The sequence below is a fragment of the Puccinia triticina genome, chromosome 11A, assembly GCF_026914185.1.
Source record: "Puccinia triticina chromosome 11A, complete sequence".
NCBI lineage: Eukaryota > Fungi > Basidiomycota > Pucciniomycetes > Pucciniales > Pucciniaceae > Puccinia > Puccinia triticina.
The window spans coordinates 344,846-401,916 of NC_070568.1; the positions used below are offsets into that span (position 1 = coordinate 344,846).

Consider the following 57,071-nt stretch of genomic DNA (forward strand, 5'->3'; position numbering starts at 1 on the left):
GCCTCGCATTTTGTGCTCTGTGTCTTCCCTGCGTCCTCTATTGGTTGGCAATTGCTCCCTTTTGTCAATGTTGGGCCATATCCAATGGTAATTTCTTGCTTAATGTGCTTGATTCTCTGCGCCTTCTGTGAACCCCGTTCCATGCTCCACACCTTCTTTGCTTCCTACACTGTTTGGTTCTTCTGGACACTCTGCACCTAATCAGCATCTCTCTTTGCCTAGCCATAAGAAAGTTTGGTGCCTGAACAGGTTTTTCTATGGCAAAGACTCTGAGGGTACTTTCCATTGTTGAGGTTAACTTCTGCTGTCCGCCAGTTGGATTGTTCCACAGACTTCTAGTCAAAATCATGCCTTCCAAAGTTCCAGTACAAATCTTGATCTGCCTGTTTGGAACTTTGGTGTGGTAAACCTGTTCACTCTCAGATCATTATTTTTATAGAATGCAAACCCTCAAAATTTCCTTCATTATCATTCCATGTTTGGATTCTACACTTTATTGTACTCCTATTCACTCACTCATACCACCCTGAACTTCCATTTTGATCAGCAGTTATTATCATTCATAGTTTTCATTGGTATTTTCTTGCTTCTTACATTTTGTGAGATTAGATATATGCACATACATTTAGTCCAATATTCTTCTATGCTATATTCAATCTTTGGTCATGTATTTAGTCTATCAGAGCCTTGATCCTCAAGCTCTTTCTCACTGTATACATAACCACCTTATTATATCTTTGTGCCTGAACCATCTGTCAAAAGATAGTCTGGTGTTATCAGTCCTGCTACCCCTGTGTGCCTCAAAAGGTTATGATCCCCTTGTTGCTCTATCTCCATCAATTTTTTTATTCTGGCACCTCAACCACTGCTTGCTTGGACTCAATTTGTTTTCTAAAAATCTTCAAATCCTCTCAGCCTCAACAAATTAATTTACTCATCCCAATAAAACAATCAATCAAGATGTAACCCAGATACCCTTAATGCTAGAGATGGCCTTGCGGTACCGGTTTGGGGGTACCTGGTACCGCCTGGAGGGTACCCCCTGGTGCGCTGGCGCACCAGCCCAGAGGTACCAGGTGCCTGCTTTGGAGGTGAAAAACTGACCACACCTGGGTGTACTGCCTGTGTACCGCCGGCGCACCCGCTCTGCTAGAGGTCGCCAGTTAAAGAATGTGGCTGCGAACCCACGGGCGGTACCGGGAACCGGCCGCACCCGCCCGTGAGGGCCGTGTCCGGTTACGGGTACCTCTATTTTGGGCTAACCGGGTGTGGCACCCGGGTACCCATCCAGGTAGTCCACCCGTGTGGGGTGGGGCTCCTGCCGCCGCAGCTGCAGACACCCGTGCGCGCGGACAGTGCTTGGGGGAGCTTGGGGGAGCACGCAGGCATGGTCGGCGCGCACCAATGTCTGCCTGCCACCCAGAGCAACCGCCCACCACCACCACCCCGCAATTGCTGTTGCCACCACCACCAGCCACCGTCACAAGGGGCGGATTCCTTTGAGAAACTAACAAACAGTGTCTCAGAGCCAATCCGCCACCGTCACCCCTGACCCCCAGGCCACACCAGCCAGCCCTGTTGATGCCACCCAAACGCAACTGAACCCGACTCAACTCCTTGCATGCGCCTTCAATGGTTTCCTCTCAACCTAGCCTTCAACTGGAGAACAAACCTATTGAAATCAGCGGCCAAACTGACCCAGAGGAAGAAAACCATAGCTCAAAATCAGGAAATGCTTGAGCATCAATGGAAAGATGGGAGGTACCCCTGGTACCCCCATAGGGTACCGCTGGTACCCTGTCAGGTGTTGCCAGGTTTGGTACCAGGTGTCTGTTTTTCAGAAAAAACAACCAGGTAACCTGGTGCTGCAAGGGTACCCGGGTCCACTGGGGCCATCTCTACTCACTGCTCACCTCCTCAATAGCTCAACTCAACAGGAACCCGGTAGTGTTTCCCGCCTGGTGTTCTTGGCTTGAGGAGGGTCTAGCCATTGTGGTGATTATTTTTGTGGCGCCCGCGGCGCAGGAAAGCCTCAAGACTTTCCAACCTCCAGTCATCAAGAATTCTCAGGATTAATCAGTCACTCCTAAGATCCTCTATGTGCAGCGCATCAAGATCAAAGCAGCGCGCTATGAATACCTTTCAGGAACGGTCTCTTCTCTTGCCTCTATTCTTTCATGTGTTTGGTTATTCTTTTATTTCTGTTTTATCTTTTTTACTATTCTATGTTTGCGCGCGTTGGACGGTTGAGTATGTGGCGGGTTGGTGTTATCTCTTTTTTGTCCTCTTTTCTTTGGTTTGTGTTTTGTCTTGTAGTTGTGGCGCACGCAGAGGCGTGTGGGTGTATGATGACCTGTTTTGGAGTGTAAAAAATGCGGAGGCTAAGTTCATCTCAAACTTAGAGGATGGGGCAACACAAGACTTCTTCTGAACCCAAATTTTCCCAGATCATCTTGTCACATCAAATCAAAATATTAAGTCTATTGATCCTGTTCTGATATACCTTGATGTAACTTGCAGGAGCTTCTGAGTTATTCCTCTCAGCCCCCTGCGCTGATCCCTCCTTTTTGATCACATCTTCCGACTTTGTTGTTGGTATCTCCTCCTGATTATTTCAAAATTAAACCACCGCCAATGGGAATCTACATCCCATTGTCTCTTAACAAATCCCCCCCCCCCCATTTCCGCTATCATACTCAATTCCACAGACTCTCAGACTCTCTCTACTTCTCAGGACCACCGTGAAGGCAGTGCACAGCGCAAATCTCCCTTCCAGTAACTGCCAATGGCCCAGCACCAGTCAGAGTTTCACACCATCCAGGTTGGACATAGTTCAGGGCAAGGCTCCTCACCCAAAGTTCAAAGTGGACAATGCTAAACCCTTTGTTCACACTAAAAAATTATACAACCAAGACTGCAACAAATACAATCCATGTATTGCATGTGCATACACATTGGATTGTATTGGAGCAGCAATGGGCCACTGCACTACACTAACATTATTGGACAATAACTGTTAGTGTAGACATTTTATTGACTCCCAAATTCATGTTATTTGTTATCTGAGATACAAGTATCCATCACCAGGAAAAAAAAAACAGTCACTTGATGACAAGTGACATCATGCCAGCTCTGGCGGGCTACCCACCATCTACCCACCATCTACCCATCATCTACCCACCATCTACCCACCATCTAACCACTTTCAGAATTTCCACAGGAGGTCCTCAGTTTTTGCTGGGCACCACTGATCCCCATTTCTGGTCAGCTGATACTCAGCTTTGGCTCCCAGCTTATGCTCAGCTTTGGTGCCCAGCTCATGCTCAGCTTTGTTGCCCATATCAGAACCATTCCTGGCGCCGCTGATTTTCAGCTTTATTCCAGTCATGGCTCAGCTTAGACTCAGATTAGGATTATCATTGGCCCAGCCAATGCTCAGCTTTGGAACAGTATTGGCTCAGCTGATTTTCAGCTTTGGATAAATCTTGGCCCAGCCAATGCTCAGATTCTGAGTCTGACCACTCCTGTAACAGCTTATGCTCATCTGTGGACCAGCCTTGGCTCAGCTGATGCTCAGCTGTGGACCAACCTTGGCTAAGACAATGCTCAGCTGTGGAACAGCCTTGGCTCAGCTGATGCTCAGCTGTGGACCAGCCTTGGCTCAGCTGATGCTCAGCTGTGGACCAGCCTTGGCTCAGCTGATTCTCAGCTGTGGAACAGCCTTGGCTCAGGTGATATTAATCTTTTGAATAGTCTCAAAACATCTGATACTCAGCTTTGGAACACCCTTGGCTCAGCCAATGCTCAGATTTGTACCAGCATTGACTCAGCTGATGCTCAGCTTTTGAAAATATTTGGCCCAGTGGAACAGTATTGTCCCAGCTGATCCTAAGCTCTTCACAAGCCTTTTCCAAGATGATGCTCAGCTTTGGACCATTTTTGGCTAAGCTGATTCTCAGATTTGGAATATTCTTGGTCCATCTGACACTTGGATTTGTATCAAGCTTGGAATATCCAATGCTCAGCTGTGGCCCAGGCTCAGCCAATGCTCAGCTTTGGCCCAGGCTCAGTCAATGCCTACTGCTCAGCTTATGATGAGCATCAGCTGTTCCTGGGAAAAAATTAGGATCAGCTGACTGTGCCACATTGAGTGCTCTGGTGCAGTCCTGCAAGCTCTACAAGTTCTGGTGGAGCAGAATTGGAGCAGCGCTGGAGTAGCTCTGGAGCAGAAACCAAAGCTGCATCATTTCACTTGCCATCAAGTGACTATTTTTTTTTCCTGGTGCATACTAAAAATAACAGGAAATAACAGCAATAACAACAATAACAGGCCTTTATTGCTACTAGCAGGATACAATAACAGTTATTGCTGTTATCCATCACTATTTCCTGGGCAAGTTCCTGTATTTTTAGCAACACAAAAAACAAGATAACAGAAAATGTTGTTATTGTTAGCTGGTTTTGGCTAAAATACACTACACTAACAAATAAAGTTAGTGTATTGGCCCACTGTTGATTGGATGCTCAATACATCAGATCTGAAAATTGTGGATTGCATTGAGCAAGCAATCCAATACCAATCCAATGTATTGGTTTTCCCAATACAAGCTGAGGAAAACATCTGTATAGGATAGAGAATCCAATCCTATTGGATCAAGAATACAATCCTGTATCTGGGGTATTGGGTGATGTTATTGTGTATAATGATTTTATTTCTAGTAGTTAGTCATATTGTGTATGTACTTTGTATTTCTACTTTTTCTTATCATGTATATTTTCATTCAAGCATTGTGATCTTTGACTGAGAGGGGAGGGGGATAAATCAAGCAACTGCAGATAACAGAATGTAAATAAAGCAAGAAAGGGAAAGGGATTTACTCCTCCAAGGGCACCTTGGCTGCCGCAGCCAAAGTTGAGGCAGTAGCATTGGTTGCAGCCAAAGTCAAGGTGGTAGCTTGCTTGGGTTTTACTTGCGCCACTTCTTCCAAGGCATGGCTTATAATTATGTGATCTGCCGCAAAGTCTCCATCAGCCTGGAATCCCTGTCTCAACCATTGATCAGAGCTTACACATCTCTCTGTGGTTCCAATGGCCAAGCTCCCTCAATCATGTGCACAGATATTGGCAGTAGCTGAGAAACAGCATTCAAAGCTTGCCAAGGTAGCCAAGCATGCCATGTAGTCCTTTGTGATTGGGGACAGTATCTGAAATTCTTGATGATGATGCTAGTCAATCATGAAACCATTTATTTAGGGTAAGTAGATGACTAAAGTAATGGATTAAACAATTGAATAGGGCGGTGCAGTCCACTTTTAGGGAATGCCTATTGCTGGGGGTGATCCTCCTGATCAAATACATAGCCAAGGAGGATTCTCTGAATCCAGAATTACTTGGGTTATATTCAACACACCCATAATCCTAGTTTGGAATTGACGACAGCTGAAGCAAAATCCTGAATTTGTAAATGATCAATTAAGTGAAAAGAATTGTGTGTTGTGGAATCTGAACCCACAACCTTCTACATTCACAAGAGTTGCTCTAATCCCACTGAGCTAAACACACATTGGTCTTACAGGTAACTGTTGGATGATACAATGATAAGGCTCAGCCACACATATTGGGTATGAAGCACATATTCCATTAATTCCAACAGAATTCTTGAATGAAAAAGGGACATGGTTAAGTCAGGATAACATGAATCTCTTGCAGTAGAACAAGATGGCTAGGCAGATAAGTGGACCAGGAATAGGCAGCAAAATGAGCAGATAAATGGACAATGAAAATTTGTCAAGAATCACCAGTGCCCATCACCAGTTGTGTTCACAATTTGCTGGGAGTGTTGTAGTAGTCCTTGAGGATTAAATCACTTGCCTTTTCCCCGATCATCATGACTGTGATCATAGGATTGACACTGATCATGCTCTGTTGAAGTTAAGATATTAGTCAAAAAGATGAACGCGCGGCAAAGATTTGCAGGATTGGAAATGACTAAACTGGAAAGATTGAGGCGTCGATTATCCTGATATTCTTCAACCCTTTAACTCTCATGTTGGGGTCAACCACTGTCATTTCATCTTCAACTGACCCCATCTTGCAAGTCCCCTGAAGAATCGGAAGGTCAGCCAATACAGTCAGCTCTTGAATGAAAGCATGAAAGCTGGGGAACAGGCGCAGGAGAACACCACGAATCTTACAGCTGGATGATAGACAGTATGCGAAGCTTTTCGAGCATAGAGACTCAAATCCTCGTCGGATTGTACCTTTGGGCCAGGGGCAACTTCTTCTAACAGCCAACTTTTGAAGGGTTCAGACTGAGCTATCAGTCTTGCTTGCTTGATCCCATCAACTAAGACTTTAGCATCGTAGTCCTCGGGATCTGTGAAATATTGAAAGTCTAACTCAGGCTTGACTTTTGGATCGCTTGAGGTAAGATATAATTTCCCCTTCGATTTCGGTCTCGGTCTTTTTAATTCCAGTTGTGAGGGTCCAAGATGAAAGATTAGCACGGTATCACTTTTGTATCTAGATAGCTGTGTGCTGTCTCGAATATATATCGCTCACATGTTGGGAGTGACACAAAATGCGTGCTCTGGACGAGGATAGCCCAGGCGCTCGGTATTCTCGGCGAACGGAATTTGGTCTGAATGTCAGAGGTCAATGTCCAGGTCAGGTGTTCGGTGATTGGAGGGTCTAAAATAAGTTGTTTTGGACGAACATATGTGACTCATCATGTCCGGCCGTGAGTCTGTGGCCACAGGTCGACGATTGAAATAGGCTACCTCGGACTTCATGACGGTCTGCAAAGGCTGAGGGCCGGTCCTCCACATGATTACTACGCAACAGGTGGGAGCGTGAGCATGCTATGCACGGTTTATCTTTCAGACAGTCAGTGAATAAGCATCCTTACTTGTTTCTGGGTGGTCGAGTAAATTTTCACCGACCCCTGGAAGGTGGTGAACAACCGGAATGTTGAGATCTTCCAATTGCTTTCGAGGCCCGATGCCGGATAAAAGCAGGAGTCTTGGCGAATCGATGGCCCCGGCGCACAAGCAGACTTCCTTCTTCGCTTTGACAAAAACTTTCCGACCGTCCTTGAGTTCAACTTCGACGCCGGTGACAGCTTTCTGCGGGCCAGAGACGACCAACTTGCTAGTCCAGGCTTCGAACCAAATCGTCAAATTGTTTCTCTTCCCAAGGATTTCGTGGACGTAGGCCACACTGGCACTGGATCTGGTACCAGTCTCAGGATGGTACGCGACGCTGAGCCACCCGACACCCTCTCGCCAAGGAGATTGACCTCCGGCTTTCATCCATTGGGCGAAATCGGCGATTTTGGGGAGGTTCAGGGCGTCATGGGTCGCATCTATGAAGGCTCCAGCGAGGGAATTCTGGTCCTTTTTGGCAACGGGTTGGATGCGGGATTTGACTCTACCGGCGTAAACTTTGAACTTGTCCCATTCCCAGCCTTGAGCACCAGCTTGGACCCAATCATCCACGTCTTCAGGGAAGGGGAAGAAACTAATCAAGGTATTGTGGCTACTACAGCCACCTAGAACCTTTGCTCTGCTATGAATTATATGGCTGTTCCCGCGAGCTTGCTCCTTGATTGGATAGCTATAATCGAGGGGACCATTCAACAGGTTAATCCAGTTTTTCAATTGCAATACGGAGTCCAGATTTTGATCGTTCGGTCCACCTTCAATAACCAAGACCGATATGTTTGGGTCTTCGGACAAGCGGTGGGCTAGGACACAGCCTGCTGTTCCGCCGCCTCTTAAAAAAAATGCAAATTATCAGGTCGGACAAAAGTAGGAATGTTGATTAAACATTTTCTTGTTGTGCTGCGATCGATGAACGCATACCACGACTTACACGATCACGTAGTCGTATTTCATCGTTGACAATGATAGCTTTCAAGTCGGAGGTGCTTCTAGCGTCTATGGTATTCGGTTAGAGAAATGGTTACCAAGAAAAAGGGCAAGATAGTTTTTGTATCCAATGCCTGTAGGTACCAACAGGTGAATACATCATTTACATGCATAGTGTAGTTCCGGCCGCTGAAACATGAGAGCCCCGTTCTATATTTCTTTATGCAGGCATATTATACGGAAAAGAGCCAGCAGCTGGGAACGGGATGAACTAAAGGGACAACCAGTGCTGATTGAAGATATGTAATCTGTTCGCATCAATTGCGCTAGTTCCGGATTTGTTTGCTGTATCGTATCCATAACAAGGGATCCCCGGGACTTGGTCATATGTGTGGAATTAGAAGCATGTGAGACGCTGTCCTGCAACGATCTTGGCGTTGATGAGTGGGGCTCGGGCGTTATGTCCAGGCTTCTCCGCTGTTACCTAGACACGACTTGGAGACTAGCCAGGAGTTCGGAACATTTGATTACCTCAACGGGTCGGCAAACTCCTCCATGATGACTCGGGAGTCGGAGGCAAACAAGAACGAGGTTTTGGGGCCCCTTATTTCGTCCACCTTGGACACCGAGTCATCCAAGGCTCGTGTTTGATCGAGCACATCAAAATAAAAAAACATATAGAATCGGGCCATACTTCAACTTGTCTCCAGCTTCACATTTATTTTCAGATCTTTGGTTTAGTTTCGCTTGGTTTTCCTGCAGTCCTCACTTCTCTACAGTATCTCAGATACCACCTTCTCTTCTCCACCTTCTTTTCCTAGCTTGCATTTTCATCAAGCGTTAGTTATCACCGGCTTGAAATTCTGGACATTTAGCCATTTAGTCTCTAGTTAGTTGCCTCTCTCCAGTCCATCACTACAACTCAACAGATCAGTCACTCATTCAGAGGGAGCGGGAACACCAACATATACGGTTTGTAAAGTTTACGCTCGCTTGCGAAGCACCTACTGCATCCAATATTGTTGTTTACATACCAACTACATATTGGGAACACTCATTATAAAAAACATCTCCAGCTTAACTCATAAGCTGTAGGGTAATATATCAAGACCAGCATGCAACTGAAAGCAAAAAGTTGGTCGGATGGTTATCAGCCTTTCTCTAGAATTCAATGGATTGGCATCACGGTTCTTTTCTTGACTACTGGATTAACCACTCAAAGCCCCACTGATCTGATGCGTCGAAATCCACCACCACAACCAGCTGGCCCTAAACGTCAGTTTTACAGATAGAAGTGGAACCCGTGCATGTTATGAGGCTGACGAGATCTATTAAACTTAGCTGCTATGGGTTGGAACTCTTTCTGGCCTCTTGGATGTGGTAAACACGTGAATCAGGATGAGCTCAGAAAGCATGCAGACTTACTGGTTGGGACGGGACTTACCGCTGCGGGATACTCTACTTTAATAGTTGAATGTGGTTGGGAGGACTGGCCTGATAAGGATGGCTCACCAACCGTACGTGTGGCCATTTTTTGGTGCCATAACTCACCTAAGAATCCATTGAGCCGCTTTAGTTAATAATGAGAAGAAAACCCCCTCTTCAACCTGTAGATCAAACAAAGGACTTTCAAAAATGGCCTCAAGCCTTTTACTGATTATTTGAACTCTAAGGGACTCCACTTGGGCTTTGGTACATGGGCAGGGTTAGTTGCCAACTCTATTACATAGGTGTTTATTCCAGAAGAAGTGTGTCTAAAATTGACTTGCTATCATGTTTCAACACAAATTGAACATTACAGACCTCAGTTGTGCAGAAGAGGCCGGCACAAAAAATTTCACGGCGGTGACCCTCCCAGCGATCTGAAAAGGTACGTTGGGAAACTGGTCGAATGGGGTGTGGGGTATCTTTCACATAGACCGTAAGCTTTTATACCTTTTTTGAAAACTCCTTATTTTGGGCAATCCGCTAATCTGAGATACAAAAATTAAAAGTTGTGACTTGGCATCACCCGACCGACTGCAACATCCTGACCAAGCTTCTCCATTGAATGTACGTCGATGAAAACTTGATTCACTTTTACGCACAAAAATTATACCTAAGCTAACAGGTGTCAAAAATTTCTTAGTCTCGTTATGTTCAAATGGAAGATGCAATTCGTGATTCAAAAGTTAAACTCTTTTATGCGTAAGCTCACTTCAGACTCTCCCGAGATATCATCTACTGATCGAATTCGAGATAATTAGCACCGGACAGTGGGGTGCTTCCCCCGAGGTTAAAAACCAACCAAGAGCCAATAGTTGGAGAATATCATATGAATCCCGCGATAACTGGAATTCTTTGTGAGGAAAATCTCAATTCAGATAGATGAATTTAATGCGCTGAATTTTACTCTCTTTCACTCAAAAGTATTAGGACTTTGAACGCATTAGTTCCGAATGCCCCTAACACGCGCCCTGGATCATTCGCCGACCTTGGATTTCTTCAATTGGGGAAAAATAAGCAACCTACGTTGGAAATGATAACGCAGTATGCTTTTTGGGCTGCCGCAAAGTAGTTACTTTCTTTTGCGCTAAACATATATGAATAAAATTTGACGAATTCGAAAAATTCTTCTTCATGTTCTAGATCTCCCTTAATATTTTCCACCGATCTATCCAAACTTCATGCAGACTTCATTGAGTTTCTCAAAAACCCTGGACCAATTGCCATAAACGTAAGCGTGAATGGAAGAGTTGTTATTTCTATATTGATGATTATTGAAAGTTAGTCGGGATGCATCAAAATTTTTCATCTAGCAAGACGAATTGGGCAAAAGTATTACCTTCAAACGCCGTTACGCCGACGACAAAGATATTTGGAGCGGGCCCTTAAGTGATGGTAGCACTGTCGCAGGTAAGTTTGTTCAAAAACAAAATTCTCGAAGGCTATTCTTGTTTGAGGTTAAAGATTAAAACCTACTTCACAAAATCATTACCGTAAGTCATCATCAACTGGGAGTATGACACTTCAAAAAAGCAAATCAACCTTGCAGACATGGGGTTTTCATCTGCACACGTGTATGATATATGGCATGGAAAGTATTTAGGAGCCGTTAATAGCACGTAAGTAACTGGATATTTCGTAGGTTGATAATGAGTCTCTGACTTATTCCAAATTCACAAAATTAAACTCCACAGCTATAACGCCACTGTTGGAGGTCATGGGTGCCTGTTTTTAAAGCTAAATGACACCAAACCAGCCCCCAAACCACAGTTTAAGCGCTTTCCAGCCGAAACAGCTGATTTAATGGGTTCGGCAAGATTGAAGGACGTTACTCCTAAAATTAAAGCAGTATCTTTGATCAGCCCTAATGGGGGCGGTGGAGCTCGCTGGACTATTCCCGGCCAAATGCAGGGAGATGTCCTAGTCAGCTTTGATTATATTAACGCTCAGTGGGCACCAGGCGATAATGATTATTCAAAATTAAACTTCAAGCGCGTGGTCATCACAGTGAATGACGAGAAAAAAGTCATTGCAGACTTTCCAGTATCCGGCCTGGTGAGTATATTGTTTTCCGCGAAAACAAACTCATAATGTTCTTGCTGACAATGGCACTATTATTGGGTGTTCATTTGGGGTGGCATACTATTCATTTTGGGATCAATCAGCTTTGGGACGAGGTTTACGAAGGATTTCTTGTCTCTCTCCCCTTAATGGTGAGTGTTGATATAAAAAGGCCATAAGGCTTCAATTGATCATACTCGATCGCTCATTTAAGTGATTTTTCGACAGCCCGGAGACAATAAAGTCTTGGTTGAAGGAGTCGATGAATGGGCTCCAGACTTTGTTGCTTTATCTGTGGAGCAGAAGCCAGAGCAAGCCGGTTGAGATTTCCAACCGTGCTACTCAGTGTTTTGCCCTCTACTTAGCTTCCAATTTTTAGGGGGAAAATTACATTGGAGAATAGAAACTCTCGTTACTCTACAATACTTCTAGACAATAATTAGCTTTGCATTAACAAAACACTGGAGCGTTCTAAAAGCCATGGACTTGAATTCTTGCAATAGGTCAACTGTAATTATGCTTCTGTTTATCATTGAACGTTGTCCTAACTCAACCAACATACTTGCTTCAAAATCTTTGATTGTGATAGAACATGCCTCAAATCTTTGAAAACATTACCAGCTGCATGGATTTTGGGTGACTCATTTTCTGTTCTTAAAAATTAGAAATGGAGTAGAAAATTACTTGCATCATGGAATCTTGCTCTAAAGGGGAGCTGCCCACCATAGCTAAACACTTTACAAGGAATCAGCAATCCTTATTTCAACAAGGATTGATTGCTGATTTATAAAATTGGCAGTGCATGATCAACTGGAATAATGGTTCCAGAATCCAAAAAAGAATCTGGTAACTATCACTACAAGAAAAAATCTCTCAACTAATAGCAGTTGACATGCGGGTTACTGCTTTCGAAGTTCTAGCTCCACCTGCATTTCGAGCCTGTTTTTGGAACCCCCCCCCCCTCATAATTACCAGCCTATTCCACCTGCTGTGGAATGAAGTGGTCTTCCAGGCAATTTTGAGCTCAAGATTTGAGATTCACTGAGCTCGCGCGGGCTCAAAGGGGCAGATTGGTTACAGAAATCCACCATGTAAAAATATTTACAGGATGTTTCTTGCCAGGGGGAAAGATATGAAGCTGTTTGAAGTGGGGGAAAATTAGCTAACAAGCTTGTGATTTCAATGGTGCAAAAGGCATGGTGAGAACCAGAATTCTAGAGGGAGGTATTGGGGAAGATAGGGCAGGGTGACATTTCCCCTGCCATTTGGCTCGATCCTGTAGGGCGAGACATGCCACTTCAGAGGCAAGTCCCTCCTTCGGAGATTGCTTCGCTCCCCCGAGGAGGGTACGCTTGTGTTAAGTTTGGCGGTCCCGCACCCGCCGCGGGTACCCGGGTTCACTTGGCAATCCTTATCCTGGATTGGGTTTTCCTGAAATGGAACCTAATGTAAACAAAGACTTTGTGAATGCCCAAGTCAAATGTTGAGTCATGTTAATCAAGAGTCGATGTTGGTCATTGGTATTTGACTCAACCTGAGAGATTTTGCCATTATCTGATGTCTAGATTTGTGCACCTTGGTTCCCAGCTTCAGAGAGCTTGAATGAGTTGGTTCTGTGTTGACATGGCTTTGCTTTGTTACAGACTTGACAGGATTAGCCAAATGAGCAAGCTGTGTGGTCAGCACTTGTTTCTTGCAGTGTGCACTGCACTACAGAAATTAGCAAGTTACCAGTTTACGCATTGCTGGCGCTGTGATAATGGACAGCACCCATACTTTCATGCCCAGCGGCATCAGCTCATTCCTTGCAGTTGCACACCTTCATCTTCATGATAGAAAACTATTGACTTGCTCTCTCTTGGCTTTTGCCATGTTTCCTCACTTGGATACTGGCTCCTCAATCATTCAAGGGCACACTCCAGTTGCGGCAAGAAAATGTACTTCATACTTGTATTTTTTTTTCTTTTCTAGTTTTGTAAAACGATTGTTGGGTACTTATAACAGACATGACATAAAAATACTGGTATGAAAAGGTGAAGCAGGGGCGCTAGGGACTAAGATCAGAATTTGGCGAAGTGATGACAGGAGGGAGGAATAAAAAATGAACGTGGGTGGTGGATGAAATCTGAAAAAAAGAAGGAATTTGATTGGGGTTCTAGTCCGTCCAGCAAGGCGTCGGCCCAACGACACCGCCAGGGATTAATCCGGAGGCTTAGAAAAAGACAGGATTTCGATGGAAACTCGACTTTTGACAATTGGGGGTGAGGGAGCAAAGAAAACCAAAACAATATTGAGATTATGATGTTGTCCAGGAAAGGGATCGGGTCGCCAGCTATAACGGGATGGTTTTAGAAGTGCTTATCTCCTCGCGAAGGAGCTTGTAGCCGTCGCGAGAATAGATGTCCAACACGTCCTGTTTGAGTTTCTGGGCTGTGGCTTCGGTCTTGAAACGCGCGAGAGTGTTTTCCAGGGCCTTTGCTGGGATATCCTGGCCGGGAGCGAGAAATTTAACGGCCTTGACCGGATCTTTGAAGCCAACCTTGAGTCTATACGCTTCGGCAAACGACATGGTGTTTGTGTCGAAGCCCTGGCCCGCCCATAGCGGTTTTATGAACTGCAGTTCGCGACCGGCTGCGCTGTTGGGGACTGTGACAGGCAGGTGTGAGAAGGTAGGATAGAAATCAGTTATAGACATGGCAGTCGAGTTTACTTATTTGACTGGCAGGGGGCTTACAGTTGAGATCCATTTGGAAAGCTTTGTAAGGATCCGATTTTTTAATTTTCGACATGACTGCTTGGAAGTTTTCGAATTGTCCCCCAAGGACTTGAGTTTGTTTCTGTGCAAAATTCTCTATCGCTTCAGCCGCGTCGTAGGGATATAGAACCGAATGCGAGTTTTTCCCGGCAATGCGCATCTCTGATTGGTATCTAGCCATCTCGCTGAGGTGAGTCTGTAATCCTTTGAGTTCCTCGGCAAATTGAAGCTTGAAGCCATCAGGCAGCCTACCCACGATGCTTTCATCGTGAAGGATCAAGGTCAATTGGGATGCGAAGACATTTTCGGGGCCCAAGAATCCATGTAGGTCTGCGAGAGATGCTGCAGCCCCACCGGCGTAGGTGCGGATACCTGGCAGAGTTGGAATTATTATTATTAAAATGGGTTAGTTTAATGGTTTGATTTTTATCAAGCGGGATCTTGGATGAAGGAAGGGATCTTACCAAGCCTAGCAGCAGCCAGTTCACGGGCGTTGAGGCTGGCCAAGTGATTGGCCAGACTGGAAGGGCTGCTGAACAGCTTGAGAGAGTTTTTGACTGCGGCCTCGATCGCTTCAGAGTTTGATTTGAGAGCTAGTTCATGATCAACGTTAATGAATTCCCGGATGGCGACCAATCGTTTAGTCGTGTCATCCACGAGTATTGCTTCCGTGGACAACGGCACTTTGGGATCGACTCGCAAGTAAGTACGAAAGTTGGATTTGCTTTTGAAAATCTTTGTGACCACTTTTCGGACAAGCCCCTGTGTGTGATCTGCGTTAGCCGGCAATTTTTTAAAGTCGGATTGCAGTTTGGAAGCATAGGAGAATATCCGGCGAGGCGAGGCTGGCGACAAGAAACGGCCAGCGCGTCGGAAAAACAGGTAGATATTGTTCCACTTTGAGCGGAGCCTGAATTTGAGACGGCCAGTCCAAGAAAGCTTGGGGGGCAGAGGGGGGTGAGACAAAAGTGGTTGGAACTCTTGTTCAGGATGGTAGTAGGTAACAGCAGGGTTGTGATTTTGGGGAGGATGGAAGTCGGCAGGAGCAGCCGATTTTCCGGGGTCAACTTCGGGGCGGTGGGCAAGCTGGACGTTCCTGTCTGATGCCTGTAGTGGGGCGAGGATGCTGTCAGAGACAGGATCCGGGGGGTGTGCTAGTTCGATTGCGCCGCGGGTAGAAGTGGAGGACTCGGCGCCATGTGAGACGGCACCGGCCACGCGTGACATGTCAGCAGCTCCCTCCAAGAGCGCACGCCTGTGGTGGGTGTAATGGAGGAGTGAGGCATGGGAAGGAGCGAGACACAAGAAAAGGAATGCAAAGGGCGATAAGATCATCGCGTGCAAGAATATGTAGCAGCGGGTGTTCAACCGTGGGGGTAAGTGAGTGAGTGAGTGTTGGGAAATTTAGCTGGCTGACAGGAGGACACGATCAAGAAGGTGAGGGGGACGAATGAGCGGGGAGATGGGCGACGGGCGAAGCGGAGGCTGGGGCAGCCTTTATGCTACGTAGGAGGTGGCTGGATGCCCAAGGCCAGCTGGGTGGTGGTGGTGCAGCATGAGCAGAGGAAAGCTTCCGATTGGGTCCACACTCGGCCAGCTCCTGTTTCAGGATGATACATAACTGGTTGCCAGAAGGGGACAATCCCTTGGGGCGCGATACACGCCATTGCCCACAGGAACAGCCCCCCCGGACGGAAGCGCTCGTCGGCCAGTGTCAGTGCCAGTACATAAATATGTACATCGCCAGGGGGACATGCCGCAGTTGCCCGGCAACCGCGCCGGATCCGGGTCTGGTGACGCGCCGGGCTGGAGCTGTGACAGGTGGGTGGATGGGTGAAAGGGGGGGAGCCTGGAGGGGATCGACTATGGCTGGCGGGCGGCGTGGGTGGGCGGTGCTGGGCAAGATGGCCTCGCCCGTGGCAGCAGCGCGAACACTCGTCAGACTCACCCCGCTCATCTCCTACGACCCGCAGGCCATCGACGACCTCACCAGCCGATACCCGCCCAAGCGCACCCTCCCCCTCAGCCCGCCGAGCCGGAGCCCGCCGAGCAAGAGACACAGACTGCAGCAGCAGCAGCAACAGCAGCCACGCCCACGGGCAGCATCAGAACCCATCGAACTACTCCGACCAGCACCACCCCAGCAGGAACATCATACCCCCCTTGGGGGAGGACCCTCTGTCAAGTCGCCCTCAAAGGTCAGCAGATCAACGCATGTCCATCGTCGACCACTCACTAACTCAGAAACCCGTGTCCGCCACAGCTTGCACGCATCCTCAGTCCCACCCCCCGCCCACCGCCCAGCGAGATCGCCGATGAGCCCCTGCTGCTCTCAGCCATCAGCCATGCCGACCAGCCAGCCACCACGGCCCAGAACCCCGCGCCCACGAAATACTCCACCTTGGGCAAGAGGCTCCAGGCCCTGAAGGCCTCCACCCACTTGATGCGCTCCCGCTCATCCTCAAACCCTGTCACTACCGCCACCACCACCACCACCACCACCACAACAACGACGCCGACCGCCGAAAGTCTGCCAGAACCCCCCTCGCCCGCCAAAAAACCCACTCCACCCGCCCGGCTCCGCGCCAGACGCGCATCCCGGCCCCCCACAGACCCCTCCCCACCACTGCCCAGCGCCACCACGCCCCAGCCGACGCGCCGGACTACGCCCAGGGTCGAAACCGAGCAGGTCAAGCTCGCCAAACTCACCAAGCAACAGACCAACATCAACAAGAAACGCTTCTGCGTCATCAAGGTCGACGTCGTCCATCTCGACTTCCCCAGGCCGCCCTCCCCCGAGGGAAACTTCCGCAAAGGCGCTCCATCATCCAACAACAAGAAAAAGAACACCCCCCAAGCTCCGCCTGTGTCGCCAACAGACAGGCCAGAACTCAGCCCGCTCCCGGACCCCCCTCCCGGCGCAGACGGAAAGAAACAGGTGCGCTGGAACGATGCACAATTGACGGTCGACCTCGAAGAGCTCTACCGCCGCCGCACCCTCGACCCCGCCCACGAAGAAGAAGAAGAAGATGATGATGATGAAGAGCCACCACCACCGCTCGAAGCCCGCCCCGAGCCCTGCTCGCCCTCAGCCTCATCTACCACCTCATCGTCTCTCTCCTCTCTGCCCTCCTCAGCCTCTCCGCCCCGCTCATCCCCCGCCCCTGACCCGGCCCCGGCCCCGGCGTGTCCGGCCACACTCAAGCCCATCCTGGTCTGTGCTTTTCCCCCCTCCCCCTTTTGTTTTTTTGATTGTTGGCTGGCGCGACTCACATCATCTTGCGCCTCCAGAAACTCAACTTCGGCCCGGCCTCGCAGTCCCCCATCCTCTCTGCCCCGTCCACGCACCCCTCCACAGACGCGCAAGTAGGAGAAGAGAAGCCGCTGGACGCAGGCGACAACCCCCCGCCGACGGCCCGCGCCGTCGTCTACCGCCTCGACCCGCTCGGAAACCTCGTCCTGCCGCCTCCCACCCCCCTCGTCGACCCGGACGTGCCGCCTGACCCACTGGCATCGATCGAGCCGCCGTTCGTCAAGGTCTTGCGTCGGATCTGGCGCGACCATTAGTCACCTACATCGTGTCGCCACCGGCAGGCTACACTGCGACACACTTGTCCCTGGATCTTTGTAGATAGATGGTCTTGTACTTTGTAATATGAGCCTAAGTTCTCCACTCCAACCCCCAGTTTCTTAGTCCCTTCCCATTCCATCTTATGCTCATCTTCAGATCCGAGGCGTTCTCTCTGTGTGTGTCTCTTCTTGAATCTATTTTGCGCGCTTCTCCCCATCTCTCTCTCTCTCTCTCTCCCTCTCGTTGTGTCTGTACACCTTTCTTCGTTTTGCTCGCTCGAGTGTTGTTGGTTGTGCTCTGTTGGATTCGGTTTCGTGGTCGTGTCGGTTTCAGTGCTGTCTTGGGCCTCCTGCTTTCAAAGATCTTCGCATCTTTATTAATTTAAATTCTCTTTTCTTGTTGAATCTTTCCTGCGTATAGCGTGTCTTAAGTTGCAGCAGCTCCATTCCACACGCTTGGATGTGCCCACCCACAATCTTTGTGGCTAGAGAACGCAAAGATAGGGGAATTACCGGCGTTGTTGTGCGTTGTGACAGGTCGGTGACAGGGTGCACATAACCCTAAGTGCTTCTCTTGGACCCACAACCCGAACGACAACCCACTCTATAAAACCCGCACCCAGGCGACCGCACCTCCGCCCGCACCAACCGCACTCGACCGCCGATGTCCGCCCACACGAGCTACAACGTAAGTACCCTATGCTCCACTCCTTCCCAGCATACGTGCACCTCCGATCGACTCTGCGTGCAAGCGTCGACCCATACATGATGACGATTATTAGTTATCCCTGTCCAACGGTGATACCATCTTTCTTCGAAAGAAGGGGTGATGGGATTCATCAGATGGCGAGAAACAACTGGTTCATGTAACTTTTCTAATATAACCGCTCTGAACTCGACGCAATGCTTGCATCCCCCTCTCGGCCTGCAACACCTGCAACCTGTTTCCTTGATCTTAAACCCTTGGGCCAGTACGATCACTAGAACTGACCACCAGCTTGCTCCTCTTTCCTCCTCGACTGTTGCGCACAGCTACACTCTCAATTCGCAGAACTCCGATTACCTCCCTCCCCCCTACCTCCCTCTACATTCCTCATATCCCTATAATACAACTATTTCATTACCAATCCGTCCTACTTAAACAGATGATATACACAACTATAAATCTTTGTACACCCTCACTGCATCCCACCAAATACACAGTCCAAAGAAAAGTAGCTTGACCGACTATTCTCATGCTGGAAAAATACGCAATTACAGCCTGGCCGGTGTGCGCCATGGTGCGGCAGCGAAGAGCATCCCGCATTGAGAGGGTTAACTAGAGGCAGGGGGAAGCATAAAATGGCCTCTTGCTTCAGTTCCCGCGTGTCCCCAGAAAGAAGTATTCATAGGACCTGCACAGTTGCGCAGGTAGGGTCTGGGTTGTTGGGACCACCTTTTTACAAGGTGCGCACCTAGCACTACAAGAAGCGTGATAGATTATGTAGCTTTATATGTAGACTTCATTGAAACTCCGCTTGTCAGGGCGTCTGTCTCATTTGTAAAGAAAATAAAAAATCCTAAAAAGGTTGGTCCTTTGACCAGGCTGGTCTCATATTCTTGTTTGTAATACTTTCGCGAAATGTTAAGACATGAATAGGACAAAACATTGGCATATGTATTATGATCGACCAGGGCTTCCTTACTGGTTGAAAATACTTGCTGTAAATTTATTACGCAATTAGAGCCAAAGAATTTACAAGATATTGATGCTAAAACAATAAGCGTGAGGTAATCTTTAGGGTTCTACTGAACACGGATCTTCCTGCTTGGGAAATTGGGATAAATCCAATTCTTCAGCATCCGCTTCGATTAATGAGTTGTCCGATGTGACCAATGCTTGGTTGGATTCGAAGAGTTGTCGTCCTTAGCCGTTGAAAAGATCAAGATAAGTATTGATACTTCAATCAAGATGATCAAACAGTCGTTTTGGTTGAACAAAGGGTAAAGGACTGACCCGTAAACTTGTTCCCAGATTTCTTCCTCTCCTCCCGCTCTTTTGGCGTCAGAGACTTGTATCTTTCCTCCTCCTCTTTGATTTTTTTGAGCTGATTCTGTTCATGAAATTTCGCCCTCCACACTGCAAACGTTTCTTTCGTGATCGGAGTACCTTTCTTGCGAGCAGCCTCTGCCTAAAGAAAATCGAAATCAAATTTGGATCAGACGGTATTGATCAGCATAAAAACCAAGAATGCTGCAATGAAGTGAGATCAAGCGATGGATTATGGAACAATGCATACTTCTTCAGCTTTTTTGATCTCCTCCTTCTCTAAACGCACTACCTCAGCGGCGCGAGCAGACAGAATTTGACCGAGTTCTTGTTGCAGAGCAAGCGAAAGAGTGAAAATCATAGCCATCCCGATTGATTCACGACCCTACTTAGAATCAGTTTAGTATCAACTCGCTGGGCGTCAGATCGGGCCCCAAGTTGACGAATCTCGGCAGAAAGAAAGAACAAAGACTGACTGTCTCCTTGAGTTTTTCAATCGTGGATTCTAGCTCCTGCTCGGTTAGTTCGCCTTCGACGGGCTCGATCTCGATTTCTGGTAATTCATCCGGGTACTTCTCTGTGTATTTGATCTTCAAGTTGACGGTTACTGATCAATAAGATTATCTTTGAATGAGTCCCTTGCATGAATCGAAGGATTCCCTTCGCTGGCGTGAAGCCCTTCAAGTTCTTGCAGCAGAGGAGGACAGAGCTAGACGTACGGGGGTTGGAGGGGGAGGGTTCCTCAGGCCCAGTTCTTAGGATCACCTCGTCATCGGATTCGACTGAATTTTCTCGACGGAAGTGCAGATGCCCGATACAAAAGATTGAGTCAGCCGGTCAGTTGTATGATATCTGATAAAGGAAAATTTGATTCACAAGTCAAGTCCTCAAAGATAGATTGAAGTACTTCGATTTCCTCTTTGCGTTGTTCGAGATAGTGCTCTATGAAACACGAAATGAAAATTCAGGCAGGTGGTTGCTGCTCAGATTCCATCAGGGTCGGGATCGAGGAGGGAGAAATGCTGACCTGACATGGGATGACCAGGTGATGGTGTTGAGGTGGAGTGTACCAGTTCCTGCGGGGCATCAACTTGGTCACGTCATTGTACTGCAACAACTGCGGAGACACGACAAAACACACGGCTTCATCCCCAACTCATCTCCATGTCATCAGCTGTTAAAGATGTCATACAAAGACCAACCACTATCAGTCTCTTTTCATTTACACTTTTTGGCTGGATCTTGGAGAAAACTCTTTCGGCTTGACTCAAAGCTCCAGTTATGTATGCCAATGAGGAACCAACCAAACTTCTTCCGCTAGAAGCCTGTTAGATGTTGCCGGCTCACAGTCACATGACTCACACATGCAAAAGGCCCTCATCCCTCGTCATGAAGCAGATTTCACTGAAATGAATAAGTTGATCAAGTGCCTGCCAGTTCATGGCCCGGGAAAATACACAAGTCACGCACACTGCAGGTGTCAAAGGGAAACACAACAAACGGCTGGCGGCCTGAATAAGTGGCTGGTAACCATGAACTGCTGTCGATCAACTCGTTGTCTTTTTATGCAAGTTGCACCACAGCCCATCATCTCATCAATAGGATTCTGGTAGAGGGCTGCTTCGCGACGGAGCGGGTACTGCCACTAGTCACTCCGACCTCCGAATACAAGGGACCTGATCAAGTTCATTGGAATCAATGCTGGCAGGTATACTAATCTTAATAACTTAGGCATTTGGTTGTCGAAATTCGAAGGGAAACACGCCGGGCACTTGGCTACCAAATCAGAAGCGATGCATGGGGTCGAACTCGTTGCTATTTGCTTACACCTTGAGCCACAACTCATTTATCCTGCCATCCCCTTCGTGAATGCCAAGCTAGGTCATTTCCCCATCGAATATTACGTCTAAATCCCTCGTCGAATTCAACTTCCGTGAGTTTTGGATAGTCATCTTAAACTCAGTCACCTGGCTCCCCTCAACACTGCGCACCAGTTGAATATCTGAACATTTTATCTGATTATTTTGCCATTTGCCTCTTTTTACAATAGGAACTCAACTCACCTTGTGTGACTTCTGCTGCTGCGCGGCTTATCAGCATCAACAATCTTATCAAAGGGTTTTCAGACCCTAAAAGCACGCAATCTATTTGGGGGCTGTTTCCTGCTAGACCTATACTACCAGCCGTCTTGCAAGTTTCAGCTGATCCAAAGTTTTTATTCTAATCTTATAATATTCACTCATTTTGCTTTTTTGTTTTTTTTTGGATAATATTCCCTAATTTTGGTTAAATGTTCTTCATGCAGAAAGGCAAGAAGATTAAATTTAGGGTAAATTAGAAGAGTTTCCCTCAAATCAAGTTTGTCAAAAAGCAAGAAATAGACATCTGACAGATACATACACTGACAATACTGAATTGATTGATCCTCAATCATAAAAATCAAATTTGATTTATAAAACATTCAACCTCTAACTATCACCAAACAAATATATCATGGTTCAAATCCACATAGGCAAAACCTCCACTCAAGGGAGACAATGGTTCCTTGCTGGCTCCTTCTTATTGATGCTTTCAGTTGGGATAATTGGTCCAGTTTCATCTGAAGAAACAAACTTGCAATCACTGGATAATATGATGCAGATGGAACCTGTGGACAAGACAAGTCAAGCTTCCAATGTTAAACCCCAATTGTCAAGAACGGGACTCATAACCATCAAGCGTAGGTCTGCAGTAAAAAGTAAACAAGCAAAGCAAATCCCAGTAAACCCAGGCACAGGGAACCAAAACCCAGGCTCAGGGAGGCAAAAGCCAGCACCGGAACCAAGAAGGCACATCCGCTGTCCACGTTGTTAAATTGTAAGAAATCACATATATCATCTCAAAAGTCAAACCAAAATCTTTCACCTTGTCTTTCTTCATCAATGAATTCTTGGTTTGGAAGGATCATCATCCAAATTACACAGATTGAATTGGTTGCATTGACAAAAGATACAAGAGTGGAATAACAGTTACAACATCATGTAATGAATTCCATGCTTTCCAGTCCCACCAAGGTGAAGGCATCTCACATGCTGAAATCAAAATTTGGGTGGTAAATTCCAAGACTTACCCCTGGAGGGTTTCTTTTCAATAGGGAATTCCAGGTGTGGCAAGCTGAGCAGCTTGTAGTGAGCTAGAGCAACATTTCCCCCATGGTCCTACTACTAGTAGCCCTTCAAATTGAATCATCAATTTTCAAGTGATATTTGGCTTACATGATTCCAGCCAAAAGGTCTTTTTGAATCACTGCAAAAAAATGGGTGAACTTCCCACACTTCACATGCAGGATGCTCCAACCAAACCGCTGTTGTAAGTCCACCAGTTTACATCATGGGGTTTTTTTTGACACAGTTGCTATGCACATTGCACAGTGACTGTGCATTTAAGCTTGTTTGATTAAAACCTATGAGACATGCCAGAGTAAACCTCCATCACAGTTTTGCACTTCAACTGCTTACAGCTGACCCATTTTTTTTCTTTGCAGTGTATACATGTTTATGACAAGAGTCCAAGAACTATGGAGGATTTAAGTTTTCCCATCAAGATCTACAGACCCTGCAAAACCAGATGTGGTTCCTGGAGCCTCTGGGACTAAATCTCCCCACAAGAACAGCTGCAGATTAGGGGGCAAGTTCCTCAACTACAGTTTCATTTGACAGCTAATTGTGCCATGAAGCCAAACAAATTTACATACTCTGGACTGTTCCTCAGGCTCAATGCAGCATCTAGAGCCTGAGAGCTACTTAGTACTGGGGGGCATTTTAAGCCAGAATACTCTCACCTGACAAGTTCTCAACATTCAATCTCTCTTCACTGACACCATCACTTTCTCCCCAGCGCCCAATCACTCTTGTAAAACAACACAAAATCATTAAACAATTTTGGTGTTCAAAGTTGGTTTGCATAATTCTATGCATGCATAAATCATAAAATCATAAAATCTTTTTTGCAGTGGATATGACTGTCTGATTATGTAATACAAAATTTCCTCACCAAAATATTTTTATGATTTTATGATTTATGCATGCATAAAATTATGCAAACTAACTTTGAACACCATAAATATTATCATGCTTACCTAATCCAATGTTCATGAATCTTTGATTTCATGACACAGTCAGCTTTGGATACCGCCACTGAGAACTGTACTCAGGATGAGAGCTTCTCATTCTGTATAAGCTCCAGAGATAACATCCTTCACGAAGATAGACCAATTGTAATAAAGTGTTCTTGTATCCAGAAAATCAAAATAAATAAATAACCAGAATAACCGTTTCCCACATGTATAAATCAGAGGAGATATCCCAAAAAGAAAGAAACTGACAAAACAACAGCAATTAGAAATGAGTAGCACAATGACAATAATTGGGAGAGTAACAAAGAGGTGAAGAGAATGCTCCTGTACAATTCAAAACGTTACAGAAAAACACACAAAGAAAAGGGGGGTTCTGAGAGAGAAGGGTGAAGTAAGAACGAGGTTTAAACAATGTCCATGGCCACACGTTCGTACCCATTGCGATTGCGGTTATCACTACTACTACTACCAGTTCGGTTCGAAGGTTTATTATGTTCGAATTTAGCAGAAGAAGCAGACAAAGAGTCTTTAGATCGGACTTGGAAGCCGCCTTCAGGAACCTGTCCATTTGTGAACAAATAAAGCGCAGTGAGTTCTCATGGGTTTGGAAAGGATTAGATGGAGAAAAAAAAAGGATTGACCTCGAAGAGTTCGAGATAGTTGATCCCGAGATGGTTCCCGGCGGTCCAGAAGTCGAGACAGTTAGCCTGGATACCCTTATGGAAAGGGTTGGCGGCTTTCTTGGACTTCTTGATGAGCTGGGTGCCATCGAGGAATCGATCGAGGCCGAGGAGCTTGAGACAGAAGACGAGTGACTTTGGCTTCCTGGAGTGAGAATGGTGATGGTGGTGGTGGTTGTGGGTGAGCGAGGAGAGGGAGGATTGCGCTGAAGGGTGTGGGGCGTGGAGGTGGGAGGACTGGGCGGCCATCGAAGTGCCCGCACGCCCGCCCATATATCCGAACCGGTTCACATTGCTGAGCTCGAACGTCGTCATCTGTCGGCTCACCATCCACAGCTGCGAGACCATCAACATCATCGTCCACACTAGCTGCAAGGTCGCCCAGATCGCTATCGAAAGCGTGAACGAATCGTAGGCCGCTAGCTGACAAAACGTCTGAGAGATCGAGCACGAGGCCGGTAACTGTCTCGGATCTATCTTCGTCAGATCAGGCGCCGACGTGAAATCTTCCCCCCCAACAATCGCACCCATTGACTGTGTTAGTTTTTTTAAGGTTGGTTCACCTTTTGTTTTGGGCGGACATCATTACTCACAGATGAAGGCCAGGATATCAAATAAGGAAATTCCGATGATCAACGTCCCAACGAAAACCAGAAATTGTCGATGATTGCCGACCCCAACGCAATTCCAAACCCACGGACAATGACTAAAATAACTGGAAGTTAGAATGTCTATCCTTTTATCTTGTGGATGTGGCGATATAATCTGGGGGGAAAGCGGGACTCAAACTGGTCAAATTTCCCTATACATCGTTGGCAGATTTTACAATGTTTACTCCGCAATGGTTTTCGATTCTAGCCCAAACAAAAGCCAAAGTCAATTAGTTTTCGCTCATCACACAGCATGAGAGAGATTCAGGCTGATGTTGATGATGACCGGGCTAACCTCACAGGAGATACAAAAGTTCATTCCATCGAATTTAGATTGTTCCACCAATGCTTCAATAATCTTTATACGGAAACCGTCACCAGAAGAAAAAGAAAAGAAGAGGGACTGGTTAGATAAGAAAAGTCAGGAGCAGGGCGGAGAGGGAGGACGGACGGTTTTGCGGTCGAGAGGATTGCGAGGGAGGGGTATATATCCTGGATCCAATGTGATCGACCGGACAAAGTTGTATACGCAGATTAAGCTGGAGAGGATGAAAAATAAGTTGAGGTATGAATGTTCCGGGGTGTCTGGGGGATGAAAAAAGAAAAAAAGAATTAGCAAATTTATCTGAAAGGAGACGATATCATCAGGAAAAGAAAAACAAGGCTGACGAGGTAGGACATGAGCGATCCAAGCATATCCGACCCAAAAGAAACTGGCGACGATGATCGTGGAGAAGTACGGGCTCTGGGTGATGATTTCCGAGGGTCTGCCCGGACTGCGGTGGTTAGCGTCGAGGATGGTATTGGTGATGATATGATGGGCGCCGTAGGCTTGAGCGAGCGAGATGATGATGGAGGAGTAGTAGGGCAGTGAGGATAAGGTTTGGAAAGCCAGTCCGAAGCAGAGGATGGTGAAGAGGAACATGATCGAGTGCATCCGGAGGCCGTTCCCCAGGGGCAAGACTCTCTTGGTCCCGTTGGGGTTCATGCCGGCCTCGGAGAGAGCCCTGTTCCAGGCGAAGGTGGACTTGAGTTCGATGGCCATCTCCTGGGGCGTCTTGCCCTCGATGGTCCGGGCGAGCACGTCGGCGCCGGCGAGGACGATTTGCCGGATGCAGTTCGAGTTCCCCTTGACGACGGCCCAGTGGAGCGGGGTCATGCCGTTGAGGTCCCTGGCGGCGACGGAGGCCCGATGGGAGAGGAGGAGCTCGACGGAGAGACTGTCCCCCTGGTAGCAGGCCCAATGCAGGGAGGTGTGGCCCTCCCTGTCGGCGGCGTCGACCGAGAGCTGGTCGTCGGCCGCGGAGAGCAGGTAGCAGAGCGTGAGGGCCGAGCTGGAGTGGGTGGCCAGATGGAGGGTGTTGAACGCCTGGGAGTCGACGAGGGCGGGGTCGGCGCCGTGCTTGAGCAGCAGATGGACGATCTGCACCCGGCCGTTCCGGGCGGCCCACATGAGCGGGGTTGCGAGGAGCTGGCCGCCGAAGGCATCGACCAGGGCGCCGCGGGCGATGAGCAGCGCGGAGAGGGCGAGGTGGCCGTTGATGGCCGCCCAGTGGAGGGCGGTGATCTGCTGGTGGTCGGCATCGGTGGGCAGGGCGAGGGCGGAGTCGAGCAGCTGCTTGACGGCCTCGATGTCCCCGCGCTGGGCGGCGAGATGGAGCGGGCTCGGCGGCGGCTCGGTGGGCGTGGGGAGGGGCGGCTCGGGGAAGCTGAACTGCTCTCGGCGGGTGTGCGGATCGGCTTCCGGCGGCGTGCGGGTCTCTCCGGCGAGGGCAGCGGCGGCGGTGGCGGTGCCGGCGGACGCGGTCGTGCCGGTGGAGATGGAGAGTGTCGGGCTGGTCTTGGCGGAGTGGGCGAGTAGGTGGGCCATCAGGCTGGCGCTTGCTGGTCGTGGGCCAGGGAGAAAGGAAAAATAAATAAATAAAAGGAGTTCACCACAGCCCCAATCAAATTGCATATTTAAATCAATACATACATAAATAATATTATTTTTAATTTAAACAAACACAAATCAAACTCGGTGATCAAGACAGCTTTCCCTCAACATACTCCAGCCCTCTAGGGTTCAGCACCTGGAGCAGCCCGACCTGAATCTCCCTGGCTCTCATAGAAAGCTCCAACCTGCGCGTCACATTCTCAAGGGCAATGGAAGCTTGAGACTCCAGCTGGCAAAGCGAACTTGCCCTGTTCACCAAGCCAAAGTATCCACGCGGCAGCTTGTCAGGGTGGATGCTCTGTCTGGCTCTCAGGTGGCCCCAGGGCTCCAGCAATTGGAGCTCATAGGCAAATTGGTTTGTCGGCTCTGCATAAAGGATCCGAAATCAGCTCTCAAGGTAAAACCATCTGCTTCGCTGGATTGAAAATGTGCCCACCCCTTAGCTCATTCATAAACCCCTGGTAAACATCCATGTTCTCAATGGCAATCAGGATGCTGTCAAGCTCCTCGAGACTACTGAAACTAGTAACCAGGTCCCTTCCAAGTACTTGAATTGTATTCACTAGCCACTTAGGATATCCCGGACAAGCCCTGAAGGTGTCGACCATCGCTAGGTTCACCTGATGATCAAAAGCCACCAATTCGGCTAATTTCCGCTGGAGAACCTCAAGCTTCCTGAAAAAAGTATCAACTGATATGGTAGGTCTCCCCGGGAACACCCACCTCCCCGATCGCACCTGTTGCTCAACTTCAGCCTTGATCATCGGCAGAATCACATCCCTGGGTCCGAAAAACCCGAACAAATCCACCAGATATGGGCTTTCCTCGGCCAGGTAGGTTTGGATCACTACGGATTCATTCGGGTTTATTGAGAAAAATCAGATCATCAATTCATGAACACCAAGAAGAAATCAAACAAAAGCTGCATACCCCCTCGATCAACCAACAGTTTTTCATACTGATACTTGCTCAGCTGTTTGAATAATCTCACTAAGGGATCTGTCCCTGTCTTTGAAGAAGCCGGATCAATAACTAGAATCGCCCGAAGGTTGCTAAGAATTTGCTGGCTGCGTGTGCGCACACGATCTTCTATAGCAGCGGCCTGCTCAGTAAACAGTCGGAGTTGATCCAAGGTTTCTTTGAATCTCTGTTTGATGGACGCTTGATCATAATCTTCGATGACTTGTGAGTATTTCCTGACTCGACGCTTGCTCGCAAACACCCTGTCGAGAATCATATCGATCTCTTGATCGACTTGCTCCTTGCTCATCTTGCCGAGCCTAGAGAAGCTGGGGAGGCGCTTCAAGGGACAATCAAAAAAGGCTCCATCATGACTGAAGCTCGTAAAACTTGCTAAGAAGCCCTGGATCCTTGGACTGATGATACGGGTTGGAAATTTTTCAATTTGACCCATTAACTTGGTTTTCCAGCGCAATCTTTTCCCTCTGCGGGGGCTGAGCTCTGCCAGAGGAGTAGAACTGCCAGAACTTCGTGAACTAATATCATCATCTACTTCCTCATCGGCCTCGAATTGCGGAACAAAAAAACTCCTTCGGCGGTCCTCTACGGTCATCATGAGAGCGGAGCCAGATCCTCCCGCCTCATCGATTTCCATAATTTCAGGTTTGGATAAGCCTTCTTGGCCGTCGTTGGACGCGGCTTCGGCCATACCGCCTTCGCTTCCCACATTCTTGCCTTGTAGTCCATCACTGAGAGCGAGTGAATGTGAAGAGGGAGTGATACTCATCAACAGAGAGGCCAAAAATACGATCAGCAACATTAATGCTTATATGTTTAAATAAGTACGTGGAAATGAACTTCTAATTTGATTTGAACGACTGTTCGAGTTTCGGCCTGTTCAAGGTTGTCTATCTACGCATCAGAGTCTGAGACCATACCTAAATAGTTGCAGGCCGAGTCAAAAAAGACGTCCTCTTACCCACATATAAACAAGAGTGCGCAGCCAAATTAATCAATCATTGAGATGGGAGGGATCAATAACGCTACATACTCTGGAGGCGCTTAACTTCGATACACCTTATCACCACGAAGCGTGCTTCGGTCAGCTTTGCTATGAGTGTTGGCAGACCAGTTGTGTCGTAACCTGATCACCTTCAGAAGTGTGATTTTAATTAGGCGTAGCATACGTGGAAACCAGTTCCATCGAAGACTTGATATTCCTCAGCGCATAGCTACAAGTCTGTTCAACTGCCGTTACATGGGAGAAGAACCGAACTTAACAAAGTCCCTCGAGACTTCGGGCCCCCGGGGGGTAGGCTGAACTCCTCCTGCCGAGGGCTATCGGAGGCTTGCTTCGCAAGACCAGACGCCCGCAGCAGCGAGGGACTTGGGTTAAGTTCGGAGAAGAACGGAAATCATAATTTTGAAACAGGTTTGTAGGCTTTCATAACCTGTTTTGAAGTTGGTCCTTTCCATGTATGTAGATCAGTATGACCTATCCTTGTCATGTTTTGCGCACTCTCTCTTACTTCATCCCACTTCACCTAATGTCATCATGTGGGGCAATAAACTGTGAGCGCTTGCTGAAAGGGCAGCAGTCGAAACAGTGGGCCTGATGAATCAAACCGCACACATTTTTTGTTTTATACAGATGTATGGATTACGTGTCTATGGAGTGGATGTGCTGGAGTGGTTTCTCAACAACCGGATGAAAATATAAAATGAGATCTGTCTCTTGTGAATGTATAATAATAAGGATTTGGACAAGGGTGAATAAATACTAGTGAATTCCTGGAATGCTTGGGATGATGTGTTGTATTATTATTTTTAAATTTTCCTCTATTATCTAGGGTGAGAAAATGTAATTATACTTAGGCGTCGAGATGTGAATTATATACGCAAATATTAATCATAAGAAATCAAAAATAAATAGGTCAAAAACGTGGGAGCAGCCCCATGAAGGTGTGAATGATTCGACTCTGGTTTGCAGAACTAAGTAATATGTAGTTTCCAGATTTCGCATGCAGGTGATAATTGAGAGCAGTTCAATGGGGAGAATTCAAGGCTTTTAGGTGGGCTAGTTCTTCAAATTCAAACTGAGAGGAATCACTGGTTTTGGGTCCAGCAATCGGTGGTTTTTTAACCCTGGAACAGATAAGTGGGGAGGTCAACAACGCAGCACATAGATCCGACTGGAGTAAGAAGTTCGTGGAGGGGGTTGCTTACCTGAAAGCTTGTTTGCCACCTTTAGGTGGCACTTTACTTTCAAACCCATCATCTTCAAAATCACCCGCCTCTATATATAACTTCATCAAGCGTTGGTTTTCGATCCATCTTTGGGCGTCCAAAAGATTCAATTTCTTTTCTTCGCAGATTCTTTGGAGGATGCTTGGATCCACAGCTCCCTCACCGGATACTATGTTGGACTCTTCCTCTTCATGTTCGTCTCCTGGGCATAGCTCAAAGTTGAAATGGTTGAAAATATTCCACTCACTCCCATCATCCGAGTTTTGAACCTCCAACTCCAATTTGTCTTCTTTGCGGATTAATTTGATGGCTGATGCCGGAAAGCGGATCTTCAATACCGCCGGTATTCCTTCGCTGGAACCTTTCAGTTATTGAGTGATTGTAGCAATTCAGCAAGCGTCCGTCAGCTAAACGTGAGCCATGCATAGCAAGCTTGATGAAGAAAGTAGAGAAACAGGTAACCAACTTTCTCCAACGAAGGTGCAACAGCAAAACGTACGCCGAACCCTTTCAATCTTCAACCATCCTTTGACGTGGCTGTTCGGCTTATTCCCAGACCAACTCGATTTGTTTTTGCGACACCAATCCGTGTATTCATCCAAGATGGTCTGGAGACGCCCTCCCCTGAGGGTTATATTTACTCCTTTCCTCGGTTTCAGCTTTGGTGCGCATTTCAGTCTCGTATTGAAGGTGGTTGGAAGAGGGGAAGTAACCGGCGCGCCTTGGGCAGAAGTTGAGCTGTGGGCACCCAGGTGCATATTCTGAACGTATGCGCCCGAAGAGCTTTTGATGATTTCGCAGAGCTCTGTCGTGGCCTGTTCGGGATCCTCGTAGAAGATACATGAGAACTGGACTAGCTTTTGTAGATCCTCACAATAAGAGGCCAAGCCCTCCAACGGCACGTGTTTGAGAAGGGCTTTGGAGGTGGAAAGAAGAATCAGTAGCGATCAAGGCAGTGCAAGAAAGGAATCGAGAAAAACTACTCACGCAAATATTCCTCGAAGAAAAACTTCAAGCACCCCGCGAATAGTTGCTTTGGAGGGAACAGTTCCTGGCGCCACTTTCTTGAATCAAGGCTTGTGTCTCCTAGAGGATAATGATCACACGCATCAAGGAAGAGGACAACATTTTGCTCAACCGGCGTTTGAAGGTTTTGGTTGGTAGACTCCAAGTCCATAGCTCCGTAGAATTGCCCAGACTCTTTGAATAAGAAACTCGATGCAACGGTATTGAAAGTTGGGGCATTGAAAACGTTAGACCGATTGCCGGGCATTGAGCCTATCTTAATCGGATCAGGTGCTCCAAGCCATGAGTTGTACTGAGCGTCAAATGGGAATTGGCTAGGCAACGCGGGCGGGGTTGCACTTTGGCTCGACAGCGCCGCCCGCTGACGAAGGTCCGTTTCTGTCCTGCGTCTCTTGATCTTACGGCATTCACTCGGATCCCCCAGTTGTAAGAAGCCGTCCATAGAAAACATCGATTGGTTTTCTTGCGGATTCAGATTGGTTGGTCCTGGAGGACAGATCTGGAGGCTGGGGACTGTGGCGAGACTATCTGAGGCGGATAAGCCGATTTGTGAACCCAGATTGGGATATGCATTCTGAATGTCTGATGGACTTAGAAACATCGAATTGTATGGCTGGGACAACGGCTGAGAAGACTCATGGAAAAAGGGGATCGTGTTATTTGTAGCTAAAGAGCTGGCCAACGCGACATCTTGGCTTCCCGGATGATAGGGTTCGCTGATTGGTTGCTGAAGAGTGCCAGATGGAACGAGATGATTTGAAGGCATGACCATCAAATCATGTTCTTCAGCCGCGCCCGCTGGATTGGCCGGCCCCTCCTCGGGATCCTCTTGTTCGATACGAATCTCTGCTTCGCCGTCATTTAAGCAAGACTGTTCAATGGAGCATGTACAGCTTCATCAACCTGAGAAAAATCGATCTGCGCAGTGGGATTCAAACAAAACACTTACCGAGATCAGGCTTTTTCCAGGATCATCAGAGACTATCGGCTGGAGGTTAGGCGTAGTAAACGTGTATACAATCCCAGTTTCGGATACCACAAGTAGTAGTAGCTGAGTGCCCGTTAGCGTCGCCAGCTCATAGGCCTGAATTTCATTTCAATCAGCCATAAGCGATCTGTTCTCTCATCCGTCTGAAGGAAACAGCACGACAAACTTTTTTCATGATGCCGGCCTTACGTTTAGAAAAAGTGATGTGCTAAAGTGACCATATCAGTGCTAATTAGAAGACGCTGGTGTTTAAGATTGGTTCATCAAGATGAAATACTCACACGCTTGCTCTTGTCTTGAATGTATTCGATGTCTATTTTTCGCCTGCCAGGATTCTTCTTGCGCTCAGAGGTAACGTCATCCTCATCATCATCATCATCGTCAACCCCTTCATTATCTTTCCGCTTCTTTTTGGAGCGAAGAGAGGTTTCATCGGCGCTGAAAATGAACTTGGATTGGTTTCCTTGAAATGTGGGATCCTCGGGGGTTGGTTCGTCTTCGGACTCTTTTCCAAGGCCATTGTGAGGGGAATTTGACTGTGAATCTCAAAAATGATGAGTGGTGCAACACGGCACGTGTCAAAACCAATACGTCAGATCTATGCACACTTGCCCCCAAAAAAGTATGACAAGTTGCAGAGAAGATGAGATTTCTTCTAGAAAAATGACCTGCCTGAGCCATGTCGATCCACTTCAACCCTTAGCCAATATCCCGCTTGGGATATCCGGTAGATAATCCGGGATATCTGTCGTGGGACCGCGGATCAAGCCAGATATCTGAAACCCGAGGTTCCGAAACCTGCGGATATAGGCGGATATTTCTGGATCTGAGGCGGGGCTCTTCAGGATGCAGAGGCTCAGCGGAATAGACACGCGCACAAGATGAGAGGAAACTGGCGAATGGCCTGAATATGAAAAGGAACTGGGGGAAAGAGGATGCCTTGTAAGGGCACCTCAAACAGAAACACAAGGACAAACAACCCCTGGTTGCAGACAAGCAACCCCTGGTTGCAGACAAACAACCCCTGGTTGCAGACAAGCAACCCGACCTATGGGCCCCCCTTCGACGCAGTCAAAGACTGAGGTAAGGGATACATGCGAAGGCACCTCTACACGGCAGTTGCAGTGCGCCGCCAAAGCGCCAAAAGTTCGGCCGTCAATTTTGACGGTCCCCCCCCCCCCCCAGCCAGCGTTGACCGTTCGCATGCCGGCCTCCCGTCAACCGTCAAGTGGACCGCCGAACTTGGCGGCCCCCCCGCCAATGCGCAAGCGGACAACCCGCTGGCAAAAGTAAAGGCACGTTGACCCGTCCGGCAACACGCCGTCCCACCCGAACCCTCCTGCAAAAGCGGTCAGGGCCGCTTGCCCACCGTTCGATCACCATTCAACCACACACCACCGGCAATTTGCCGGCCGATCGCATCACCCGCTTCCCACAACGATGCTTGCTTCATTGTTTTCCGATCATTTTTGACACTCACTCTCAGGACAGCTCACGGGCACTTTCAAATTGGTTCAACGGCCTGTTGAAACTCGAGCATCATCGCGGCGCTATGCTGCGCTCCAGAGCGTAACGTGCACGAGACTGTATCATCTCTTTAAACCTAGCATATTCAGTATCGCTCTTCACTCACCTTATAAACCTTCCGTCATGTTTGTGGCCAGAGTACGGTCAAGCTGCACAAAATACCTCAAATTGTGTGAATGACCATCAGGATGGTGAGAGAGACAGCAAGGACGAGCATCTGAACATGCTGGAGGTGATCAACATCTTCCATCCGGCCAGTCAGGTGGACAAGTGGATGGAGGGGGCGAAGGCAAGGAGGAAGAACCCAAAGTCGAATATCAAGGGTGGTACCCATTTGCGGGCTTGGCGGTGAGTGTTGCAAAATCCCCTCAAGTCCGGCAAAGCCGGGCTTGTCAGCTGGGGCCAGGAAACAGCTGAAACAGGGTTTAATTTCCTTTGCGCGGCGCAGCAACTGGTCTCAATCCTTCTTACTGGCTACATTCATACTATCCTTGTTAAAATTCTCACCAAAGAGGGAAAGAGAAAAGGAAGAAAAGATTTTTTTGGTGAACAGTCTCGAGATCCTTGGAGGGGGCACAAGGTGGTCAACTCAGGAAAAGAGGAGAACTGATGATGTTATTACTTGTATGAATAAAGTTTTATATACACGTTTTTGATAATGAATAAAATTTAAAGTTGATAATGAATAAAGATAAGTTAGAGACAGAAGTTGAATAAGATTATGATACAGAAGGCTATTCCTCAGAGTTCTAATGACATAAAAGGCCGCCACAAAGATTTAATCAGATCAAAAATAAGCTACTTGTTATGGTAAAACATTATCATGGAGTAAGGGATTTTTGGGATAAGTAAGAGAGAGAGAAGAAATTCCAACAATCCTTTTGTGCATGCAATATGAAAATGTCTGCTCACATGTTGAGCTCTGCGGATTAGAACTCCGCTGCCGGGCTAAGGCCAAGCTTAGAGACATGCTCAACATGAATCCCAATGAAAGAGAAAGTGTATTTAAGAATCAATGCTATTCCCTGAGTGTACAGAAGCTTATTTCCCTAGTCAATGTGAGATCTGCTAAGCATACTGCATTAGATTCAATTAAAAACACAGTTTTTTGAACAGTTTGGATTATCTTCTGCGTAGGATTTGGCAAACCCATATGTGTCCCCTCACTTGGAGTTTTACCCTGTATATTCAGGTGGGAAAATTATATACAAATTGTCCCAGAGTTAAGAGTGGTGTGAGAACCTTTCTTGGGAATATTGTGCACAAATGGTGGCCATAAACAAAAATCATTACTAAATCTATGAGCCATGTCATTTACACTAAGGGGAATCGGTGGTACCTATCTTCCTTTACAAACAAGAAGATAAATGTACACCAAATGTGTCAAATTGAAGCACAATGGTTTGCCTCATGAGCCAAGATTCAAGATGATAATACATAAACCCTGCCATATAAATGATCAGTTGTTTTCCATTGCTTGTGAAGAATTTTAATTGAATTATTTTGAAATCTGCATGTGGGGTCACAAACCATTGTCATCTGTGTGCAAAAACACAATATGGGGTGAGCTACGTTGGGGGTATGGGGCAAAAAAAAAGTGACAGAATTTTTAACGTTTTTCTTTTGGATTTTTTTCAGAGGAGGATCATGGAGCCTTCACCCCCATTTCTTTACCAAATGACTGGCGGGAGAAGTCTGGTAATATGATTATTAGGCATGTTCCAATTGCCTTTTGTTGTGATGATACATCAGGAAACCAATCAAAAAAGTGGAATAAGCACATCACTTATCATTTCACACTTGCAGGTCTTCTTCCCAAGTTGTCAAATCAACAGTGAAGTCATAGGGGTAGTGTCAACCCTTGAGACATTAATATGTCCAGAAGGGTTTCAAATAACATCAAATTTAATATAAACATAAAAGTAATATAATTAAAAGAAGACAATACCGCTTTAAGTAAGAGCACTAATCAAGAGTGCAGGCGCCCTACTAGAATAATGCGGAGTGAGCGCTACATTAAAGCCATTGAGCCAGAACAAGCGCAGCGCGGGCGCTCAAAGAGATTATGAATAAAAAATGATATTGAATACACTTTATTAAACTATTGTAATAAAAGTTAAGAACATTACAAAAAAGGATAAACAACAAATATAAGACTGAAAATGTCCAAAGCTGTAAGATGACGAACGCATCACCGAGCTCAGCGATGAGAGAACGTTGAGAGACTCCCTCAAACTAGACAGAGGAACGGTTTGTCTCCGCTCCTCAGAGAAAAACAGATCAAAATTTTTATTCCGTCCTCGCGAAAGATATACGAAATCGGTAAGACTACTACTTAGATTACTTTCTACGATAGACTGCAAAAGTACTCTATTGTTAGACTCCTCTAACTAGTATTAGTATCAGATCGACTATCTTCCGCTGGAAAGAATACAATAACTGAATAGTTATTCTTCCGATTGACTTTTAGATCTTAACTCGTAAAATTGCACCGTGCTCGTTAGAGATAGCGCTGAAGGTCTTGCTCTGTAAGTTAAACGCCTAGACTACCTAAGAATCACTATTCTCATAGATCCTTCGCTTTTGAACCCCTTACTATTTCTCATCCACCTCTTTACCTCAATAATATATATATATATATAACCATTCATTAATAATCCTGGGTTTATTGGTAATAACCCGACCGCGCTCTTTAGCCGGAAGCAAACCAATTAACTCTCATAAATATCTGAGACTAAACCTCCGATAGCTTCTCTATCCGGAGAGGCTAGGCTAGTCCAGCTTAATCAGTCTATCCTAGACTAGTAGATTCTATAATAAAAATATACAGAGTCAAAGACTCAGAACACTCGATAAATTTCTTTATATTCTTTCTTATTTTCCTCTACTCTTTGTATTTAGTCTTTAGTAATATAATATATTACTAAACTTTTGTACAGCTAGTTCTCTACGTGAGAGCACCAGCTGACAGGTAGGAGAAATTCTGTGCAATCTGTCCAACTCCACCAAAATATTCAGAGGAGCAGAAGCAATTCTGTAAAATACATTCAACAATCCCCCAACCTATTTAACAAGTTCAATCCAGACCCACACACTTCTTTACCTACAGAATCAAGGTGTGATCTCTATACTATGCCATCAGGTGGAACTGTTGTCAATGCCTTTCTGGATCTTTAAAAATATCTTCAAGCCTCCAGATCCCTTCAGAAGCAACATCTGGCCCTCCAACAATGCCTGGCCCAGCAGGCAGAATCATGTACCATCACCCATCAAAAGTGGAACAGTATACCACACTATGGACCATTCCATCTACCATTCCTCTTCCAGAAACCCATCAAGAGGGAGAGGATCAATTTATGCATCAAACACAATGAGACAATTATATGCCTCCTCAGCAGGCAACACTTTGGGAAATCCATTCTACCATCCTCAAACAATAGGGGGTTTCAAAGTAGACCTGCGCGTGCATGCAGGTCACTTTGCATAACCCAGTTTTGCAAGGAGACTGCAAGTTGACGTTCAACATTTGAGTTGAACGCCGGCTTGCCATGCCTTACAACCTCTTGCAACTTGCATGCGCGGGTCTACTTTGAAACCCCTTAATGTACAGTGGGTCATCCAAAGTTTTCAAGGTTGCTTGCAGGAGCGCAGTGGATGGGGGCGTAGTCCATGGAGCGGCGCGCCCAATGGGCAACACGCCGCCCCAAGGCGGAAGTGATGCTGGGACGGCGCACAAAGCGCGGAGAGGCGCAGCCGCAGTAAACCCACCCACACGGGAGGGATACACCGGCAGAGAGCTCAGGCCGGAACTCAGGCAGCTTTCCGGATCGCCGTGCATCAAACTCGACACCCGACAATCGCCGTCAAACTGCCAGAAGAAATTTTTTGCCGCATTTTTCACTATGACGGACCAGATGAAAGAAGCATCTGACCACGTCAAACGACTGGCACAAGCAAGCGCAGAAGACACCCCCGATCTGGACGAGCCACTGATACAACGCGAGATCGCCGAGAACCTGACCTCGAAACCTCAGAAGCAGAAGAAGGCCAAGGTCACAGCCCCCACCAACTGTACAACAAGGTCGTCATCAAAAGCCCCCGCCGAATCAAGGTCTCTAACGGAGCAACCAACCCCAAAGGAAGGCCCGTTGGCCAATCGCGAGGAAGTCCAACCAAGCAGAGGTAACGCACTCGCGAGCCTCTGCAGCGATCTGTTTGGCGAACCAAGACTGAAAAGCTGCGCTATGTGCAGAAAGCGGCGATTTTAGAGCAGCGCAGCGGGCGTCGCTAACCCCCCAGCCCAAAAAGCTGAAGCGGTAGCGTCACCGCGCTGCGCTACCGCTTTCTGCAGCAAAACACCGCTATTTCCCTGGATGACATAGCGTAAGCGCATTTGAAAAAGCGGCGCTTTCGCTGCGGGAAAGCGCAGCAATAGCGGTGTGCGCTTTCAACCGCTACTGGGGCGCTTTTGTGCGCTGCATTGCTTTTTAGCTGATACTTCTTCCGCACTTTTGGCGCTGCCCAGTTAATTCAGCTCAAAAAGCGAAGTATTGGCCCCCGCTTTCCTTGCTCCGCCTCTGGATTGTTGTGACATGTATTTAGTACTTGACAGCGTTAACTGTCACAGATATTTTGTAGATAGTTTTATTCTGATTTTATCACACCGTAATAAAATCATCATTCCTGTACCAGGAAAAAAAAATAGTCACTTGATGGCAAGTGACATGATGCAGCTTTGGTTTCTGCTCCAGAGCTACTCCAGCGCTGCTCCAAGTCTGCTCCACCAGCACTTGTAGAGCTTGCAGGACTGCACCAGAGGACTCAATGTGGCACAGTCAGCTGATCCTAATTTTTTCCCAGGAACAGCTGATGCTCATCATAAGCTGAGCAGTAGGAATTGACTGAGCCTGGGCCAAAGCTGAGCATTGGCTGAGCCTGGGCCACAGCTGAGCATTGGATATTCCAAGCCTGAAACAAATCCAAGTGTCAGCTGGACCAAGAACATTCCAAATCTGAGCATCAGCTTAGCCAACAATGGTCCAAAGCTGAGCATAATCTTGGAAAAGGCTTGTGCAGAGCTTAGGATCAGCTGGGAAAATACTGTTCCAAAGATTAACACCAGCTGGGCCAAAATTTTCAAAAGCTGAGCATTGGCTGAGCCAATGCTGGTACAAAGCTGAGCATCAGCTGAGCCAAGGCTGGTCCACAGCTGAGCATCAGCTGAGCCAAGGCTGGTCCACAGCTGAGCATTGGCTGAGCCAAGGCTGGTCCACAGCTGAGCATCAGCTGAGCCAAGGCTGGTCCACAGCTGAGCATCAGCTGAGCCAAGGCTGGTCCACAGCTGAGCATCAGCTGAGCCAAGGATGGTCCACAACTGAGCATCAGCTGAGCCAAGGCTGGTCCACAGCTGAGCATTGTCTTAGCCAAGGTTGGCCCACAGCTGAGCATCAGCTGAGCCAAGGCTGGTCCACAGATGAGCATAAGCTGTTACAGGAGTGGTCAGACTCAGAATCTGAGCATTGGCTGGGCCAAGATTTATCCAAAGCTGAAAATCAGCTGAGCCAATACTGGTCCAAAGCTGAGCATTGGCTGGGCCAATGATAATCCTAATCTGAGTCTAAGCTGAGCCATGACTGGAATAAAGCTTAAAATAAGCTGGGCCAGGACTGGTTCTGATCTGGGCAACAAAGCTGAGCATGAGCTGGGCACCAAAGCTGAGCATAAGCTGGGAGCTAAAGCTGAGTATCAGCTGACCAGAAATGGGGATCAGTGGTGCCCAGCAAAAACTGAGGATCTCCTGTGGAAATTCTTAAACTGGTTAGATGGTGGGTAGATGGTGGGTAGATGATGGGTAGATGGTGGGTAGCCCGCTGGAGCTGGCATGATGTCACTTGTCATCAAGTGACTATTTTTTTTTCCTGGTGCTGCGAGCTACCACTCCAACACGGATCAGTCCCACAAGCGCAGCACAAGCTGCGCTTGTGGGACTGAATGTGCCAATTTTTTTGCTCCGGCAGTCACTGACTGCTTGGTCTCATCCCAATTGCAGATTTCCCAGGACCCACATCACCCACCCAACTCAGTTTGAATTTCCAAATTCTATTTCCATAACCTTTTTTACCATCTATCCGGATAACCTTATGAATATACATGCTTCATTTTACAACCAAGACTCAGGGGGTATAGTTCACTTTTTTAGTTTCTTTTTGAGTTAATTTTCTCTCTATTGCCGCCAACATGCAGTAATATTAGCTATGCTGCACTCATAAAGTGCTAAAAGCAAAAAAGCGCAAAAAGCAGGAACCCAGATTATAAAAGCGGGATCTGCCGCTGCAAATCCTGCTTTTTTAGCAAAGTGCCGCTGCGCTGCGCTACCAAGCAGCGGTTTTGCGCTTTTGTGGTCCACTAAAAAAAAGGAATTTTCCCTCCATTTTCAAAAAGCTTAAGCGGTAGCAGAAAATCACTATAAAAAAGTGCAGCGCAGCAAGCCCATTTCTGCTGCGCTGCACTACTTTTAGTGCAGCGGTTTCAGCCTTGGGCAAACAATGTGGAGATGGAACGGGTAAGTAAAAGAAATAAATAGAAGTCAGGTCCATCAGCCAACACCAGGACCCAGAGGAATTATGCAAGACTAAGTTTTGCCCTGTTGTTTACCCTACACAGCGGCAAATCCAGTTGACGCCGACGCAGCAGGGCACCCCACTACCACTGAGGGCTCTAGCATTGAGGAGTCTGTTAGGAGGAAAATAAATTGGCTCACCGACTGCGCCTTCGCGGCGGAGGACGCGGGCAATACAGCACTGGCCAAACGCTACTTTGCAATATGCAAGGGGTTAACCAAACCCAAGACTCTACCAGCAGCTAGCTCACACCCGCACCCCACCCCACTGGCCGGTTGAGACCCCGTCACAATCATATCCCCGGCTCTTGACTTGACAGGCGAGAAGAGTCAAGCAAGAGGAACCAACACAACACCCGGAGGCGTGGTTTTTGTCGACAACGCGAGGCCAGCAAGCCATAATGTTGGATTCACACCATTCTTCAAGAAAAACCTTACCAAGCTCTGAGCCCCCCTCCCCCTAACCATCTTTAACGAGGTCTGGCAAGATAAGGCAATTCTTCATTACTCTCAAAAAAGAAGTCGGGTAGACAAAACCAACATTGACAAGGATCGGTACACGGGCTACCCTTACCCCTGCAAGTACACACAGACATACGCAGAGTGGTCTATAAACCATCAAGGCTTCTACGCTGCCTTGATTGAAATCACCAACTACCCAAAATTTGCCAGGTGGCTCCTCCTCCACAAGAGGCACTGTGACCAACTTTTTACACAGCATGGATTTATGACTCCAAAGGTTTGTCCAACAAATGAGGTACACTGAAAATGCATACTACCACTTTTACCCATAGTGGTGGCGGAAAGCAGTATGGCATGTGAGGAAACCAGGCTCTTGTTAAGATGTCTTGTCAATTCCAGCTCAGGTGTCCATTTTTTTTTTTGAGAACAGGCACGGGAAGCTAAGATGGATGGCTATTCAGCCCCTTCACGACTTCACCTGGGTTGGGATGGTTTTTGTTGTGTGAGGGGCTAAAGAAAAAAAATGGTTGAAAAGCCACAATCGCCCGGAACTCTCAGGCCAAATTTGCAACATTAGTCATAAGCGGACTCCTATGACATAAACGTGAGGACCAACGCATTCACCCACCAAATTGAGATGCCAAACAAATCCATTTTGATCTGAAACATTTCCGTCTTCAACAACACCATTGCTCAGAAGATGATTGCACACTGCAGGAAATTTGACGAAACGGATTTCACAGAGAACCCACACATCAAAGGCGGCCCTCAGAAGGCCTGGGACCCCGTCACAGGCACCAACAGCTCAAAATCGGAAACACAGGGGACAACAGGCGGTCATACTGTGAAGTCAACCACCAACCAGAACCAACAAGCTGGGAGAGGACAGCAACAAGGCCATTCCCTGCCTTATAACCACGGCTCCGGCTCAGGTTCTGGTAGATACCCTCACACCCAGGGGTACAAAGGAAACCGGTACGATGTGGCATACAACGATTGCAACACCAGAAGGAACCACCGAGGAAGGAACTCGTAGGCTACCCGCCCCCTCACACATGATCATATCTTCCATTCCCTGTTGATCTCCCCCCCCCCCACTTTCAGTCACCCCACTGGGAAAGACCCCACCACCCAACCATAGCACTGAAAATAGTCACTGTTGCTAGGACCCCGTTTTTTGATCCTGCTCTCCTCTCTTGTAATTACAATAGATTGACGGTACACAGACCCCACCACCCAACCATAGCGCTGAAAATAGTCACTGTTGCTAGGACCCCGTTTTTTGATCCTGCTCTCCTCTCTTGTAATTACAATAGATTGACAGTCCACGGTAATGAAAGTCCCCTGATGCCCCCAAGCGCTAAGAAGCCTTGCTTGAGTCCCATGACACCTAGCCCGAGGTGGCCAACTGCGGTGTCCTGTGAGATGAACTTCCCAAGTGGAACAATGCTCCAAGTAAGTGGAACTTACTTCCTCAGTTTGAGGATGTCTTGCACGGGTTTGTGCATGGCTTTGACCAAGGCATTCCCCAGCACATGGTGGAATCACCAAGTCCCTTCTACACCCCCCCAAATCATGAGTCGGCGCTTCAAGCACAACAGTTTGGGCCGTTCAGCCACAAAGAAGTGAATCAGTGATTCCCGTTTTTCCGCACCAACCCTTTAGGCGCCCTAATAAACGGCGACAGATCTTTGCGTCCAATCAATGATTTATCCTTCCCCCATGGCAGACACAACATATCGTCTGTGAACTTGTTTGTGAGTGCAGAAGACTGCACCACCACCTGGGACAATTTCAACACCGTGGAGAAATTCATCAGGGAGCTGAAACACCCCGTCCTTTTGGCAATATTTGACTGGGAAAAAGCCTACCGGCAAATCCAAACGGCACCAAACCAGTGGCCATACCTGATGCTGAGGAAATTTGACAACAAGATCCTACTCAACACGCGTATTACCTTTGGAGGGGTAGCAGGGTGTGGCTCATTTGGTCGACCAGCCAATGCGTTGAAGCAAATTATGATGAAGGAGTTTGACATCATCACTATCTTCCAATGGGTCAATGACAACCTCTTTGTTAAGGATGCACGTTCGGCAGTAGAGATGAAGGATGTAGTAATACAATCAGACCAGCTAGGCGTTAAGACTAATAAGGAGAAATTCGCCCCGTTCTTAACCGAGCAGAAATATGTTGGTTTTATTTGGAATGGCTTCCAGAAGACGGTACGCCTCCCAGAAGCTAAGCTCAAAAAGCGTATTGGACAACTTGAGAGCTTCCTTGTCAACCCTCTGTTAGTTTGGACAGCACAGAAGGTTGCCATGGACCGCCCCTTACGCGGAAAGAACAACTTCTGCTGCCGTAATGAGGCGCGACAATGGACTCGGCAAAGCACTGACATAGTGGTGCTGCCAAGTCGTGGTGTTGAGTAGCACAATGTGCAGTGTAGATTACTATGCCTGCTTAACAGCGGGCTGGAAGTTAGGAGAAGAAAGGATTCCGCGCACGGAGATCCTTTCTCCCTTTATATAGTAGGGGAGGCTCTTGTCAAGAGAACTTCCCCCAGAGTTTTTGGTACCAAGCCCGCTTACATTGTTGAGACATCAATGATTGGGGCCTTGACCTCTAGAACTCCCATCTTTTCATTGACTCAACTTCCTTAATTCACAACCCTTTGAACTGCCCTCCCTCTCCACCAACCTTCACGCGCGACTCCCCTCGGCCTTTGACTTACCTCCTGGATACTAGTAAGTCTCCGACCAGGTAAGTTTGAGAGGCTCTTCTCTTCTCTACTCTCTCCTTTTCCAGCCGTCTGGATCCTCTAGATCCCAGCGAGACTCTTTCTCCGCTAGGCCCCTCTTGCCCAAGAGGTGTGGCTCCTCCTCCCGCATAGACAGTTGAGTAGAGATAGACTTTGGTCTAAGTGTTTTAGTTGTTTTCCCGCCTCGCCAGCACTGTCCTCATTTATACTCAGTATCAAGTTAATTCAGGGTAACACCACCTTAGAGACGTACCCTGACATTCCTCAAACACAGAGCGCGTTTCAAATACGGTGTGGTGTTCTGTGCCTGTGTCAATGCCGAAAAGTATACAACAGGGTGTGGAGACAGTACAGTCATCATACAAGAGGAGGAGATAGTATCACATCAACAGTTAGACACATACAAACCAAGGAAGGATTTGTAGTAAGGAATAGTCTCAACCAGGAACGGAAGGAAGGAGCGCAAAGGAAGAAGGAAGGGAGGAAGGAACAGGAGGAATAGGAGGAGAGGCCCAGACCCCCAGAATCCAGAATGGACAAGGATAGTTGCATTCTATGCACCTGCTTGTTCAACAAAGATTCTATCAGGAGGCTGTGTTATTTGGAGGTGGAGTTAGAAGGTATCTAGCAAAGCCTGCACAGCATCTTTGGCTGGAGGCTGTGTATTTGCTTGTTCACGGAAGATTCTATCAGGAGGCTGTGTTATTTGGAGGTGGAGTTAGAAGGTATCTATCAGGAAGCTGAGTTGTTTGGAGGTGGAGATAGGGTGTATCTGGTCCACCTTCCACAGAATCTGCTGCTGAAGGCTGTGTATTTGTTTGTTAGTTTGTATATCATAGATGTTTGGCTGTGGAGTTAAAGTGTATCTAGCACAGCAAATCTGTGTTGTTTGTATTTGTGGCTGTGTAGAAAGGCTGTGTATGTGAGAACCCCTGCAGGAGAAATCCCTCACAAGGAGCTTCCTGAAGCAGAAATCCCTCATCCTCCAACATAAAAGGAGGGCCTCTCCCCACTATAATTTTCCTTTTTCCCCATCAGCCTGCAGAGGTTTGGTCACAAGTGGTTAGTTAGTTTAGTTAGGATCAGCCTATAGAGGTTTGGTCACTGTGGTTAGCTTATAAGTTTGTAGCAGCCTAGGAAGGTCTGTTTATTTTGGTTATTAGTAGTGGAGTAGTGTAGAGAGCTTTACACTACAAACATTTATTATTTTGCCCAAAAAATAAATAAAAGTCAACATGAAAAAAAATAAAACCAAAATTTCACTCAGGGGAACAAACTGAGCATGCTGAGCCAAAAAAATAAAATGTCCCAAACTGAGCAGAAATCATTGGACAATGTTTTGGGATGGTTTTTTTTCACGGGCCTGGCGGGCCTGGAGCGGGCTTGAGCGGGCCTGAGACGGGCCTGCCCCAAAAACACATTGGGTCAGTATTAAAGGAGTTTTGCCTTTCCCTGGGAGCTTCTGGGGCTTTTGATGGGCCCATAATCTCAACATGGGCTTTTGGTGGTCTAGAAGTATCAACCAGGGCCACTGAATAGCCCATGGGCCTTTGAATTCCCAGAAAGCCCACCATGAGCTCCCACATAGCTAATAGGTTCTTGGTAGCCCATGAAGATCTCCAGGGGCCAACAGATACCCTCATGGGCTTTTGGTGGCCCATGAAGATCTCCATGGGTCAACAGATATCCTCATGGGCTTTTGGTGGTCCAAAAAGCTCCCCATGGGCTTTTTGTGGCCCAGAAAGTAAGCAAAAAGCCCATGGGATCCCATGATGGAAGTATTGTTGGCCCATAGGGATCTTCATGGGCCAACAAGAGCCCATTAGTATGTGTGGGGGCTCATGGTGGGCTTTCTGGGAATTCAAAGGCCCATGGGCTATTCAGCGGCCCAGGTTGATACTTCTAGACCATCAAAAGCCCATGTTGAGATTTTGGGCCCATTAAAAGCCCCAGAAGCCCCCAGGGCAAGGCAAAACTCCTTTAATACTGACCCAATGTGCTTTTGGGGCAGGCCCGTCTCAGGCCCGCTCAAGCCCGCTCCAGGCCCGCCAGGCCCGTGAAAAAAAACCATCCCAAAACATTGTCCAATGATTTTTGCTTGGTTTGGGACATTTTATTTTTTTGGCTCAGCACGCTCAGTTTGTTCCCCTGAGTGAAATTTTGGTTTTATTTTTTTCACGTTGACTTTTTTTTTTTTTTGGGCAAAATAATAAATGTTTGTAGTGTTAGTGTGTGTTAAAAACAGTAGTAGAACCAAAAACCAACCAACCAACCAACATCCAACATCCAACCCATATATATATATATATATATTTACTTTGTAACAAATTATTATAACAACATAGTGTCAGCAATTTAACATCACAAATTTTACAACATATATCGAACTTTATTGCAACCACCACGTTAAACCAAGTTACAAAAGATTCACCACAACTATTGATGCAAGTGATCTAGGTCAGATAGAGATTAATATACAAAAGTAAGAGCTATCTTTGGAATCAGCCACACCATTTAAATATTGATTACAAGACTCTTGGTTATTGGCATAGTACCATCAGAGCAGCGGTGGGCAGATACGTTCTCCAAATGGATAACTATGAGGGTAACATAACCTTTACAGTTACGTTATCTGCTAGTTACAGATATCTAATTTGGAGTTACAATATCTCCTGCAGAAAATGGGCTCCATTTTATCTAGTTACGTTCCCTAGTTATTTTGAACAAAACCAGTTATGTTACATTTTTTCCCAGATTTGGGTAACTTTGGTGTAACTTTCTGGTAAAGGCCCTGATTTGTGGTTGTTTTTATCAATATGAGCAAGATGTTCACTCAAGTTGACACTAAACAATCACATAAACTCAGTATGCTGCCAGGAAGCCAGATTAAAAGTTGTTCAGAGTGAGGGTTGAACCCACAACTTTGAACATCACTAACCTCAGAGAGGCAAGCCTTAACCAACACCGCCAGCAAACAGCTGACGTAAACCGGATTTCGTCGCGCTGACAAAATCCAAACTTAATTTCAAACTCGCGCCCCGGGTGTGTTGTCACCTGTTGTGGATTTCGTCACCTGCCACTCTCAGTGGCAGGTGCAAGAGAGCACGACTCCCTTGATGGCAGGTGCTAACCGGCCATCAAGGGAACATACACACCTAGCTCCCTTGATGGCCCGTCTGTACCGGCCATCAAGAGGAACACCCTACACCCTCTCGATGGCCGGTCAGTACCGGCCAGCAAGAGTAAAGAACTATTTATACTCTTGATGGCCGCTACTGACCGGCCATCAAGAGGTGATACACACACTAAAATCTTGATGGCCCGTACTGGCCGGTCATTGAGAGCAAAACTCTCTGGGTGATGTGTATACACATCACCCTTGATGACCAGTCAGTACCAGCCATTGAGAGGAACATAATACACTCTCAATGGCCTGGACTGACCAGCCATTGAGAGGACATACACACCCCACTCAATGGCCCGTCAGTACTGGCCATCAAGAGGAATATACTACACTCTTGATGGCCTGCGCTGACTGGCCATCAAGAGTGAAGCGCTTTGCTCTTAATGACCAGTTGGGTCACTGTGCGAGATGCGCATGTCCTCTTGATGGCCGATCAGTCCAGGCCATCAAGAGTGTGTTATGTTCCTCTCGATGGCTGGTACTAACTGGTCATCAAGGGTGATGTGTATACACATCACCCAGAGAGTATTGCTCTTGATGACCGGCCAGTACGGGCCATCAAGAGTTTAGTGTGTGTATCACCTCTTGATGGCTGGTCAGTAGCGGCCATTGAGAGTATAAATAGTGCTTTACTCTTGCTGGCCGGTACTGACCGGCCATCAAGAGGGTGTAGGGTGTTCCTCTTGATGGCTGGTACAGACGGGCCATCAAGGGAGCTAGGTGTGTATGTTCCCTCGATGGCCGGTGCTAACCGGCCATCGAGGGAGTTGTGCTCTCTTGCACCTGCCATTGAGAGTGGCAGGTGACGAAATCCACAACAGGTGACAACACACCCGGGGCGCAAGTTTGAAATTAAGTTTGGATTTTGTCAGCGCGACGAAATCTGGTTTACGTCCGATGTTTGCTGGCGGTGCAATAAGCTTAAGACATGATACCAACACTCTCTTTTTTTCAATAATGTCAACCCCCTTTACAAAAAGCCCCATATCAAAAAAGTTGTGTTACCAAAAACATAAAAAATCGGGTTGAAAAAAAAGTTACTTTACTATATTTTACTGCCCAAATTTTGTACGTTACCAAAATGGCCAATTTGGATAACTTAAAAGATGTTACGTTATCCAATTCCACTGCCGTAACGTAAAGTAACGTATCTGCCCACCGCTGATCAAAGGGGCAGGTCTTTCAAACCACCCGTAAATTGCAATAGGCTTTCAACTTATTCACAACTTATCTCCCCCTCAACAGAACTTCGATTACCACTCATCCATCCCTTTGGAGTCCCTACAACGGTCAGTGCAAGATACTAGTCAGACAACTGAACCATGTCACTTACGCCCTGCCACAGCTCCGCTTCTACCTTTGCAGTCTCTATAAATGGCTTATGGAATGGGTCGACCGGAAATCAGTCCGCCCGGTCCCCCTAGACGTCAACAAAGACCTTCACAAATGGCTCTCGACCCTGCTCAGATTTGAATGCACTAGATTGATTTCTAACCCCGACCCAACAGAAATTGTGTGGGTGGGTGACACATCTACCAGCTTTGGGATAGGTGTGCTGATAGGCCGCAAGTGGGCCCAATTGTGCTTAAGGTCAATTGAAAAGCTAGAAGAAGGATTACTGGAAAAGACAGAGAAGGAAAGAATATCCTACCTGGAAACTATTGCGGTGTGGCTCGGCTTACTGATGCTAATCAAAATCGGGGCAAAAAAGAGCAAAACCTTCATAGTTTGGACAGACAATTCAACAACCAAGTCAGTTATCCACAAGAGGAAATCAGGCGATAGATTTTTGAATTCTGAATGGAAGATTATACAGAAGATGCTGATAAAACACCAGATAAAACTAGTAGCCAAACGCGTCTCGTCAGCAGAAAACAGAGCGGACACCCTATCAAGAGGAATACAAGACGGACACAGGAGCCAAGACCAGCTAGTGATAGCGGTACCAAGAGACTTAGAAGAGTTAATTACTCAAGTAGAATCATAGTCCAAGGAAGCAATGCAAAGATGGATCCGCGCTGAGGGATATTGTTAGGGAGCCAGGCTCAGGCCCCACCTGAGTTATGGGTGTGGGCTCCAGCTTTTGGGGTCCTGTAAGAACAGAGGACCTAAAATTATCTAGGAGTGACAATTTCTGAAGGAGGAACAACCAGTACCCCCCCTTCAGATAACCCCTACTCTCAATTGAGGACAAATCCTTGAGGAGCTCCAAACCCTGTTCTAGGGAAAGGAGCAAAGAGAGAGAAAGGGAACTAACTCCCCTCAGCCCGTAACCGGGTGACTTGAGGGCTACAGTAGCACCTGGGTCAGCCCAAGTGGGAATCAATCCCACCGAGAGAAATTAGCCTGAGTACTACTCAGGCAACTCATAACTTCCCATGGCACTAGGAATGCCCAGCACAGTGGAATGGACCTCCACTATTTTCAACGCAGAAGCTCAGGCCGCAGACTTTAATTCATGAGATTGGCCACAGGGGTGGAAGAGAAGTTCCAAAGAATGATTATGAGATAAAAAAAAGTATAAAAAAAATGAAAAATGTGAAACTTATTTAATTTTTTGCAAATTTCTCAGAATGTTCATCACTGCTCAAACCAAGGAGGGAAAATTGGAGAGCATAGTATGGCATGCAATAAGAATGATAAAAATTGAAAAAAATTGAAACCATTTTCAATAATTTTTTGGGTGGATGGGCTATCCACCAATTTCAAATTGAACTCAGGGAATGTAGCCCAAATAACCACTAATTTGACTCAATCTATTTGATTCAATAAAAATCATTGGCAATGGGTTCAAAATTTTCCATTTTTTATCATTCTTGTTGCATGCCATACTTTGCTCTCCAATTTTACCTCCTTGATTTGAGCAGTAATGAACATTCTGAGAAATTTGCAAGAAATCAAATAATTTTCACATTTTTCATTTTTTTATTTCTACTTTTTTTTATCTCATAATTTCGTTGGAACTTCTCTTCCACCCCTGTGGCCAATCTCATGAATTAAAGTCTGTGGCCTGAGCTTCTGCGTTGAAAATTGTGGAGGTGAAAACTTTGGATGACCCACTGTACACATCAAACCCATTGGGTGGATTAAATGCCCCCCAGGGGGTAGTACCACAGGAAATTCAATGTACCAATCTTCATCCAGAAGTTCAATTGGGGTGGGGCAACCAATTTATTCACCAAGCTCAACAAGTGGATTACATGCACCCCCAGCCAGTAGCATCACATGACACAGGAAATTCAATGTACCGTTGTAAGACTCAAAAGTGGTAATGAAAACCTTTTGCTGATGTTGAGTTGTCTGTTATTCTGCTACCATGATGTATCACCACAGTATGGAGGGCTGTCGGATCGACCCATGACCACTACCAACCAACCACCCAGCTGGCAGCCACAAGCGTCTGTAGCCTAGTTGGTAAAGGCAGCACTCTAGCATGTGTCTCAGCATAGCTGAGGTTGTGAGTTCGACTCTCACCAGACACATCTTCATTTTACAGTCTCTACAGCTGAATGGTGAAGGGTATGATGGAGTTACAAGCTCTGCCCTTCTTTTATCAGTCAACAAGACCCACCAAGCTCAGCTTGGCAAGTTTTATTAAGTGATAGGTCTGGTCTGTTCCAGATGAAATCTGTTTGACTGGCAACATGTAAGTGTTTTAATTACTTTGTTATAAGGGTTGAATTATTGTTATAAGGGTTGAGTCATTGTTGTAAGGGTTTTAGGATTAGAGTGTGGATGAGTGTTGGGTGACTTCTTGTGAGTTCTGGGTGAGGAACTGGGGAGCAGGCCATTGGGGGTGGAGAGAGCTCCTTTTATAGACAAAAGTGGAGCCGCAACAGCAGGGTGAGGGATTTTAGCTGGTGGGGGTAGATACAAATGATGTCATAACCCCTCAGGGGCGCATGAATGGTGTCAGAATATACCACAGAACATTCTAAATATGCCAGGGGTGCATACATGATGTCAGAATATACAAAAGAACATTCTAATGCATGCATGAGGTGACAGTAGACTGCATGAGCTGTCATACAGGGGGAATTAGTGTATACACAAAGTCTGAGGCTGCAGAAACAGTGTAAATGATGTCATACTATGTATATAAACGAGTGTTTATAGCTAATATTTAATGAGTGTAGCCTGTCAGGGAGATTTATGTTTGTATCCTGTGATATGTATAAGTGTACTACTGTGAAACTTGGATTGAAGCAGGTGACAGCTGGGTTACTGGGGCTGGCCGTGTGATAGGTGTCCATGAGGTGTAACTTCCACACTAGAGGGGGTCCAGGGGTGCTTCAAGTGGTGACTAGGGGTAAAATTGGCCGTAGAATCCATTTCTGGGGTCCATTTGGTGGTATCTTGAGGCCTAGTATGAGTAATTGTGTGGCATGGATTTTTTTTTTTCCACTTTTCCATCTACCACACCGTTCTCTATCCAGAAGTTCACTTGGGGCGGGTTAAGCAATGCATGAACAAAACACATTTGTTCATTGGATGTAATTTGCGCACTGCAAAAAACTTGTCGCGCACTGCAGGGGGCCTCCACTTGACGTCCTGGCCACAGTGCGCAGTAGCTCAAAACGCTTCGCGCACTGCAGATTAAAAACCTTAAAATTACCGGTTTTTTTCTGCCAGCTGGCAGAAGAGATTCTTCTTGCCCCCCCTCCAAAGTCTTGGAGGATTTGGAGCCCTCAGCTGGACACAAAAAAAGGATGAAAAAGAAACACAAAAAATAACCTGGGCGCAGGCTCCTGCTCCCCCGGTGTAAGACTCAAAAGTGGTTGTGAAACCCTTTTGCTGAATGGAGAAGGGGATGATGGAGGTGCAAACTCTGCCCTTCTATACTATCAGATAACAAGACCCACCAAGCTAAGCTTGGCAAGTTTTAATCAAGTGATAGGTCTGGTCTAGTTCCAGATGAAGTTGTTTGATGACAGGTATGTGAGAGTTGAGAGTGAGTTCAGTAGTTATTTGCAAATATAAGGGTTGTAGTGATGTGTGGTGGTGATGGTAAGTGTGAAGGGTGGTATGTAAATAACTGGGGAATACTGAGCTGAGGGAAAAACAGCTGGGCAAGAGAACTCCTTATATAGACAAATGTGAGGGATTTTAGCTACAAGGGGGACCCTGAATGAGGTATTTTAGCTGGTGGGCTGCGTACAAGTGGTGTCAGAAGATACTAAATACAGGCAAAAAGTGGGGTGAGAAATGAAAGATGATGTCATACTAATGCAAGGAGCGCATAAACAAAGCGGGGAAATGTCAAATACAGGGGGACCTCATGCAAGGGGTGCATGAAGGATGTCATACTAATGCAAGGAGTGCAGAAATGGGGTCAGAAGACTGCATGCAGCTGCAAGGGGTGCGCAAACAAAGCGGTGTGGTGATCAAATTGGTGGAGGCACTCATGGGGCTGAATTCAGGACATCAAGCCCTCTCAAGATCTGGATCCTCAAGCTTCCGCGTTTCAGGATCAAGGCGGCGGATACCGGTCGTGGTTTCTTTATTTTGTTGGCCTTCTTCATGTTATCTTACTGTTTCCTTTTTCCACTTATTTCACCCTTTCTTCTTTTCTGTTTTCTTTTGTCTTATGTTTGTGTGCGCTGTTATCTTGTTTTGTTTCTTTTTTTTTTTATTCTTGCGCGCGTTGGAGGGGAGTGTAGGTGGAGGGTTGGTTTTATCTAGTGCCTGGTTTTGTTGTTTTGTTTTCTTGTTTCCTTCCCTCTCTCATTTTATCATAAGTTGTATGCGCGCGGCGGGCACAAGGGCCTGTCGCGCAGCCTGTCGCGGGTCTGGAATCCAAGTTCAGCCGAACTTGGAGGAAGGATCCGCATGGTATTCGGCTCCCGACGAAAAGGATATCATCACTTCTGAGAGCTTACTGATCCGGATCGTGAAGATCCTTCCCCAGACTTCTGAGTTAATTCATTCCCGAGCCTTCGAACTCGACAAAGTACTTCCTGACCTTATTAAGAGAACATTCCCGGAGCTTATCAACCACACTCGCTGAGGGTAATCCAACTCCCTTGTTCCTTCTCACATAAACCCCCCCCCCCCCCCCATCGCTATCAAGTCTTTATTTTGATTTCTCTGCGCTCATAAGATCCGGACCGCCGCAAGAGGGCAGCTTTAGCAACATCCCCTCAAACCGCCGTCTACCGCGCACAGGTAGAAGCGCCATATTGGTCCCCCGAGCCGGGATCGAACCAGCGACCTCAAGATTTACAGTCTCGCCTCAGGATTTCGAGACGGACTAGTGGTCTTAAGCTGGATTTCGGTTTCTTTGGATTTCTTCAAGACGTTTGAGGATCCTCGTTTTAGGATCAAGATCAATTCGAATTCTTTTTTTTTTTTTTTTTTTTTTTCCTTTGATATTTATTGTCAGGTTTCAGCTGCGGGGCACAGGAGAGCTATAAGTAAGTCCCCTCCATTGTGCACCTCCAGGGTCTTCTACACTAGTCGAAAAGCATCACCCGCCACGCTGTGAGCCGCACCCTGTCGTCTGCCGTTCTTTTATCTCAGGAAGCTTCGCGATGGTCAAGATCAAGTCGGCCAACAAACGGCTTTGCTTCGATTGAACCAAGGTCGAGAGGTTCATTGAAACTTACGAGATGGTCGCGGGTCTTGACGAGGCCACGGAGCTGGACATGGCCAAGCAGATCAGGCTTTTTGTCGCCAACGATGAGCTGCTGGACGTCCTCGAGACTTTGGACGGATTCAGTCCCCCCGACTGGCCTAAGTTGAAGGCGGCCATGGTAGCTTACTGGGGCCAGGTGTGAAGCCCCCCTTGACATCGGGGCTCCACACGAAGAGTCATGGGATAACGTAACCCCCCGCGCATCGTATACTTAGCCTGAGCTGCTGCTTCCCTAGTCCGGCAGAGAGTCTCTCCTCTCTCCCGGCTAGGTAAGCATTGTTTTCATTCTTCTCTTCTCTTTTCCTTCTCGTCGCCTGTTGGTGTATTTAGACTAATAGAGAGAGTCTCTCCTCTCTCCCGGCTAGCCTCTGCAATCAATCCCCCGACAGTTTGGACCTAGACATCCTTAGACGGCCTACCAGCCGATCTCTGTGCCTTTTCATCCATCTCATCAGTGAGGGTCCATTGGACCCTTACACTTTTTTTTTCTTGATCCAAACGAACCGATCACTCCCCGTCTTGGTCGAAACTATCGACCTTGTCATCGCCTTCTGACCTCGTTCTCGCTCGCCTTCTGACCTCGTCCTCGCTCGTCTAAGCCCTCAGAAACATTGACCTCTGCCCTTGACTTCTGCTCTCGATCCGCTGCCCGTATATTCGACCTCGTATCGGTGTGATTGTTCACACCAAACTCCACTTTTTTTTTCATCCAATCAACCTCCTTCCTTTTTCCCTCATCTTCACACCACGTCACTCCCCGAGCCGAGCACGGTTCATGACCACAAGAAACACCAACACGGGCCCTCTCCTTCCGATCTCCGACCCCGAAGAAATTCTCCGTACCGCCTGTCGACGGGCTCGCCTGGACGCCCTCGCAGCATCGAACAACGCCGCGATCGCCCAAATGCTATTGTCTGACCACCCGAACTACGACCCCAACTTCCCTGCTCCCTCAACCAAGCAAAGCATGAACCCGACTTCCAGTTCGACCGGTTACCAGCCGGAAGACGCAGAGCAGGAGCTTTCCTTAAGCGACTGCCTCAAGGCAGTCCTCACCATCCAAAAGAACACGGCGGTCCAATTCCAGGCGGCACAGCAACAAGCCGAGGAACAACGCCGAATTGATGCAGAACAACGGAAAGCCGATGCGGATCGTTTTGCTGAACAGCGCAAGATTGATCGAGAACGCATCAAAGCCCTTGAGAAAGCTGCGTTAGCTGGCAGAATCAAACAAGAAGTGTCCCCGGCTCCACAGTCTGATCGAGTGGACTTGACAAAGTTCCGAACATCCGACGGGCCCAAATTTAACGGACCTCTCCAAGACGCCGAAGTCTTTCTGACGTGGATCCAAGCCGTCACCATCTTCTTTTTGACAAAGGCGGTTACTCATGCGGACAACAAGCGTCTCATCATCGGCTCCCTGATTGCTGACACTAACTTGACTGCGTTCTACCGGGTCGAAAGTCCAAAGTTCGCCGGGAAGTCATGGGAGGAGTTCCGTGATCGACTTTTTGAATTCTGTCTCCCAGAAGACTGGCGAGCAGACCTCCGACGATCGATAGTTCGCCTCGAGATGTCCAATGCCGAATTGTTCATCCAGTACAGCAGCCGAGCCCGCACTCTCCAGTCCCTCGTCAACTTCGAGAAAGATGTATTTGATGACCTCGACCTTGCTGAATTCGTCGTCTTAGGACTACCTCAAGCGCTTCAGAGCAAAGTGCGCGACTTCCAATTACTCGCTCAGAAGCCGTTCAAGTATGGCACCTTTGAGAACCGCGTTAATGGATTCTACGCCGACTTCGCTAAGAATCGCCAATCCTCCTACCGTTCTGTCGCCACCGGCGCCAACGCGACCCCACTCGGCTCCAATCGTCTCGAGCCCGAGTTGTACCTCTGGAAGATGCATTCTTACCTCGATTCGGTAGGGAAATGCCATTTCTGTAAAAAGCATTGCGGAAACCCTGCTGGAGCTTGTCCCGGTCCACCAGACAGATCAAGGCTCTACATCCCACCGACTTTCCAGATCCCGCCGAAACCACCGAATTACGTGGCCCCACGGGCTTGGTCAAGTCCGACTCAGAAACAAACCGGACCTGCAGGCAGACCCACAGGCAAACCGGCAGGAGTAGCAGGCATGGACGAAGCCCCACCGTTTGAACACTCTCAGGTGTCGTTGATCTCGGCTATCAAAGGCCAACTTGAAGCAACGACTTTAGCGTATGGCGATCAACCGCTCGATGAAATCAAAAGAGAGGCTGAACTTGCCCCAAAATCGGACGACGCTTCGTACTCACTCCCAGAAGAACCCACTGACACCTCCGACCTCATTGACGTACACGCGGTTGATGAGCGAGTGGAGTCAGTCCTCGATAGGTGGCTCCCCGTGGACGATGACGGGACCACGGAGTATGTGCCCATTTCCAATGCTCCCCCCATTCCACATCCTGTCCGTTCCCCCGACCGAGTGCTTCATGAATTCCATGCTGGGCGACGCTTACGCGTCCTTACCCCCACAGCTCGCCCACAATTGAAGATCCACCGACCGAAGTCATCAGCGTTTCCACCGCCAGTCCAGATGCCTGACCTACGCTGCCTCGCGTTACACTCATCAGTTCCGACTTACCTGTTGTGCCCGATTCTCCCAACCCCAGTCCAACCGTTTTCGTCCAACTCAGAGCTAGAACTTCCAACGGAGACACACATTACTCATTCTAGTCGACCTCATTCACGCAGGCCACCAGCCCAGCCGACGAAAATTCCCCGCCACGTTTCTCGTACCCTGTCTGACCGCCCCTTCCGTCGTCACCCCTTATGCCCCCGGTTTCCTTATCATCCGACTGCTTTCACCCAAATTCATCGTCCTCGGTCTCCTTCTTTCCTTCTGTCTTCCCGTCACCATCCACCATTTTACAATAGCCATTCCTCCCCCTCTTTTGCTCTCTATATAGGGGGGGAGACTGTGAAGCCCCCCTCGACATCGGGGCTCCACACGAAGAGTCATGGGATGACGTAACCCCCCGCGCATCGTATACTTAGCCTGAGCTGCTGCTTCCCTAGTCCGGCAGAGAGTCTCTCCTCTCTCCCGGCTAGGTAAGCATTGTTTTCATTCTTCTCTTCTCTTTTCCTTCTCGTCGCCTGTTGGTGTATTTAGACTAATAGAGAGAGTCTCTCCTCTCTCCCGGCTAGCCTCTGCAATCAATCCCCCGACAGTTTGGACCTAGACATCCTTAGACGGCCTACCAGCCGATCTCTGTGCCTTTTCATCCATCTCATCAGTGAGGGTCCATTGGACCCTTACACCAGGTGGATACTGCTCGGTTCACGACGCGCGATCTTAGCTCGCTGGTGCAGAATTGGTCGGCTAAAGGCGGCGTGGCCTCGGCAGCGGACTATCAGGTGTTCCGGCAATCCTGGGAACCCATTCAGTCGTATCTTTTGTCTAAGGCTCATATTGATTCGGTCGAGGAGATCCGAAACTCCTATTACCAGTCCTTTTTGTCGACGGTCCAGGACGAAAT

General features: G+C 47.3%; 9 protein-coding genes across 9 annotated transcripts; 3 read left to right on the top strand and 6 right to left on the bottom strand.

Annotated features, from left to right (window-relative positions):
- Positions 1-5,820: 5,820 nt before the first annotated feature.
- PtA15_11A32 (uncharacterized protein) lies at positions 5,821-7,895 on the bottom strand (the record flags this gene model as incomplete). Its single annotated transcript, XM_053161227.1, has 7 exons — positions 5,821-5,922; positions 5,995-6,102; positions 6,195-6,462; positions 6,562-6,640; positions 6,716-6,832; positions 6,908-7,773; positions 7,873-7,895. 7 exons carry the CDS (start codon positions 7,893-7,895, stop codon positions 5,821-5,823), a joined length of 1,563 nt encoding a protein of 520 aa, XP_053024900.1.
- A 1,088-nt stretch (positions 7,896-8,983) lies between these two features.
- On the top strand, positions 8,984-11,738 carry PtA15_11A33 (uncharacterized protein; the record flags this gene model as incomplete). The annotated part of the gene is made up of 14 exons (XM_053161238.1): positions 8,984-9,143; positions 9,210-9,385; positions 9,482-9,573; positions 9,670-9,789; positions 9,863-9,920; positions 9,997-10,055; positions 10,115-10,210; positions 10,278-10,421; positions 10,497-10,584; positions 10,667-10,763; positions 10,852-10,972; positions 11,048-11,408; positions 11,519-11,566; positions 11,643-11,738. 14 exons carry the CDS (start codon positions 8,984-8,986, stop codon positions 11,736-11,738), a joined length of 1,716 nt encoding a protein of 571 aa, XP_053024901.1.
- Positions 11,739-13,746: 2,008 nt separating this feature from the next.
- Positions 13,747-15,504, bottom strand: PtA15_11A34 (uncharacterized protein; the record flags this gene model as incomplete). Its single annotated transcript, XM_053161249.1, has 3 exons — positions 13,747-14,060; positions 14,149-14,541; positions 14,634-15,504. The coding sequence occupies 3 exons, from the start codon at positions 15,502-15,504 to the stop codon at positions 13,747-13,749; spliced, it is 1,578 nt and encodes a 525-aa protein (XP_053024902.1).
- Positions 15,505-16,073: 569 nt separating this feature from the next.
- Positions 16,074-17,736, top strand: PtA15_11A35 (uncharacterized protein; the record flags this gene model as incomplete). The annotated part of the gene is made up of 4 exons (XM_053161259.1): positions 16,074-16,209; positions 16,273-16,367; positions 16,433-17,383; positions 17,461-17,736. The coding sequence occupies 4 exons, from the start codon at positions 16,074-16,076 to the stop codon at positions 17,734-17,736; spliced, it is 1,458 nt and encodes a 485-aa protein (XP_053024903.1).
- Positions 17,737-19,516: 1,780 nt separating this feature from the next.
- PtA15_11A36 (uncharacterized protein) lies at positions 19,517-20,802 on the bottom strand (the record flags this gene model as incomplete). The annotated part of the gene is made up of 7 exons (XM_053161270.1): positions 19,517-19,644; positions 19,736-19,910; positions 20,019-20,153; positions 20,245-20,375; positions 20,488-20,550; positions 20,645-20,710; positions 20,796-20,802. The coding sequence occupies 7 exons, from the start codon at positions 20,800-20,802 to the stop codon at positions 19,517-19,519; spliced, it is 705 nt and encodes a 234-aa protein (XP_053024904.1).
- A 3,484-nt stretch (positions 20,803-24,286) lies between these two features.
- Positions 24,287-27,169, bottom strand: PtA15_11A37 (uncharacterized protein; the record flags this gene model as incomplete). Its single annotated transcript, XM_053161281.1, has 7 exons — positions 24,287-24,442; positions 24,524-25,068; positions 25,156-25,268; positions 25,352-25,416; positions 25,508-25,570; positions 25,664-25,797; positions 25,882-27,169. The coding sequence occupies 7 exons, from the start codon at positions 27,167-27,169 to the stop codon at positions 24,287-24,289; spliced, it is 2,364 nt and encodes a 787-aa protein (XP_053024905.1).
- Positions 27,170-27,540: 371 nt separating this feature from the next.
- PtA15_11A38 (uncharacterized protein) lies at positions 27,541-28,895 on the bottom strand (the record flags this gene model as incomplete). The annotated part of the gene is made up of 2 exons (XM_053161292.1): positions 27,541-27,995; positions 28,079-28,895. The coding sequence occupies 2 exons, from the start codon at positions 28,893-28,895 to the stop codon at positions 27,541-27,543; spliced, it is 1,272 nt and encodes a 423-aa protein (XP_053024906.1).
- A 1,258-nt stretch (positions 28,896-30,153) lies between these two features.
- Positions 30,154-33,050, bottom strand: PtA15_11A39 (uncharacterized protein; the record flags this gene model as incomplete). Its single annotated transcript, XM_053161303.1, has 8 exons — positions 30,154-30,253; positions 30,335-30,716; positions 30,822-31,271; positions 31,343-32,252; positions 32,331-32,465; positions 32,536-32,577; positions 32,651-32,913; positions 33,038-33,050. The coding sequence occupies 8 exons, from the start codon at positions 33,048-33,050 to the stop codon at positions 30,154-30,156; spliced, it is 2,295 nt and encodes a 764-aa protein (XP_053024907.1).
- An 8,627-nt stretch (positions 33,051-41,677) lies between these two features.
- On the top strand, positions 41,678-42,118 carry PtA15_11A40 (uncharacterized protein; the record flags this gene model as incomplete). The annotated part of the gene is made up of 2 exons (XM_053161315.1): positions 41,678-42,009; positions 42,082-42,118. 2 exons carry the CDS (start codon positions 41,678-41,680, stop codon positions 42,116-42,118), a joined length of 369 nt encoding a protein of 122 aa, XP_053024908.1.
- Positions 42,119-57,071: the final 14,953 nt, after the last annotated feature.